General features: G+C 34.0%; 2 protein-coding genes across 2 annotated transcripts; one reads left to right on the forward strand and one right to left on the reverse strand.

Moving 5' to 3' along the window:
• The first annotated feature begins 25,660 nt into the window (after positions 1 to 25,660).
• On the forward strand, positions 25,661 to 35,284 carry LOC138337848 (uncharacterized). The gene is made up of 11 exons (XM_069288281.1): positions 25,661 to 25,758; positions 26,129 to 26,132; positions 26,822 to 26,971; positions 30,985 to 31,131; positions 32,706 to 33,095; positions 33,213 to 33,308; positions 33,358 to 33,498; positions 34,060 to 34,122; positions 34,200 to 34,606; positions 34,705 to 34,840; positions 34,991 to 35,284. The coding sequence occupies exons 1-11, from the start codon at positions 25,661 to 25,663 to the stop codon at positions 35,282 to 35,284; spliced, it is 1,926 nt and encodes a 641-aa protein (XP_069144382.1).
• Positions 35,285 to 36,933: 1,649 nt separating this feature from the next.
• On the reverse strand, positions 36,934 to 37,856 carry LOC138337849 (uncharacterized). Its single transcript, XM_069288282.1, has 3 exons — positions 37,743 to 37,856; positions 37,318 to 37,375; positions 36,934 to 37,241 (listed from the first exon to the last, which is right to left on the reverse strand). Exons 1-3 carry the CDS (start codon positions 37,854 to 37,856, stop codon positions 36,934 to 36,936), a joined length of 480 nt encoding a protein of 159 aa, XP_069144383.1.
• Positions 37,857 to 72,089: the final 34,233 nt, after the last annotated feature.

The following is a 72,089-nucleotide window of genomic DNA, read 5'->3' on the forward strand; positions in this document are numbered from 1 at the left end:
GGTACGACGGTCCGTCATCGGGGTCTTGTTCTGTAGATCAGTGACAGAACTGGGGGTACCCTATTCATCACCGATGACCAAAATCAAATGTGTAGTGGTTTGGACCTACATTTGTCTATCCCAAATACCTAGTAAACTAGCAATGTCAAAGCACCTATGTCTAGGGTTGTAAACACGGCAATTACCAAGATTTTTAACCTAGGTTAGTTTTATATAAAAGAAATGAATATATCAATAAGAACTAGGCTAAAACTAATTGATAAACAAAAAATGCAAGATAAATGAGTAGAAATTAGAGACACATACAAGAGAATTAGAGAAAAACAAGATGGAAAAGTACTTGGTGATCAAGAAGACACCCACAGCAGCAACTCCAACTATTAGATGATAACTTTTAGGGCTTTGGAGAATTTTGGAGGAACAATGATCGGTTGATAGAGGGAGATATTTTGGAATCTGAAAAGGGAGGGAAATAGGGGGAGTAGTGAAGGAATGGGGGTTAAACGAGGGGTTGGGGAGTTTAAAAGGTAAGATTTTATAAAAATAACTCCAGCCGGGTCGGGTCGGCTACGACTCATAAATGACGCGATGATTCCCTGGTGACGGTCCGTATCAGTTGTGACGATCCATCGTTTGTTCCATCGTGTGTGCCCTAGTTTGAAAATAACAGAAAGACGTACCTGGCACGAAGGATTCTTGCGACGGTCCGTCGCACGCGCAATGGTCTGTCTCTGTATCCGTCAGTGACTGCTGCAGAGTAATTTTCTTCAGAATTTCCTGGTGATGTGCCTGCAAATTTAAAACCCATTAGTAGATACCATTACTAAAAATAAAAACTATAAGTATTGGGTTGCCTCCCAACAAGCGCCTGATTTAACGTGGCAGCATGACTGATGACACTTGATTAGTCAGCCTTCATCAAGATGGTATGCCTCTATCACTTTAATCACCGATTTAGCATGCTCAAAATGAGTTTTATTCGTCCTCTATTCACCTTATACTGCACTCCGTCCTTGGATTTTAACTCTACTGCTCCATGACGGAATTCTTGGGTAATCAAGTAAGGGCCAGTCCGTTTGGATTTGAGCTTGCCTGGAAGACAAAGCACCCCACAACTGTCTACAACCACCAAATACCCAACCATAAACTCTTGTTTTGCACTTTTTGTTCATTCTCCTTCTTCGTATTTTCTTTGTGGGATATGGTGGATACCGATTGGAGCTCACCACGCTGCCTCATAGTCCTACAAACATTGAAGTTCGCTTCTTCATTGTTCAATCGAAATTTCTTCTGCCCCTTTTCCATATGAACTAAGGCTCTACATGTAGCAAGGAATAACCTCCCAAGAATAATAGGCACTTCAAAATTGACTTCACAATCAAGAATAACAAAATCTGCCGGAAATATGAATGACTCCACTTTTACTAACACATCATGGAGTATTCCTATAGGCCTTTTCACTGTTCGATCAGCCATAAGTAGCCGCATTGTAGTGGGTTTTGGGTCACCCAAACCCAACTTCTTATAAATCGGGAGGGGCATGAGATTTATGCTTTCCCCCAGATCACATAATGCTTTCACAAAATGTAATGACCCGACTGTACAAGGAATAGTGAATGCACCCGAATCTTCTTTCTTTTGCACGAGAGATCTTATAGCAATAGCACTACAATGTTGCAGTCTATCATCATCCTCAAAAGTGACCGATCTTTTCTTTGTAACCAGATCTTTCGTAAACTTGGCATAACCAGGCATTTTTTCAAGAGCTTCTACCGTAGGGCATAACCGATCTTTTTCACTAATCTCTGAGGGAAGGGTGGTGGTTGTCTAGTCAAGGGAATTACCTTCATAGGGACTTCTGCATCTTTTTCAATGCTCTCTTCTACTTCAGCACTACCCTTTACCACCTTATGACCATCCTTTATCACTTTTTCCTCATTAGACGGCATAGGTGGGTCAATGGTTTGCTTACCACCCTGAGTAGTTATTTCCATACAGTGCGCATCATTTTTTGGATTTTGGACAGTGTTGCTAGGAAGAGTGCGCGGTTGCCGTGTGTTCACTGTTGCAGATAATTGGGCCATTTGCAACTCCATCTGCTTAATCGATATTGCAGGTGTATCAACTTTTTGCCAAAAACTTGCTAAATCGCACCATAACTCTTTATTGTTCTCTTCACTAGCATCGAACCTCCTCATTATTTTGTGCAACATATCCTCAACTCACGCCATACTATCTCCACCATCCTTAGGAGTAACTTCACGATTTTGCGGAGGGACATAGGCCTCATTCCTATCATTTCTGTTATCGTAGTTACCCCTGTTAAATTTATTGTCGCTGTTGTAGTTTCCATCTCGGACATAACGAACCTCACGGTTGTAGTTACCATAGATCCGACTTTGGTTCCCTTGACCTTGGCGCCAATTATCTTGATTTGAGCCTTGGGAGCTCGGTTGAAAACCTCCCGTCTGCTCATTTACTGCATAGGTGTCGTCCGCATAATAGCATTCATCATTAGGTGGCGGTGGTTTCGACAAGTAGTTGACTGCATTTATCTTTTCTGCACCCCCAGTGACAAGCTTTAATACCAACCCAATCTTAGTTCTCATCTGAGCCATTTTTTAATGAATCTCATCTTTGGTTGAGTTGTCACTAGACTGCACTGCGAAGGTGTTTCTCCTGGTATCTAGCTTTCTAGTACGCCAAGCATTATTATTCCAAGATATTTTCTCTAATTATTCTGCAATCTCGGCATAAGGACACTCCTCATAAGATCCACCTGCTATAGTGTCCAACACCGCTATATTATTATCATCCTGTTCCTGATATAAAAATTCCTTCAGTAACTCATCATCTATATGGTGATTTGGGACACTTCTCAAGAACGAGGTGAATCTATCCCAAAATCTACTAACTGACTCTCCTGGTAGTGCCACAAAATTGTTCACTCTGTCTTTCTGGTTTAGTTTCTTGGAGACCGAATAGTAGCGTGCCAAGAAGACATCCCTTAGTTGGTTACAAGTGAAAATTGAGTTATAAGGGAGCTCAGTGAACCATATAGCAGCCTCTCCCGTCAGTGAGAGAGGAAACACTCTGATCCCTATTACATCTAAGTCCAAGTCACGCCTCCCTACACAGCTTTTACACACTACCCTTACCTTAGTTATATGGGCATGTGGATCCTCAGAAGGTAGCCTTGAAAACAAACCTTTTGCACAGAGCATTTGTATCAGGCTACCAGTTACCACAAAGGTGTGGCCTGTGGGTAGAGGAGGCAAGACATGTGGCCAATCGGAGTCTGCTATGTTATCATAGCCTCTGTAGTATGCTTGGGGACGTGGTACGGGATTTTGTCCCCTCTGTTGGTGTTCACCCAGAGCATCAGGTAGCAACTGACCATGAACATTAACCGGAGCTGGGATGTTCTAGTTTGGATCATCATCATTGATTCTTATGTTTTGATTCATGTTGAGTAGTGTACGCTCTAATTCGTGATCGTAGGGAAACAAGGGTTCTCTTCCTCTCTTTTTATTTGGCATACAAGCAGGTTGGTTCTGCACAAATCAAAAACAATAAAACAATGTAAAATCAAGAAAATATAAACTAAACTATAGTAATAAGATTAAGTTAATTTAAAAGCTATAATCCCCGGCAACGGCGCCAAAATTTGATACGCTCAAACTTACTTCTCAAATAAGAAGTAAAGCGGACGTGTCAAGTAAATAACACAACTTGTGAGGCTGGGATCCTTCCCACGACAAAAATAGTTTAGACTTAACTTTAACCTATTATTACTATTGTTCGGTCAATTACTTCCTTGGAAAGCAAAAACAATAAAAAGGGGGGTTTCTATTTCTAAATGAATGAAAATAACTAACGAAATTGAAAGAGACACTTAACAGCTTTGAATGTTGGAGGTTAATCAATTAATCAAAGTAACTAGGATTTACGTTTTCCCCACAGGTTCATAACTTGATAATTCTAACTATAACAATTCTTCCCTAGTATTTTGCATGCAAAGTGATAAGTTATGTATTTATAAATCCTTTGTCCGGCATCTAGAAAATTTCACTCCGTACATTGGTCCAGCTACGTGTGTTGCTATCCTAACACTTATCTTTACCTCTTATTAAGATTCGTATTCGATATTTGACTAAGTTATTAACTCGTACCAATCAATACTAGCCTATTAGATAGTATACACTACATCTATGTTGATAATTCTTTTCCTATTATCTACCTTCTTAGTCCGGCAAGTAGCATTAAAGCGAGTTCTAACATTGGTCATCCATTAAAAAGACTGCTAAGCGAATGAATTATTAATACAAGCAAGATACTATTCTAGAGTTGTTATTTTAGTTAGGTTTTACCTAATTATTTGCCTATGGTTCCCACACCCCTAGTTATGGAGTTTAGTTACCCATAGTCATAATCACAATATTCACATATATCATATAAGAATTCATGTACTTACTTCAATGAGAAAGAGTAAAATCCGAAAGTTTGCTTGATTAATCAACAAAAATCACCAACAATCACTTGCAAGAATCTCAAAGTAATCAAGAATATCCAAAAAAGTCTAATGATAATCAAAAGTCTAGCCAAATAATCCAGAGTCTAACTAATAATACAGTGTCTAACAATACGGTGTGTAATCTCAAAAACGAGGTTTCTCGAACTATTAATAGAAAATAAAAACAAAATTAAACAAGGACTCTATCTGCTGGAAATCTGTCAAAACGCGGATGGGTCGACGGACCTGGCGACGGATCGTCGTGGTCACGGCAGACCGTCATGGACTCCGTCGTCCCATACTTGTGCAATTTCTTCTGCTGCTCTCTTCATTACCCTCAACGGCAAGTATGATGGATCGTCACAGACACGACGGTGCGTCGTGGGTCTTCGTTCCAAAACTCTTAAACTCTTGGACTGTGGGTACTGGGATTACTTCTCTAAACTTCATGACGAACTTTTAGGACGGACCGTTATAAACACGACGGACCATCATGGACTTCGTAACACCACACTTGGTCAGACATCCCCATCTTCCTTCAGCAGCTGCACTACGCTGCCACCTACGGACCGTCACAAGCTCCGTAGGTGGTCTCTTCTACATTTCTTCGCTCAAAATCTCCGCATTCATCTTTGGACAGATTTCCTGCAAATAAGTAAAAACTTGTATAAAAATTAGCACAAAAAGGCTTTTGGACACACTAAACTTATGGAAAAAGTATTAATAATACCGTGAAACCACGGTATACGCATTCTTAATAATACTGAATTTATTAAGAATGTGAACCCATGTAAAACTTAAGCAAACATTCAAAGACTAAAGCACAAAATTGCCCCAAAGTAACACAGAAAGCCTCATGAATCATGACAACCATGCTACTAGCCTAATTTGGCTGCTCCGAAGATGATGCAACCGTTAGAATTTCAAGTTTAGGTAGTATATCTGACGTTATTATCAAAATCAACTTTAAAACTTTAAATATGTCCAAAATGATGAGGAACGACGTAAACCCAAGGAAACGACGAGGAAACAAAATTCTTAGTGCCACCAACTCATAAATGGAAAATGATCTCTACATGAACACTCTAAATAACGGAAAAAAGGCATAAACATATAACTGTCCTTGAGAGTCATAACAAAATCCACAACTAAATGGACTTCCATCCATAAAAGAAAAAGTGAAGAAGTATCTGAAGGCCTAAATAAGATATGGAACTGCTCCTGCACCTCCCACTCAGTCTCCTACGTGTCATACTCGATTAGATGATACCTAAAATATACCTTCACCACATGAATGTCTATAGACCTCAATCACCTCACATTTCTAGAAAAAATTACAACTAGGTCCTCAATATAGGTGAGATGATCATCAAACTCAATGACATCATACTAGAGAACATGAGACTAATCTGGAACATATTGACATAACATCAAAAGATTGAAAACAGGGTGAATATCTCATAGGACACTTACAATTTTTTCTCAAAAACTCAAATGTCCCAAAGTACATAGGTATAAGCTTGCACTGCCTCCGAAATCACATCACGGCTTTAATGGGAGATACTTGGAACAATACTCGGTCACCAATGGAAAACATCAATGGTCGACTCCAGGGATCGACATTACTGTAATGTCTACTATGAACCATCTACTCTATCCTAAATTGGCCTTACTTTAACTAAGACCTCTTGAAACAGAGTTTTACAACAGAACCTAGGCTTCTAAGAATAAACAATTCAAGTCAAGTTCAACAACACTTTTCGTACAAGGCCTCAAATGGGGAACTTACAATGCTAGAATTGAAGTGGTTGCTTTATTCAAACTCCACCAAAGGCAAGAACTAGTCCACAGAGCTCCAAAATCCATAACAAAGGCCAACAGCATATCCTGAAGAACCTGAATAGACGAGTCATGAAATTCATAAATGCTCCATGGGCATTAGTCAAACCAAAAGACATATCAAGGATAAAAAGTTTGCCAAAACTAGTGCGACATGTTATTGTAGGGATGTTTGCTTCGACAAACCTCAATTGATGGTTGGTGGATATCAAGTTAATCTGATAAAGTATAAAGACTCCCTATATTATCAAATATATAATTAATATGAGTCATTGGATAATTTTTCTTTACCATCACCTTATCCAATTCTCTATAAATATTACATCTCCATATAGTATCGTACTGTTTCTTGCAAATATGATAGTGCAACGTATTACATAGAATGTATTCCTTACCCATGATATCCTGAAGCTAAAGACTAAGCTCCTTAAGCTCTACAAGTAAATACAGTACAATGGGATGGAAATAAGATGAGTAATATACTCCAAATTAATGCCAAAATAAATATCCCTCTCCAAGGATAGGTAACGAAGGTTAGCGGGAAACACATATGCAAACTTTCAGACTACAATCATGAAATAAGTTGTAAGGCCCTTCCTTCTAACATCGGAAACATAAGCCAAATATTCTAAAAACCCCAGCCACAAGCTTATGAGCCTGTATGTACTAAATTAACCCAACTAGTGTGCGGCTATAAAAACCTTACCACACCATCGACGGAATACAAAGCATGGAAAAAGTAACCCAAGGAAAAGTAAATATCCACCATATTAAGCACAATAAGATGCATTATATTATCCTACCAACGAATAGTCACCATAATGAATAAGAAAACATGATCCACTACTAAAGAATCCCTACTTGGTAGAAACACAAAACAGTACTACTAAGGGCTCATGATTCACCCCGAATCGAGGAACACAAAAAGTGGACACATAAGAATAAGTAGAAGCATGATCAAATAACGATGAATATGACTGATGGCATAAGTAAACTTTACCTATGAGTATATTATTTAAAACCTTGGCCTCTACTGTAGATAGAGATGAATAAAAATGGCTCTAGGTTCCTCTACCATGCGCATCAACTCTGGCACCTACATTGACTCCCCGAGAGGATTCATGAACAACCTAATGTCGAACATGTTCTTTTATTGGAGGGGCTACTGTAACAACCAGTCTCACTATTTGAGGAGTTTGTAAGGTCAATCTAGATCTAGGGCAATGTATAGAATAATCTAGAAGGTCTCCATACGTGAAGTAACAATCCGATGATCTAGTCGGTATTAGAGGTCGGAGAATCCATACCAGATGAACTTATCTCAGAACTTTCTCGGCCCTAACTTATACAGACGCCATAACCATCGTGGTTATGTTGGTTACCCACTAATAATATCAATGATGCTTTAAATAGGCGACTAGGATGAACCAAGTTAAACCTTTGATGAACCAGGTCCTGAGTATCCCTAGGCTTAGGACAGTCCCAATAAAGTTGTAATCCTACGTAGCCCTAATGTTGCTGCCCCGTTGGCCTCGCGACAGAGCTACTTAAATGTGCGAGTATGATCAACTACACCCTGAAAATATCCTCTTCCTAAAAGCATAAACTACTAGTCAATACTCAACTGCAACCATAAACCATTAACGAAGCACTTCACTATTTCCTTCGTTCTTGGAAAGATCATGGTGGGATGATGCAATACCTCATGAAATCTGGACTCATTCTTAGATATCGTCATGAAACCTTGCTCCAACCTCGAGAACTCATGATAAAGTCAATCTTTAAAGCTTCACAGGGTAAATCTCAGTAGAGAAGCCTTAGAATACTATGTCTGCGTGATTAGTAAGGAATCTAGTGGTAAATTCTCAATGAAAGAGCACACCAATTGCCTGGCCAGCTCATCTAATGAATAAGTTGTTAATTAGCTCCCATCTACTCTACCAACCCAAAATTCTACACTCGACTCGACTAACCCCAAAGTTTGATGTCGTTCCCAACAAGAAGTAAAGAACTCCTGTGCATCCTCGCCAACTTCCCAAGAAAACCTCCGTTGTTACTATCTTCGGAACACCACAAGAATTTTCTATTCCCTCAGTGGCATGACTTCGTTTAAAACATGTAGTTGAATATAATGATAGCATATGTCGGCGACTGCTGAACCTCTGGGCCGCTGCTATAGCTTTACCGTACAATAATTGAGCCAGCTTCAAAATTTGTGTTGGGGACTCAAGTTACTAAAATATACGTAAGCATAGTCTATAGAAAATTGTAAGCAGCTAGTGTGGGTGGTAGCTGGGCTAGACCAGGCCCAATCGAATAAGGAAGAATTTGGTCTAACTAGAGCTCCACCTATGGCGCTGCCAGCTTCAAAATTAGAAATAGACTAATTTTTTAATCAAGATCACGAAATGTTGGAACCAATTGGTAACTTTATGAATTGACTCAAGAAGAGGTCCAAAACCCTCCACCAAGCTTTTGCTCCAAAAGTGAGAACCTCTCGGGCTTGGAAAAGATCCATGCAACAACAAACCATAATGCAAGATTTTAAACAAAATAGGCTTAGGGGAGACAAATACGACGCTAATACACCATGATCAGAGACTTTTTGACATTGTTAAGATGCAACACATACATACAACTCAGACCCGAACTCATCAGACTTTGAATTAACCAAAATGGAGCTCTAAAACAATAGATAACAATGTTTCAAAATAAGACATAGTCTAATTATTTACTATAGAAATATTAGCACTCTTCGTTGCTAAATGCTAAATCATGTCGCAAAAATATTAAAATCTCTACGTTAAAGATCTGCACCAGCAATGCAAGATTTTTTTTATATAATTTTAAAAGTCTCTAACTAGACCCATAGAATTCGTTCGAGACCCGATGAAAGTAAACCACATATTCTACCCCATTCAATGGCGTTGTTTGAATTTCCATACGAGGTCATGTAGACAAAATAATGTGTTGCACATCCAAATTCCATGTTAGCCAATTTCCACGGCAGGCCTCGAAATAAGACGGGAAGTTTCGAAATGCTCACCAAGGTCATTCTAGACAAAACTTGGCACTTTTAAAAATAACATCCCTTAAAAAATTCTCATACGAGTGTGTCTACCATAAATGTTAACCAAAGTAAAACTTAAACTAAAATTCAAAGGCTAATGTGTGAGATGTCCCTAAAGTCATACTGTATGCCCTAGGAATCATGTCAACCATACAACTAGCCTAATTTAACTGCTCTGGAATTAATGCAACCTTCAGATTACCATCTGATGTCATTTAGTTGAGGTTATGACTGACATCCACTTTTCATGTTTCAAAAGCTCCAACATGAAAATGGGATGGAAAGGTGATATATACGTTGAAATTTCAAGGACAGTCATTATATCATGGCACAAAAAGAAAAATATCTAGCACAAGATATACAATGCATAACATTCGTAATCATTTCATATATATTGAAGGTATTAAACATTCCTTAACTATAGTAACACAAACATTGTTCAAAAACATGCCAACAAAATCTATCATAAAATAAGAGTTTGTCAATGTATTCTTAGTGGTTTCTCTCCAACTGACCATTACAATTTTAAAATAAAATAACAAGTTGGTTAAGAGATCATTAATATGGCCACAAAAATAGAATTATGGACTTAGATTAGGCACATAGTTTAAGAGAGATTAAAGAATTTTAAAATTCCTTGTATAAAGTAAGTTATTGAAAGTTTGTGGCTGTAAAGTTAAAAATGAAATTTGAAGTTAAACTCATAATAAGTGTAGAAAGGTGTCCCTTTTTTATAGGAATGACTGAAAATAAAAAACTATCACATAAATTAGGATAGAGGTAAGATCTTACTAGCACCTATTTTAGATTTCAGGTCTACCAATAGTAAAATTGAAAAGTCAGCGATGTTGGTATATGTTTGGTATCCTTTTATATTTCTTGGAGTTCTCACTAGCATTTCTTTTTAGATTTTTATTGAGAAAACTATATTCCTCTACCGGATTGATCAAGATTGTGGGGAAGAGCAAATTGACAGAGCTCTACTAAAGAATGTGCTAGATATATTTGCTGAAATCGGAATGGGGACAATGGATTATTATGAGAACAATTTGAAGATACAATACTCGAGGACACTCCGGCTTATTATTCTTGCAAAGATTCTTTTTTCTTATTAATCGTAAAGGATCCGATTAGGCGCTTTTCAAGAATAATAAGTTGCTTTGTCCTCGACCATTGGAACTTAAAAATTGTTCTCATAATAATCCATTGACCGCACACCATTTTAAACAATTATATCTAGTACATTCTTTAGTAGATCTTGGTCAGTTTTCTCTTCCTCACACTCTTGATAAATCTTATTATAGGAGCACTATTGGTTGATAAATGTTAAAAACAAATGGTTGTGAAAACTCAAAGCAAGAGAAAACAGATACAAAATATATACCAACATCTCTGACTTTTCCATTCTAGTATTGGAATATTTGAAATAGGAAACAGTTGCCAGTACGATTTTACCTTTGTCCCAATTTATGTGATACTCTTAGTCATTCCCCAAAAAGGACATCTTTCAATATTTAGTAAAAATTTAACTTCAAATTTCTTGTTTTACTTTATATCCATAAAGTTTCTATAACATAGTTTATACCACAAGTTTCAAAATTCCTGCTCTTTCTCTTTAATCAAACTCTTTTTTCTATGGTCATCTATTAAAACATATCCACCTGACTTCAGCTCATGGCTTTTATATTATTTTGTGTAATTATGTTTTCTAGGGTTTTCCTCTTCCGTAATTTTTTTTTTTAGTTCGATACAATACTCAATTGCTGCCACATCTTACAAAAAAAGATCTAAAATCAGATAAAACAATCAAATTTGTGCAAGTTATCATGACTAAAGTAATCTAGCACATGATTAAAAGTTTAGGGGCTCCTTCGTCGCAATTGGATAAAAAAATATTTTACGACGCTCAGAAGAAATATCAACGCTACAACTTCAAAGGTTAGAATATCTGAGTCAATGGATACATCAAACGCAATGTTAGAATGACCAAGGGAATGGGTAGTAGAACTGAGGTAATTCGAGTCAGGTCAATGGGTAAACAAGATAACTTTGGAAACAAAAGTGCAAATTGGTACACACGTCCTAGAGGGAAGATATGTAACTCACAATAGTGGTTAATGAAGCTTGCAAGTACTTTACAGAACTTCGAGAGGACATATGTGAATGCTCGCACCATGTGTTAGATTATCACCCCTATATTACCTCTATCCAAAATCATGAAATTCAAATTAGAGACATCACCAGTGAGTGTAACCCCCTTGCATGGAGACATTAAAGAAACAATATAGAGTATGTATCTCATTTCACATAAATGAACACTTGGAGTACCAGGTTTCTTCCAAAAGAAGTAGAAAAAGTAGATAGTTGTTGAACAAACTATATTATGATTACCAAGAAAAAGGGAGCCCACGGAGAAGAGGTAAAATAAATCGTTGGGTTTGTTCTATTGTTTATGTAGATGATGTAAAAAAGAATGAAAATTTTGGACCTTTCACCACTGGAAATCATGAGTTTGCTATTGTCTAGTGCAATAATAGGGAGAACATCTACTTGATTCCTTTGGCTATTGATAAACATTCTTGTAGATGAAAGACATAGTTCTTTCATTTTTAGTTATACTGTACGACATAAAAAATCATATATCCGTTAAAATGTTATAAGGGATGATCTTTTTGTTTTTTAATAGTTTAATATAAATACTAGATTTTTGGAAGATTTTCTCTTTTTAAGATAAGTAATTTATAGGAAAAGTAGTATTGGAATGATTTGGATCAGCATGATTCTCTTCGTCATAATTATTTTTTATCCATTCCCCCCGCCCCTGCCCCCTCCCCCTTTCTTCATGTTTTTCCGGCATCTCAGTTAGTTGCCCATTAAGAAAAATAAATAAAATCCTGTAAGTACCACATAGACATAGCTCCAATATATGGATGATCACATGATCGAAAAACTGGGTTGTGGGGTTCACAAGTTTCCACAGGACAACATTAAGATTATTCCGTATCAACAAGAGTTGAATTTAAGTGTTTCATTTACCTTCATTACATTAATAATGCAACAGAAGAGAGGACATAAAGATCAAATATTTGTCCAAGAAACATGTAGTGTATTTCCTCCCCTTTATATCATAAATAAACTTTCAAGTAGGTTCACAAGAATAAAATCACTAGATAGTTAGTCTATTATTCGCATTCGATAAAAGTACTTAATTTTATAAACTTTCACTACACTATTCTAAAACATGGATGATGATTTTCAATTTAGTCATAATTTGTTTATCTTTGGATTGTTTTGCAAATGGAGTTTTCAGTCCTTCCTTTAATTGTACTTCATTTTATAAACTTTCACTACACTTTTCTAAAACATGGATGATGATTTTAAATTTAGTCATAATTGGTTTATCTTATGAATGTTTTGCAAATGAGTTTTCGGTCCTTCCCTTAATTCTTACAAGCAAGAAACCATATGGAAGCACTACAGACTCTATTTCCAGAATAGTCTAGAGAAAAAAAAAGAATCATGATTAGATTGACTATACATCTCAATTTTTTGATAAAAGTGTACATGAAGTTTATGAAATGAAGTTCTTTTCTAGTATGATAATAATGTAGTAACTATTTTATAATATCATCTTTTGGACGCTAGTAAGAACTATATTAATGATTTAGAGTGGATGAAGTAAGTACATGTCTATTGTCAACAAATTCACATCTCTGTTTCCTCTCTTGTATTGTAGTTTGCATGTAATATAGGTAATTAATAGTCTTCATCCAATTCATACTGATATGAAACCGTTTTAAAGTCATCCTTCAAAAACATGTCAATCCCACAACCATGTTGTTCAGTTAGGTTATATACGATTCATTGGATCTATATATATATATATATATATATATATATATATGTATGTATGTATGTATATATATATATACATACATATATATATATATACATATGTGTGTGTGTGTGTGTTATACATCGATTATTTCATTTTAATTAAAATATATATAGTTACAAGAAAAGCAAGAAGAAGGGAGAAAAATAATTGCCAAACAGTAACGGAGGAGAGAGAAGTATGTGTCTCTCAAATTATTCCAATATTAATTTAATTATAATTTATAAAATATTTACCCCACAAAAGAAAAATTCTTCCAACAATCAACATTTATAATGAATTTAGTTTAAAAAGAGTAGATCACCTTTCTAGTATATTTATGGACATATGATTTTTTTAAGTAATAAAATACCTCTGTGCATGACTTATTTTTCATCATTCTTCTTTCAGATCATTGAATCTGTCAATACATTTAAATAATTTTGTTAGTGCAATACCCTAATAATGGACAACTGTAATAAATATGGACATCATTATATCATATCATATATTACAAAAATTTGGTAACTAAAATGATCAAAAAATAGATTACCATTTTACCCCTAGTCTAACTTTGACATCTAATTAAGTATTATTAAATAATAATTTTTTAAGTATTTTTTGAATTATAAGTTATTTCTTAGAAAGACAATGTCAGAATTAATAATTAATATGAAATTTCAAATGTATTGTTTCTTAATTTACTAATTCAATTATCGAGGAAAATTAAAGGGTTCTTTGTCTGTTAATTGATACTTCATAATAAATCGGTAGTAGTACTACAGTTAACACATGTATGTTATGTAACAAAGAAATTAAATCACATTCATGATAAATGTATGTGTGTGCACATGCGTGCGTGCGTGTGTGCGTGCGTATGTGTGTGTGCGTGGGTGTGTGCTTTTTTTTGTGAGTGTGTGCGCGTGAATGTGTATGTGCACGCGTGTGTGTGTTCGCGTGCGTCTATATATGTATGTGTGCATGTATGAATGTGTGTGTGTGTCTGTGTGCACGCGTGTGTGTGTGCGCACAAGTGTGTTTGCGTGTGTGAGTGTGTGCATGTGTGTATCCGCGTGCACGCGCTCGTGTTTAGATAATTGTCTATATGTAATTTTTTTCTATTCGTAATTATAATCCAAGTTAGCTAAAATGTCTTTTCTTTTTAATATTACTACATTATGCATAATAATTTTTTATATAACACATACAATATTTTTAGGAAGTATGAGGACTACTAGTAATTTATTTCTATTTACAACATTCCTTTACCTTCGAAAATATTACTATATGTATCACTTATGTGCTTGTCTCTTCGTCGTAAAATTATTTAGGAGAATTTAAAAGGCGTTATAGAGCTATAAATATGTAGACTTATTAATTAGGAGCAATAAATACATAAAAGGAATGATTCAAAGAAAGCAAATTAGAAAAGCGAGTTTAACTAGCTATTTAAATCTACTTCACTACATCTTCTTCTATTTAGTTTTTTTAGAAATTAGTATGATTGAATTTATTGAAATGTAAAATATATTACAATGTACATGCATATTATTACCGTAGCATTTAATATAGCATGCCAATATTTTTATTGTACTTTTAGAAATTGTTTGTGTCACGACCCAAAACCGGGTCGCGACTGGCACCCACACTTACCCTCCTATGTGAGCGAACCAACCAATCTAAACCTTAACATTTCAATGTAATATCAACATAAAGTAATGCGGAAGACTTAAACTCATTAATAAAAATAAATTCAATAACTATTATTTCCCCAAAATCTGGAAGTCATCATCACAAGAACATCTACTTCAAGTTACTAAATCTATGAGTTTCTAAGAAGCTAAAAATACATAAAAGCTAGTCCATGCCGGAACATTAAGGCATCAAGACATGAAGAAGAAGATCCAATCCCAGCTAGAAGCATTAGGTCACCCTGATATCCGGAGTAATGAAGACTGGCTAGAGTTACTGTTGAGTCGAAGATGACGGCACGTTTGCTGCACTCCACAAATAAACAAGAAGAAAACATAAAAGTAGGGGTCAGTACAAAACATGGGTACTGGGTAGATATCATCGGCCAACTCAAAATAGAAATCCATATATACCAAGTAAAATCATAAAATCAACTATGATACTCAACATGTAGCAACAGCAAGTACTATATCATTAACAATTATCATCAAGTTCACACATGAGGACTCAAGCCTCAATACCATACTCATTTGGGAATTATGTTCATTAGGTTGAGTATATTACCATCTTTCAAGATTCATTATCTTTATTTCTCTTGTGTCGGTACGTGACACTCCGCTCCCTCATATTCATTAATCCTCTTGTGTCGGTACGTGACACTCCGATCCCCTAAATCTACGTGTCGGTTCGTGACACCCGATCCCCTAAATCTACGTGTCGGTTCGTGACACCCGATCCCCTAATCTCCTTCTATAAATTCATCAAGCCTTCTTTCTCACCAAGGCATCATCAATCTCATTATTTTAGTTCATCACGCCTTGTTTTATACCAAGGACTCATCATTAATAGAGAGATTAGGGTTTTGTAAGATTTGGGATTCAATAACTTCATCATGCTTATATAATCACAATTACATAATTACATTCATGCAAGCGTACAACTAAGCACATAGTAGGGTTTACAATATTATCAATACATATCATTCGCTATTAAGACTTTACTACGAATATCGTAAGAGAAACCATAACCTACCTCCACTGAAGATTAGTGATAAAGCAAGCAATTTCCCAAGCTTTGTTTCTCTTCGTTTCTCGTTCGACTCTCTCTCTCTTTCTCTTGTTCATTCTATTTTCTTTATTCAAAACCCTCTTTATTTTACCCTAATTAGAATATAATTAAGAATAAAAGATGGCAATAATAACCCACTAATTAACTTAAGGTTACCTCTTTTAACCCCCAAGTAATTAGACTTATTAACATTAACCCACTAACTATATAATTAAAGCAGCAATAGTCAAAAACGTCCCTTAAAACAATTAAGGAAATCCGACTCAGACTGGGATTACGCAACCTGCAACGGCCCGTTGTGCCTGCGATGGTCCGTCCTGCAGGTCGTCGCAAGATTCAGAGACTTAATTTCCACCAAAAAGTCTGTGACGGTCCGTCACACATGTGACGGTCCGTCACACATGTGACGGTCCGTCCTGCCATTTCGTTACGAAGTTCAGAGAGTCAATTTTCAGTACCCATTTTCAAATTTTCTAAGTATTTTGAAACGAGACCCTGCGACGGTCTGTCGTGCCCATGACGGTCCATCGTGGGGTCCGTCGCCTCAGCCTGTTTTTCCAGAAATAAAATCTGTTGTTCACAACGACTAAACAAGTCGTTACAATAAATACCAATTTACCAATCGTTCATCCCCGAACGATCACAAGAAGGAAAACAAAGGCAAAAAGGAGTACCTGAATCTGTAAACAGATGTGGGTATCTTTCTGGCATATCTGCCTCCTTCTCCCAAGTGGCTTCTTCAACGGGTCGATTCTTCCATTGAACTTTGATGGATGCAATCTCCCTTGATCTCAACTGGCGAATTTCTCTATCTAGAACGGCAACAGGTTCCTCCTCATAAGACAAGTTCTCATCAAGCAAAACTGAATCCCAACGGATAATGTAGTTTCCATCCCCATGGTATCTTTTCAACATCGACACATGGAATACCGGATGCACTTCGAACAGCCCTGGAGGCAAGGCTAACTCATAAGCCACCTCCCCTATTCGCGTAAGTACTTCAAATGGACCAATATACCTTGGGCTAAGTTTACCTCGCTTACCAAACCGCATCACCCCTTTCATTGGCGAAACCTTCAACAAGACTTGTTCACCCTCCATAAACTCTAAGTCTCTAACCTTCTGATCTGCATACTTCTTTTGTCTACTTTGCGCCGCTAGAAGCTTTTCTTGTATAGATTTCACTTTATCTAACGATTCCCTCAGAAGGTCAGTACCCCAAGATCTAACTTCAAATGCATCAAACCACCCAATGGGAGACCTACATTTTCTCCCATATAGTGCCTCAAATGGGGCCATATCAATGCTTGAGTGATAGCTATTGTTGTAGGAGAACTCTGCTAAGGGTAAGAAGCTATCCCACTGACCACCAAATTCTATCACACATGCACGAAGCATATCCTCCAACACTTGAATCGTTCACTCAGACTGACCATCGGTCTGAGGATGGAACGCAGTACTAAGGTCCAACCTAGTACCCAATTCCGCATGCAATGTTTTCCAAAACTTAGAAGTAAACTGCGTACCTCTATCTGATATAATAGAGAGTGGGACCCCATGCAATCGCACCACTTCCGAGATGTAAAGTTTGGCTAACTTCTCTGCATTGTAAGTCACCTTGACCGGAATGAAGTGAGCAGACTTAGTTAACCTATCAACAATTACCCAAATAGAATCAAACTTTCCCAATGTCTTTGGAAGACCAACCACGAAATCCATTGCAATCCTTTCCCACTTCCATTCAGGAATGGGCATTCTCTGAAGTGTTCCTCCGGGACTTTGGTGTTCATACTTCACTTGTTGATAGTTTAGACATTTGGCAATAAAATCCACAATATCACGCTTCATTCTACTCCACCAAAAGTGTTGCTTTAGGTCACGGTACATCTTGGTTGCACCCGGATGTATAGAATACCTTGAATTATGAGCCTCTGTCAGAATAGTGTTGATCAAATCATCGACGCGGGGTACACATACCCTTCCCTTAATCCTCAAAACACCTTCCTTATCGATTGTCGCTTTTTTAGCCTCTCCTTGCAACACTTTATCTCGGATCCGGATCAATTTTTCATTACTAAACTGCTTTACCTTAATCTTGTCAATGAAGGAGGATCTTGCCTCCACACAAGCTAAAAATCCTCCCTTCTCATTTACTTCTAATCTCATAAGGTCGTTAGCCAGAATCTGAACTTCTCTAGCCAATGGGCGTCTAGAAGCTTGCAAGTGAGCTAGACATCCCATGCTTCCCGCCTTTCTACTTAAAGCGTCTGCTATAACATTCGCCTTCCCCGGATGATACAAAATAGTGATGTCATAGTCCTTAAGTAGTTCCATCCATCTCCTCTGTCTCAAGTTCAAGTCTTTCTGAGTAAAGACACACTGTAGGCTACGATGATCCGTATAGACCTCACACTTAACCCCATATAAATAGTGTCTCCATTGCTTTAATGCAAACACTATCGCGGCCAATTCCAAATCATGAGTTGGATAGTTATGTTCATGCACTTTTATTTGTCTTGAAGCATAAGCAATCACATTCTTCTTCTTTACAAACAAAACCGGAGCACCCCAAGTAGATGCACTTGGTCTAATGAAGCCTTTGCTCAACAACTCTTGAAGTTGTGCTTTTAACTCTCTTAACTCTGCGGGAGCCATTCTATTAGGGGGTATAGAAATTGGGCGAGTACCCGGTTCAAGATCAATACAGAAGTCAATATCCTTATCTGGTGGCATACCAGGAAGATCTGCAGGGAACACATCCAGAAACTCACGGATCACCGAAACCGTCTCAATCGAAGGCACTTGGGTAGTGTCATCCTTGAGATGTGCCAAGAAAGCTAAACACCCTTTACTAACCATTTTCTTAGCACGAAGAAAGTAGATGATACGCACCATATTGGAAGTGTAGTCACCCTCCCACACTAACGGATCTGTCCCAGGCTTGGCTAACGTCACCGTTTTAGCATTACAATCCAAGATCGCAAAATGCGGAGAAAGCCAAGTCATACCCAAGATTACATCAAAATCATCCATTTCTAAGATAACCAAATCTACATAAGTGTTGCTCCCCACAAAGTTCACCAAACAAGACCTATATATCTTTTCAACTACCACAGACTCACCCACCGGAGTAGAAACACGAATAGGCATATCAAGTAATTCACAATGTAAATTTAGACCATTAGCAAATGAGGAAGATACATAGGAAAATGTGGATCCAGGATCAAACAATACAGAAGCCATGCAATCACAAACCAGAAGATTACCTGTGATGACAGCATCAGACGCCTCCGCTTCAGACCGCCAAGGGAAAGTGTAACAATGGACCCTATCATTTGTCTGTCCATTGCCCCTACCATGTTGTGATGTAGCAGCTCCAGTTTGCCCATCACCTCGGCCATTTTGGTGACCACCATTACATCGACCACCATGTCCTCCAGAATAATGGCCTCTACCATGACCACCTCTACCTCTAGCCATTGGGGGTCTATAACTCTGTTTTGGACAATTCCTCCTAATATGTCTAGTCTCCCCACATCCATAACACTCTCTGGAGTCAAGCATAGGTCTCTCAGAGAAGTGTTGACCGGTCTGAGGTGGACCCCTAACTACAGTCTTTAGTGAAGACTGAATGGGTCGAACTGAGTAACCTCCGGAACCCTGTCCTCTAGAGTAAGAACCATTAAACTCACCTCCCTTTCGAAACCTCTTTGATGTCGATGCCATGGTGAATTCATCTGGCTTCACTCCTTCCACCTCTAACATGAAATCTACCACTTCTTGGAAGGATTTTGCCGTGGCCGCTACCTGTAAGGCTGAAATCCGCAACTCTGACCTCAACCCCTTCACAAAATGACGAATCCGCTCTTGTGGACTGAAACAAAGTTGAGTGGCATATCTGTATAGTGCACGAAAATTAGCCTCATATGCATTGACCGACATCTTACCTTGCTCTAGGCTCAAGAACTCATCCCTTTTCTTATCCCTCAAAGTCCGGGGGATATACTTCTCCATAAACAAGCTAGAGAATGAGGCCCAAGTCATAGGTGGTGCCTCTATTGGTTGACACTCAACATGTGACCGCTACCACATTTTGGCGTTCCCTTGAAACTGATAAGTCACAAACTCAACACCAAACCGTTCTACTATACCCATCTTGTGTAATAGCTCATGACAGTCAACCAGGAAATCGTAGGCATCCTCAGACTCAGCACCCTTGAAGATTGGAGGTTTCAATTTTAAGAACTTACTGAAAAGTTCATGCTGATCATTTGTCATTATAGGCCCAGTAGTCAGACGTGGAAACGTGCCTATGTCCAATGAGGCATCCTTACGAGGAGCCATAGTGGCTGCATATTGTACCTCTGAAACCGGAGGTGTTGGTGCAGAAAACACTGGAGGTACCTGACCCTGATCAGACAACCCACTAAGATAAGAGAGAAACTGATTGATCATCTCTGGCGTAGGTTGGGGTGGCAATTCCTCATTTTGCACTTGTTCATTCTCCCCTTCCTCACCCTCTATTATCACTTCCTCAGCCGGTGGAGGATTCACCGCCCTAGTATCAGACGGGCTAGGTGCTCATCCTCTTCCTCTAGAGGACGTCCTCCCACAACCTCTACCACGGCCTCTTGACGCTACTCTTCCTCGAGCTACAGCCCTAGTGGCTGGCTCGGATGCTTCTTGTCTTGGCGGTGCTGGTGTTGGTGCGGTTGTTGCTCTAGTTCTACCCATATGCGAAATAGAGTGAAGATGGTCAGATACTAATTTGTATCACCTAGATACCAATTGGACCCAAGTTATAGCACGAAAGAAAGAAAGAAGAATGGAATTTTCCTAAAGTCTTATAGCCTCTCAAAGAAAAGTAAAGGCGTCCCCCTACCGTTCCTTAAGACTCTACTAGACTCGTTCTTGTGTGATAAGACCAACGAACCTAATGCTCTGATACCAAGTTTGTCATGACCCAAAAACGGGTTGCGACTGGCACTCACACTTACCCTCCTATGTGAGCGAACCAACCAATCTAAACCTTGACATTTCAATGTAATATCAACATAAAGTAATGCGGAAGACTTAAACTCATTAATAAAAACAAATTCAATAACTATTATTTCCCCAAAATCTGGAAGTCATCATCACAAGAACATCTACTTCAAGTTACTAAATCTAATAGTTTCTATGAAGCTAAAAATACATAAAAGCTAGTCCATGCCGGAACTTCAAGGCATCAAGACATGAAGAGGAAGATCTAGTCCAAGCTAGAAGCATTAGCTCACCCTGATATCCGGAGTAATGAAGACTGTCTAGAGTTACTGTTGAGTCGAAGATGACGGCACGTTTGCTGCACTCCACAAATAAACAAGAAGAAAACATAAAAGTAGGGGTCAGTACAAAACACGGGTACTGAGTAGATATCATCGGCCAACTCACAATAGAAATCAATATATACCAAGTAATATCATAAAATCAACTATGATACTCAACATGTAGCAACAGCAAGTACTGTATCATTAACAATTACCGTCAAGTTCACACATGAGGACTCAAGCCTCAATACCATACTCATTTGGGAATTATGTTCATTAGATTGAGTATATTACCATCTTTAAAGATTCATTATCTTTATTTCTCTTGTGTCGGTACGTGACACTCCACTCCCTCATATTCATTAATCCTCTTGTGTCGGTACGTGACACTCCGATCCCCTAAATCTACGTGTCGGTTCGTGACACCCGATCCCCTAAATCTACGTGTCGGTTCGTGACACCCGATCCCCTAAATCTACGTGTCGGTTCGTGACACCCGATCCCCTAAATCTACGTGTCGGTTCGTGACACCCGATCCCCTAAATCTACGTGTCAGTTCGTGACACCCGATCCCCTAATCTCCTTCTATCAATTCATCAAGCCTTCTTTCTCACCAAGGCATCATCAATCTCATTATTTTAGTTCATCACGCCTTCTTTTATACCAAGGCCTCATCATTAATAGAGAGATTAGGGTTTAGTAAGATTTGGGATTCAATAACTTCATCATGCTTATATAATCACAATTACATAATTACATTCATGCAAGCATACAATTAAGCACATAGCAGGGTTTACAATATTATCAATACATATCATTCGCTATTAAGAGTTTACTATGAATATCGTAAGAGAAACCATAACCTACCTAAAACGAAGATTAGTGATCAAGCAAGAAATTTCCCAAGCTTTGTTTCTCTTCGTTTCTCGTTCGACTCTCTCTCTCTTTCTCTTGTTCTTTCTATTTTCTTTATTCAAAACCCTCTTTCTTTTAACCTAATTAGCATATAATTAAGAATAAAAGATGGAAATAATAACCCACTAATTAACTTAAGGTTACCTCTTTTAACCCCCAAGTAATTAGACTTATTAACATTAACCCACTAACTATATAATTAAAGCAGGAATAGTCAACAACGTCCCTTAAAACAATTAAGGAAATCCGACTCATAATGGGATTACGCAACCTGCGACGGCCCGTCGTGCCTACGACAGTCCGTTCTGCAGGTCGTCGCAAGATTCAGAGACTCAATTTCAACCAAAAAGTCTGTGACGGTCCGTCACACATGTGACGGTCCGTCACACATGTGACGGTCCGTCCTGCCATTTCATTACGAAGTTCAGAGAGTCGATTTTCAGTACCCAATTTCAAATTTTCTAAGTGTTTTGAAACGAGACCCTGCGACAGTCCGTCGTGCCCATGACGGCCCGTCGTGGGGTCCGTCGCCTCAGCCTGTTTTTCCAGAAATAAAATCTGCTGTTCAAAACGACTAAACAGGTCGTTACTGTTTGTACTTTGTGTAAAGAAAGAACTAATGTCATTTATTTTTAATTTTTATTATTAGAAACTATTTTTTATTTTTAAAATGTTTAAGTTCATACAAAAAAAAATTAAAAGAATATTATGGACTAGAGGAATTATTACTTCTAACATAAATTTCAAATTGGAAAAAAAATAAGGTATATAATATAGCCTTTTAACTTTCTATAATAAAAAGTAAAATTTGAGGACAATCTAAAAATGTTCATCTAAAAAGGTACACCTTTTGAAAATTCGTCTAATCAAAAACATAACAGTACTGATCTAACAAATGTGTAGTTCTTCATTATTGTAAGTCATACGATAAGTTATTATTTAAGTTTAATGAAATACGCTCACCATTCCAATAAGTTTTAGATTTTGTGTTTTCTTATTAAAAATATCATATCTTAATATTCAAGAAAAAATAGTTTGTACTAATGGACTATACATGTGAAGAACTTGTCCTGGTGATAATGCATATAAACATAGATACTAAAATCTATAAATAATTCCAAACACTTTCAGTGTAATTCAAAATCGTTACAATTTGATTGAGATGTAGTTGACTAAAAGTAAAATTTGTTTTATCCTTTTACCATGGAATTTATTGGAGAAAATTACACATCAAAAGAAAGAGTTTGTTGTTAATACATTGAAAAATAAGTGAATGAATCTCTAGTATATTATGTAGTAGTTTGAATGTGTAAGCGAGTATAAAAATATATTAATAAAAGGGAAAACTCCTTGCATACAAACAAAGTCATTAAATTCATGTCATTTACATAAATTAGATTTATAAAATATAAAAAATTGGTAATACTAAAATGTAATAAAATAGTATTTTTCATATTTGAAGAACGTCGACAACTTGTAGTTTCACTATATCCCTCTGAGTTGAAAAATACACATCCTCAATTAACACTAAATTATACTCAAATCAACATAAAAAACACATATCCTTCAATTAAAAAGAAACCAGATTCAAATAAAGATGACACATACAAATCCATTAATTAAAAATAAAATAGTCTCCAATCAAGTTATAAATACATAGATCCATCTATTAAGATCAAACTAGACGCTAATCAAGTTTAAAAATATTGATCCAATAAATCAAAAGAAACTAGATTCAAATTAAGTTGAAAACTACGGATCCATGAATTAAAAAGAAACTAGAGTCAAATCAAGCGGAAGAACACAGATCCATCTGTAAAATGAAACTAGACTCAAATCCGGTTGAAAACTAAATTCATCCATTAAAAATCCAATACTCAAATCAAGATGAAAAAAATACATATCCAGCAATTAAAAAAAAACTAATTTCAAATTAAGTTTAAAAGTAAATTCCATTGATTAAAAAAAGGTAGACTTAAATAAAGTTGAAAAAACATATATCCATCAATTAAAAATAAACTAAACTCAAATCGAGCTGAAAACTCTTAATCATCAAGTAAAAAGAAATTAAACACAAATCAAGGTGAATAACACATATCCATCAATAAAAATGAAATAACGCTAAAATAAGGATGAGAAACACATATCCTTTACTGAAGAAGAAGAAACAAGACTCAAATCAAGCTGGAAAAAGTACAACTCCATCAATAAAATAGAAACGGGTCACAAATCAAGTTATAACAAAATCCAAATTTACCAATAAAAAAGAAATAAGACTTAAATCAAGCTGAAAAACAGAAATTCATCAATAGAAATTAAACTAGACTTAATATAGGCTGAAAAATACAGATCCATCAATTAAAAAGAAAAAAGATTAGAATCAAGTCGTAAAAGACATATCCATCTCTTAAAAAGAAACTAGATTCATTTCAAACAATGAATAAAAAGAAACACTAATATAGAGCTATCCAATAGGCACCCAAGATGACAATCCTCTATTCACTCATAGAGATACACAACAATCTAATCAAAAATACTAATCATCTATATAGAAAAAAGGAATAAATAGATGAACCTTTCAATCCCAGGTTACAAATACAACAATAATTTCAGAATAGAAGGACACAAATCTTAATTATACAAGAAGAGAATCATCGACGCACACCAAAGAGGGCCATGAGTGTTGATCATCAAAAATAGAACATGAACCTAAATGATATTGTGCAATCTCCTCACTATCGACTTATTCAGTAGAGAGAGAAAGTTGAGAAGTTAAATTACGAATTATCTATTGAAAACCCTAGTAATATAATAGTTGATATAGTAAAAGGCTTCTTTTTTTGCATGGGCCATTTTATCTTGGCCTTTTTTTATGGAAAAATTACATAAGCAAAGACCTTTTATTTTATAATTACCAATTTAAGTATGGTTTTTATTTATTACTATTTTTGTCAACTTTTAGCTATATTAATTTAAAACAATTTTAGAACCCATTTATTCCTTTTTATTCAATTTTTAAACAAAGTAAAACGTATTCGCTCAAGTCATATCCTCTCTCGCTCTTTTCTTTTTCTTTCTCCTTCTCCTCGTCTCATCTCGTCTGTTCAAAAAATTAGGGGTTCTATTTTTTTCTCCATTTTTCTGCATGACTTTTAATGGAAGAAGGTATTAGAAGAAGTCCGCGTCTAGTGAGGGATATTAATACTTCGAATCCGAAAGTTTATCGAAGAAGTCGAAAGAAGCTATTAGTTTCGTCTTCTACTTCTATGGATGAAGTTCCAAGTTTTAGTTTGGGAATCTCACAAATATCGGGGGAGAAGAACAATGAGGAATAGAAGAAGAAGCAAAATAATGCTAAAAAATGAGTTAAAGAGGTTAAAACAATGAAGAAATCGAAAAAAATATGTGTTACTTTGGCATCTACATTGAAGAAACTCGTTGACAGTGATGATGATTTTGAGGATTTACCTCTTCAATTTCAGTAAAAAAGTTTGAAAAATAAAGATGGATTGGAGAAGAAAAAGCTGGTGAATGATGGAAAAACACGAAATCATTTAACCAAACGTGTCATTCTACCAGAGAGTAGATATCTTGTATGTGCTAGTACTTCTTAGTTATTTGTTGTTTAGCAATGGTTGTGTGATGATTCCTGCTTTTTTTTTGGATGTAGTATGTGAAATTCATCTTCAATTGAACTTTAATTCAATTTTAATTCATCTTTAATTCAACTTTAATTCATCTTTTATTCAACTGATTACTACATTTCTTCGACACATAGTATGTGAAATTCATCTTCATACATCTTTAGTATGTAGTAACACATTTTTGATTCATGTTTAATGCATATGCAGGATCGTAAATTCTGAAAAACATCCTGATTTGTATATTTCGAGTAGGTGGTCATGTTACACTCATCATAGTGTCATTGAACAAATCAAACTATCTTTATATGATAAACAACTTGAGTTGTTTAGGAATACATGTTTTGGGTACTTTCTTGACCTTCCAAAATCGAGCACACAACTACAACTTATGCATTGTCTTATAAATAGAGAGTTAAAACACACACCGGATGATGTGTTTACTATTGAAATAAATAACAAAAAAATATTTTTTGGTCTTAGATAATTGGGGATAATTACGGGCTTAAATTGTGTTAGTGATGACACTTCTATCAATGTTCCCAATTCTAGATATAGTTTGATGAGTAGTTATTTTCTGGAAAAAATCATAATTCCAAAGAGTCATCTACGCGCACTGTTTTTAGCTAAAAAATTCATAGATGATGACTCAGCTGTTTCATTGGTTGTTCTATACTTCATTAATGACTTTTTATTTTCATATGAGGACAACGAATACCATATTAGCAATAGAGATTCTTACCTTGTGGAAAGTGGAATATTTAATTTATATCCGTGGGGTTTAGATGTCTACAAAAATATGTCTGATTCTTTGAGGCATGAGCTTAAGTCAACACATAGGTACTATAGAATTGGTGGTTTGCCTCTTTCTCGTCAAATTAGGATATTTGAGTGTTGTTCAAGGTTGATGAAGATATAGCTATTCGTGTTGCTGATTCTATTCCAAGAATATTGAATTGGAAGACAATTGCACAAAGTCCATGGAACTTTGTGGTGTCTGATATTGGTCAAAGGTCTTTGGAGGTGTATGATTCATTTCCGGCAAGGGGTGGGGTGAATTTAGGGTAAAAAATATTGTTGAGATTCTTTCGGTTGTTTTACCATATTATTTAAGTGTGGTTAAGTTCTATGATAAGTGTCCTGAATTGAAGGGAACACCAAAATACAATGAAATAAATGAGTTCGAGAAAATTGAGTTTCATTTCATAACTAAAGGTGTTCCCAGAGAACAAGAGGATTCACTGTAAGTATTATCAAATATGTGTTTTTTTGTAGTATTAAATTGATTTTTTTATAATAATTTTATATTGAATTTTGTAAGGATTATTGAGTTTTCGTTGCTGGATTTGTGGAGTTTAAAGTAAAGGCCAACATATTCTAAATCAACAAGTAAAGGCAGACATTCTCCGAAAGAGATTTGGAGCTATATTATGGGAATATGCAAGAAGGAAGCAAGCGAGTGACCTTCAAAGTTTAGACGAAAGACCAGTTAGATAAAGGAATATAGTTATATTAGTTAGTATGACTATGAAAACTATATAATTTAAAAATTTGTAGTTACTATGTCTATGAAAAACTGTATTGGGCTATTTTGTAAGTCTTGATATTATATACCTAACTGTGTTGTTTATATGTAAGTCTTCTATTTGAAGTTGTTCCTTCTTTGTGTCCCTATTGATGTTGTCATGGTAATTGTTTCAGGATTTTCAAATGAACAGAGCATACTCAATACTAATCTTAAAATTTCCACAAGTGAATTAAACCTGAATTAAACTTGAATTAAATCTATATTACACAAATGGTAACAAGTGAATTAAACCAGAATTAAAGTTATATTTATACAAATGCTAACAAGGAAATTAAACCTAATCTAAAGTTGTATTACACAAATAATAACAAGTGAATTAAACTTTGAATTAAAGCTATATTACACAAAAACTAACAAACCAAAAACATACCAAACATCACCCAAATTCACCAACCTCACAAATATACTAAGCAAGACATTTCCAAGCCTCAAGCTCTACTAGGTTATTCAAGTAAACTATATCATTTCATCTATATATCATATTGTAACTATAGACATAGAAACATTCCAGTAAACTGAATAACATGAGATTTCACAATTAAGAAAGCACTCTATTAAACTGAATAACAAAGATTGCGGAACTAAATATATAAACCATAAAACCGAACATGATCCAAATTCGTAGAGTCAATAAGCTTCTTGAAAAAACTACTATAACAAATTATTTTCTTATTCTTGATCATAAGGTCTGACATTTTTGCAAGTCTTCCTGTTGTGATCATGTTGTCCACAATTGCTGCATGTAATTTTCGCCTTCTTTAATCCATCTTCTCTCAGTTGAGTATGTCTTTTATATCCATTTTTGATATGTCAACAATAAATTTTTTCTTGTATAGTAAGCCGAACAATATTTCTCGTAACCAGTCTGTTTTATTGTTAAAATGGCCAAAGCATGTGGACATGGTAACTCATCCAATTGAAATCTCTCACATGTGCATGTACGTTGGTGAAGTAAAGCACACCGCTATATTAGTCGTATTTTTTCTGCACATCATTAAAGAGTGTATTACTAATATTAAAAGACTAGAGAGAGACATATAGATTAATCTGCTAGAAGAGCATCACTTTGCTAACAACTGAATTAAATCTTAATAAAATCTAAATTAAAAATTTATTACACAAATGCTAACAGGTGAATTAAATCTGTATCTATTGTGATCATGGCTTGCATATAAATAAGTTAGAAATTGAATTACACAAATGCTAACAAGTGAATCAAATATGAAGAGAAATTGTATTACACAGATGCTAACAAATGAACTAAAACTGAATTGAAGTTGAATTATACATATGCTAACAAGTGAATTAAACCTGAATTAAAGTTGTATTACACAGATGCTAACAAGTGAACTAAACTTGAATTGAAGTTGAATTACAAAGATGCTAACAAGTGAATTACACATTAATTAAAGTTGTATTATACAAATGCTAACAAGTGAATTAAACCGAAATTAAAGTTGTATTATGCAGATGCTAACAAGTGAACTAAAACAGAATTGAAGTTGTATTACGCAGATGCTAACAAGTGAATTACACATTAATTAAAGTTGTATTACACAGATGTTAACAAGTAATTACACATTAATTAAAGTTGTATCACACAGATGCTAACAAGTAAACTAAAACTGAATTGAAGTTATATGACACAGATGCTAACAAGTGAATTAAACCTGAATAAAATTATATTACACAAATGCTAACAACTGAATTAAACCTGAATTAAAGCTGTATTACACGGATGCTAAGAAGTGAACTAAAACTGAATTGAAGTTTATTACACAAATGCTAACAACTGAATTAAACCTGAATTGCAGTTGTATTACACAGATGCTAACAAGTGAATTAAAACTGAATTGAAGTTGTATTACACAGATGCTAACAAGTGAATTAAAGTTATATTACACAGTGTTAACAAGTGAATTTAACCGGAATTAAAGTTGTATTACACGGATGCTAACAAGTGAACTAAAACTGAATTGAAGTTGTATTACACAAATGCTAACAAGTGAATTAAACATGAATTTTAGTTGTATTACACAAATGCTAACAGGTGAATTAAACTTGAATTTAAATTGTATTACACAGATGCTAACAAGTGAACTAAAACTGAATTGAAGTTGTATTACATAGATGCTAACAAGTGAATTAAACTTGAATTAAGGTTGTATTACACAGATGCTAACAAGTTAATCAAACCGGAATTAAAGTTGTATTACACGGATGCTAACAACTGAACTAAAACTGAATTGAAGTTGTATTACACAAATGCTAACAAGTGAATTAAATATGAATTAAACATGTATTACACAAATGCTAACAAGTGAACTAAAACTTAATTGAAGTTGTATTACACAAATTCTAACAAGTGAATTAAACCTGAATTAAAGTTGTATTACACAGATGCTGACAACAGATCATACTTATTAGAGAAGAGAACTGAATACCAGACACTCACAGGAACTTTAATCAAACGAAATCTCAACATAAATAATCAAACAAAAAGGCACACAAGTAACGTAAACATAAATCAAACGAAATGTCACCATAAATCCACACAAAAAGAAGAAATTAAATTTTTAAGACCACAATTGCAAGCTTACATTAAAGGATTAGTTAAGTGCAATGGATACAAACAAAAATCTCATATTGCAGTGCAATCAACCTAAACTAAGAGAGATTACTCAACACTAACCTTCAAATTACAATGGCGAGAGAAAATTGAAGTAGCCGGAAAAAAATTGCAATCGCGAGAGATAAAAAATTGCAATCGCGGGCGTGGGAAAGATTTGGGGCGAGAGAAAAAATACGAAGTTGAATATTCAATTAAATTGACACTTCTCGTTAAAAAAATAATACTGAAAAATATGGAAATTATTTTTTAAATAGTAGACACACAAGTTATTTTCTCTTTTTTTATCGAGTGTTTACCATTCATTATAGGAAAAATTACTTAAATACACTACTTTAATTATCCTAATAACCATTGATCCCCACTTATTTTAAAAATTTCAAAAATCCCTTATTCCCCCCATTTAAAAAAATATAAAAGATACATCATGATTTCCCACCCCTTTTTCACCCAATTGGCAGTTTTACTTTACCAAAACTTAATCCTAGTTCAAGCTACCCACATCCCCATTAACATCCCCAATTAAAATTTACCATATTAATTTTTATTCCTTTTCCTTTTTATTCCCCTACATTGTAGGTGTACCATTGTCTACTTTTAATTCCCCATTCCACACGTTACAGGTTAATAATAAAATTTGAATTCCAGTTCAAATTTACAGCCATATCTATTTGATACTTTGTAGGAGTCTCCTTCTTTCTAACCAGATTTTATAAGTTTGTAAAGGGTAAACATTTTCTCCTTCATTCTCTTCATCGTGTCTCCTTCATTCTCTTCATTGTGTGAGTTTACAAGCATCATAGAAGAGTGTGGTAATTCCAAACTGTTTATGATTCTGATGATGAGCAGTGGGCTGAGAATAGATCTAAGAGATTGCATGATCCATTGTTGATGAAGAACAACAATGTACTTGAGCAAAAGAAGAAGACTGAAGAAATCAACAAAAAAAGGCCAAGAAAAGTTACATCAACTGTTTCAAGACCCACACTTTCTAAGGTATGTGTTTAAAATTCATAATTTTGTGTTTTTGTTTATAAAACCCTAATTTTAAATTGTTGTATGTTGTAGCAAACTGAAATTAACAATGAAGATTGATTCAATACATTCAAATTAATGTACAACCAACATGTTTTTGTACATTGTATAGTGTGTATCAGATTCATAATATTTGTCAATGATTTTGAGTTTTGTATCACTGAAAGCACTGTGTCTGTAAAATTTTAAGAATCTACAGTAAAATTTCGATTAGTAAAAGCATTACGTGGTTTTCAGTTTTAAGGACCACAATATGGTAATAATTTTGTGGTTTTTACTTAGTAAAATAAAACTGTGTAGTACAGTTGTAGCATGTATCAGATACACCAAGTCTAGTAACAATGTTTATAAGTTCAGTTAATACGATGTATCATATACATATTATAAATCCAATGTCTTATAATTTTGACTTTAATGTATCATATACATTCACTTAAAATTTAATATGAAGGTTTTTATATAATGTAGTAGTTTGCAGTTATAGAATCTATCATATACATCTTATAAATTATATTTAATTTAGGAATATGATTATGATGTATCATATACATCCATATAAATACAGTGCATGAATTATGTTATTTTATTTTTTGTATAAACTGGGCATGAATTATATTATTAAAAAAATTTCAGCACATCCATTGAGGTTTTGAGCTACTTTAATTTTGATTTTGTGAATAAAATCAAAGTATCAATAAAAGACGAGGGAGTTGCACTGTTTAAGAAAACAATTTTTGGACCATATTTGGAAATTCCAAAGTGTAATTTCCAGGGTTAGATTACCAAGTGTTTGCTGTTGTTGGAGGTGGGACATGAAAATAAAGATGTACTGCATGTTCGTCATACTAATGGGAATGTATTGGCGTTTGGAATGAAGGAATTTGCCATTGTAACTGGCCTAAAATGCAAAGGAAATGTTAAGGAATTTTCGTATCCTAATTCAACTTCGAGCTGGTTATTACAAAAATATTTCCCTTATTATCAAACGGGTATAAAAAAGAGTCGATTGATACAACGTTTTGCAATGGGTAATTGGGAGACCACACAGGAATCTGTGGAAATGGCAATAATATACTTCATCAATACTTTCTTGTTATGCCATCTTGGAGAGACCTTCATACGTATAGAAGTATTTCTAATTGTCAAAGATTGTAGGTATGAAATGTATCCTTGGGGTAAGATTGCATTTAATTAGCTGATTACATCACTCAGGCAAGACTTCAACCAAAGCAAACATATGTATCGCTTATTGGGTATGCCTTTTGCACTCAACGTTTGAATTTACGAATGTGCATCTACTCTAAGTCCAAACATTGCTGTTAAAGTGGCGAATGGTATTCCGAGGATATGTAATTGGACAGTGGTAGCTGAAAAGCCAAAATATGAAAAGTTACTGACTAGCATTTTCTCCGAGGAAACATTAATTTTAAATTATCTTTTAATATTGTATTTATAAGCTTTATAATTTTTGTTGTAAATAATTGTTTTTTTGTCATACATAACATTGTTATTACATTTACACATTTTAATTGTAGAATACTTGTTCAAACATTGCACCAACGCAAGATGAGCTGAAATTCCTTGATTTACCCGAAAGTCAAGAGGTCAATAGAAATGAAGTATCTACGCCACCTGTTCGTGCAAAAAAAGTGCATACTAAAGATAAGTTAGGTTTTGAGGATTTTTCAACAAGCCCTCCTGATCATTTATTGAGAAGATCATCTCGTGTATCTGATACATTATCTCCACCACCATCCAAGACGAGAAAGAATACTGATACACATAAAACAAAGGGTTTGAAAACTTTGTCAAAGCAGTCAATGCCGCAGTTAAATCAGTCATTCTCAATGCCAGCTGAAGAACATACCCCGCCTGCTAATGTATCTTCTGCCCATGTATCTTCACAAGTCTCAAAAGATAAGTCTGTATATCCCGATATTGACGAATTTAAACAACATATGAAGGAAAACATAAGTAACATTATTTATTTTTTAATGTTAATTCTTACATATAAATTGGAATCGGTAATTTTTTTTTAATAGGTTGACAACAAATTTGAGTATCTTGTGAATTTGATAAAGGCTAATCACATTGAGGTGATGAATTCTAGGAATAGGGAGGATGCCCAACAATCAAAGGTAATGTATTATGTATGTGTATTTTCGCTGTATTTTATAAATTTCATAGGTCATTATGTTACAAATTCATTTAATGAAGGATATGGGCGGCAAGTCTATACCAAACATGGTTGAAGTTTCCGATGAAGAAGGCAATGATGGACACCAAGCAACCTCTCTGATACAAATGGAAGTTGATGTTGACAATCAGGTTTAATTTACTTTATTAAATTTGTAAATAAAATTATATAATTTATCATTAACTTAATTTTATTTACAAAATAAAGAATGAAGATACGTTGAAGAATCATCAAGTAATGAAGGATGTTTCAGAACTTCAATCCCAAATTCAGATACTCATCATACTGATGAAACATGTGAACATAGCAAGGTAACTATAGCAGGTTAATGTCATTATTAGTATTAATACAAATTTTAAATGATACATGAAAATGTGCAATTATGATTCGTTTAATTTTAATTATTTTATTACGATACATTGCAGTTTAATTGGATTAGTATGATACATGTATTTTACTATTCACATATGTATTTTCCAAGTTACTGTGTATTATACTAAAATTTTGTATTTATTGTGTATATGATACATTCCATTGCCCGATACATATCTATATGACTAGTTAAATTTGTTTGTCTCATCTATATAATTCGTAGTTTGCTTTTATATGTCTTTGATACATTAAAAATCATTTTGTGTATAATAATTTGATGTTTAAGGTATCATAAATTGATCAGTACATTTTTTATTCAGGATGCTCCATTAGCACAAACGCCACATCATTTATCTGAAGGAACAACGAACGAAGATACATCGGTAATTTAATCTTCATGTATCATATCAGTATCATATGTCTATCAATATATTTTTACTTATCAGTGTAAACCATGTAGGATTCTACATTATCTGGTTCAATATCTCCAGATACACGCGAAGCCATGAATATGCTTTTTCCTGAGCTAGGAAGTCTGCCTACTAATGCAAATCATCAGGTGTTTACCGAAAATCAAAGTTTGCTTTCGGACAGTCAATTACCAACTGACATTCCAATCACAGATATTGTTGTCCGAAGCAAAATAAATACTCCTCATGTACGTATCCAGATGCCTTCGAGAAACTGCAAATCCCCTTATTTAATTTCATTTGGGTCAAGTGAAAAAGGTAAAGCGGTCATGACTGATGTAATGCGTCCAAATTTTTCATTTCAAGGATGTGAGATCACAAACCAAGCCCCTTCATATCTGATTGATGAGTTTATTGAGTGGGTTACTACAGGGCTTCTTAAAGCTCATTCAAAAAAGTAAGTTTTCTATAATTGTACTGAATCTGATAAATTTTCCAATTGCAGCTATTGTTACAATTTTGAATAACATATTTTCATTACGCTTAATGCTACAGGAAACCATCAGTAGATAAATACAAATCAAAAGCATCTTCATTGGGTTTTGAAATGATGGATTATGTCGTTGCTTTTCCGACAAATAAGAATTGGTTTTATGCCATGTCTCAGCCTAAGAACTATTGGACTTATAAGGTAAATAGATGCTTTTATAATGATGTATATGATACTTTGTGTTCGTATGTTATGTATACATATCAAAATCATGTATCACTTTCAGCAATAAGTATTTTTTTTAATTAAATGTTTCTCAAATGCATAATTATTTTTATATCTTATTCGCAGCGCATCGATGTTATTTTTTACTACCTTCTTAAAAAATCAAAACTTCGAAGCATGGATCAATACAGATACACAACAGTCAATTGTTTGTTCAGCACACATATCAACAATACCCATGATAGGTATTATAACAATGAGGATGATGATGATAATAGTACCCAAGAACACATTGATCGTGCAAGAGCTGTATCAATACATGAGAGGTCAATAATCAACGTCATGAAAGGTTTTTCAATACCAGCTGGGTTACCATGGCATCTAGTGGATGATGTTTATATTTCGATCAATTATGATTGAGATTTTAATTGGGTATTAGCTGTTGTTGAATTGAATAATAGGGTAATACGCGTGTATGACTCTTCTTTGGGTACAAGGAAACGTGTTATTCTCACGAGATAAAAAAATTTTCAAGGATGTTACCTTCTTACCTGATTGACAATGGTTTCTTTGAAAACAATGAACGGGCAAACTGGTAAGCTCTTGATGCATACAAGGACAAACAAACGGGTGTACCTTTAGAGTCACATATTCCTTTCAACATTGAATACGCTGAAGGTATCATGCAACAAGAAGAAGATAGTCTGTAAGTATTTTCAATCAATTTTGGTCTACAATATATGTGTAAGCTATTTTACAAATTTATATTACGTATTTTAGAGTAGGGATTGCGGGTTATACGTAGCTACATTTGCAGAGTTTTTGAGTGACTAACTTGTTATACCACCTGATACTGATGGACATCTAGCAAATTACCTACGCAATAGATATGCTGCATTTTTATGGAGATACGACATCGACAAGGTCAATGGTGGATACGTAAGTGACAATGACGATCCACCAAATCCTAAGGGTCAATTCACAACACCAACTGAAGATGACATTGTTAACATAGATTAGTAATTAGCTGGGACAGGATGAACAAGTTTATATGTTGTTTTGTGTTGAAGACAATTATCTTTTGTTTTTTTCTAAAAGCTTATTGGTATTACAATAGTTTGTTAGTTATTAATGTTATGTTTTTTAAGTTATTGTTTTAGAAACAGTTGTTGCTTTATAAAGTCAAGGTACAAATTTTTTAGTGTTTCAGTTTATGTAATTTTGATAGCTAATTTACAAAATGAAGTATATGACACTTTTGTTCTAATGTGTATGATACATTATTATTTTATTTTTAAGTTTTTGTCACTTATAAAAATGATGTATATGATACATAGGTTATTATATGTACATGATATTGCAGTTATATACTTAGCAACTTGAATTATACGAATGTATATGATACATCATATACATAAACAAACTAAACCCTGATTTATATTACAGTAAAAAGCACCACTGGAATGTACTATATCAACATTATAGTTCATAAGGTCTTACACACGAAACATGTCGTACACATTTGAACAAGTCAAGTTTTGGGACTCTAGAATAACTCATAATGGAGGATACACGAAAAATATAACATATTTTCACTCATATCAATGTATTTGATACATAATATACACAAATAAACTCAGCTTGAGTTACTGTTACACTGAAACCCAAACACTGTTGAATAAAATATATCAAATTTATAACTAATAAGGATGTACACACGAATCATATAGTAAACAATTGAGCAAATCAATTTTTTTGTACACTTGAATATCTCAAAATACAATATATACGGAACATATAACATCCTTTCAATACTATTCATGTATATGATACATCACATACACAAACAAACTCCTATATCATTACCATTACATTGAAAACGCACCACTGTTGAATCTATTTATTTATAAAATTTGGAGTTTAAATTTGGCACATAATTAAACTGCAAAGTCATATATTTGAACATCAAATTAAGTTGTGTAACCAATAAACTTTATTTAGTCCAAATTATAAGCAAAAACATGGATAGAAGTACCATGAACACTAATGTCCTATTTTAAAACATTCTTTCAATTCTCTTTCGGGAAGAAAGTACAAGTTCTCCTGTTATGTCCTTCTTGTCCACACTGCCCACAACAATTATTGTTCACTATTATTTTCTCATTCGCATTTTTCATTCTTCGATTTCTTGGTCGTCCAGCAAACCTTCTGTACCTAGGTGGCCAGACAATTTCATCTAAAACACATTCTGAAATGTTCCAATCCTCCTTATCTGGCATTGGAACCATTAGAACCTTGTACGTTTTTTCTAATGCATACGACTTGTAGTAATCAGAGCAATATGGGTGCAAATTGGTAACATTCTTGTTCTTCAAAGCTGCAATTGCGTGTGCGCAAGGTATCTCATCATGTTGAAACCTTCAACATGTGCAAGTTTACCTCTCAAGGCATACAATGTATCTTTTTTCTGGCTTCATGAACTGTGAAAATATATTCAGATGATGGAACAACCTAAAAATTTAAGAAGTTAGTGATACATTACGTAATATACAATTTAGATATCATTTAAAAAAAACACTTAACGTTGAAAATCAATTTGTATCTGATACATAAAACAGAAATTCAATAAAATTGATAAATACCTTCATCTTTGAACTTTTAGATGCGTTTACAATCAATATCTCCTCAAATCTTCGGCCCAATGTGACCTTTGTATATGACGCTATTTCTCTATTTTTATAGTTCCAACTACCAAATAAAAGTCTAGCTTCCTCCAAGAAGTCTATTATAGTTAACTTACGTGCATCGACAAGGCATCCATTGATACACTCAGCGATGTTCGAAGTCATCATTCTACCTCTGTTTATGGTGAATGAACTCTTGACCACTTCTCATAACCAGCTTCTTCAAGGTAATCCTTCACTATATGATCAACCTTCACAACTTTAGCCATTAATTTATCAAAATCTTCCTTTCTGTATGCTTTTGCCATTGAGTAAAATATATCACATATTGTTTTTTTACTCCTTTTGAAGCTTGAACATACATTCTTCCAAAGATGTCATATGCATGCACAATGAGGTACGTTTGGGTATACAATGCTTACACTCTTTATGATACTTTTATTTCTATCTGATACAATACACATGTTTTCACGCTAACCAAATGCATTTTTGAAATTTTTGAAGAACCATGTACACGAACAGTCATTTTTAGTGTCTACAACACCATATGCCAATGGCAATATGCATCCTAATTACAAAGAATATCACATTTAACTTCACGATACACGATGTTTACACTAACATATATTAATATAACTATAATATAGGTTATACATGACATCAAAATTATAACAGTCATACCTGCACCATTGAGTGTGCTTGCTGATACAAAAGTACCCTTGTAAGCCCCGCCAAGATGTTCAACGTCCACTACAACTACAGGACTGCAGTAGTCAAACCCTCTTATCAACGGTCTTGGGGCTATGAACAGATACATGAATTTATTATCTTCCTTCTTTTGCATCCTTATATATGAATTTGGATACACTTTATTTAGCATCCATATGTATCTCGACATCTTTTTATATCCTTCTGATGGCTTACCCTTGAGCATTTCTAGTGCACGTTCTCTAGCACGCCATGCTTGTTAGTACGATATATCAACCCCATACAATTCTCTAATATCTTCAATTACATCTTGAGGTGTATGGATTCTTTTATGATTTACCAATATAGGGGCAGTCACACCACTAATAAATCCAAATGTTGCTTGTACTTTTGTTAGTATCCTATCCCGCATCGGACATGTATGTTCACTATTGAAATATCTCACTTTGAATACATCAGATTTTTTTATGCAAGATGATTTTAATGTCCATCCACATTGGTCGCTGAAGCAAACCAACACATAGTTGTCCAAAATTTTTAATTCGTTCAATTCATATAAGAAAAGCAATGCTATAAATATAATAACAAGATATAGATTGCTTATAATTATGTATCAGATACAATATAAATAAATAATAGAGAAAAACAAACAGATCATAGAGTAAGCATTCAAATACCTTTTCTTATCCGATCTTTTTACTCGAAAATTGAAGTTGTTCTTTATTTTATATTTAGTCATTACAGTAACGAGTGTACCTTTGTCCTTATACAACTGGCCAATCTTCACTTCAGTACTATTGGAATCAGTTATGTAATTCGTAGCATTTAATTCTGGAATATAATCAATGTCACAAATTCTCGACTCGACCAGAGCAAGAGCTTCAGTATCTCTTCGGTACCTTCCACGCATAAGACTTCACCTGATGAACAATCAAAATTACGTATATCCCCAACAATTTTATCGTTTGTATCAACACAAAGCGGATACATGCCAATTCCAGATGCATTCTTTTTCACTTCGAAATAAAGTTTCACACCCATGTCGTTTTTGATTTTCAACGGACATGAGCTTCCCTCGAAAATGTATCGTATTTCAATATTCTTTGTAACAATGTCGATCTCAAGCTCTGCTAAAATCAACGTTTTCATATTCACAAATGAAATGGAATGGCCAACAACAATTCCATCAACTTTGTAACCTTCATAATTAATATCGCTTACCCAAATTCCAGAATGCCGAAGAAGAATCGAGATATTCATCTTCCAAAACATTTTTTTTTATTCTTAGTATGCAGATCAACCATTACAAGAATATTTTTGAATTATGAAGCTAATCTGATTTAAAATTTGAATTTACTAATAAGTTACAAAAGCTGAAGACCATTAATTACGTGATTTCAGTTAATAATAACAGAAATCACGGTAATTAATCCTAATTAATAGCAGCAGCTGTTAAATTATGATGTATTAATACTTATTTATCCCGTGCCAAAAGGATGTATCCCGCTTCTTTGATTTTTAAGGGATTTTTAGTAATATCAATTCTTAAAGGGATAAATGGTCATTTTGTATTTATAATATGTGGTTCCTATAATTTATACTTCATTATATTTCTTCTCGTTTGGGCGTGATTGAGCCAGAACAAACATTTTTGTTCTGATTTTTAGTGCAAGCCGCTTGTACAAGTCCATGAAATAACATATTGTAGAGTAAATAGGTATTCCTTATTCGCATTAAAGAATAAAAAAAGTAAATTAGTATATATTAATCATTAAATGTTCATCTAGACTAGATCATTTTTTCCCCACAATATAGCTAGTCTACACGTTAATTCTCTTTATTAATAAACATTTTTTATAAAAAGATTCGTTGACATAAAATTTGTCAACAACACCAAACAATAAGAATTTATTTAGTATCCATGATACACATTAGTTTTTTGAATTAACCTATTACAATTAAAGTGTTACACTATTTTGTCATAATAAAAATAATTTACGATCACAATCTTTATTATCATCACCAAGAAGTGCGAAGCGTAGACCAACAAGTGTACATCATTCGTCTTTAAAATGCTACTAAAGCTTGGTGGAATTGACCAAGTACAAGTGAACAACATTTAAGAGTAAGTAAAAATTAAAAGTTAGGATAGATGTGATTAAACTGTTAACAAGCAGTTGACGTATTAGGCCAAAAACAAAGAAGTTGGTGTAATTCTAAATGATTAGCATATCTTATATATTTTTTAAACAATTATATATAAAATTGAATTCTATAAAAGAAAAAAAGAGAACGACCAATACAAAAAGTAAAGAAAAATTTGGTGTTTTATTTTAGAAAAAAAATTTAGAGTTAAAAAAATAATGTTTGTGTGTGTGTATATATAAAAGAAGATCAAAATTTGAATAAAATTTGTTTCCTACAATAAATTGATATAGAATAAAATATCTAATTGAACATTAAATAATAATTTTCTATCACCCTTATATTACAAACTTCACAAATTAAATGTTGCCACCTCTTTGTTATCATTCATTTATCAATAATTTATGGCCTTGTAAACTCTATCAAACTCTTTGTTTTTCATCATTTATCATTTAAATCGGATAATCAATTTATATAAAATTCTCCTCATTATCTTTTATAAAGACATCAACAATATGTCAAACTCTCACCATTGGATTGGAAAAAAACAAAAGAGGTATACATGGAATCTCTTTACTAATTCTATGTAAATTTTATGAAATAATACTTTTATGTCCTCTCAAGTTTATGTTGAATAATCTTGTACTCCTATATATAAAATTATGAGATCATACATTTTTCAATTATACAATTTTCTACAAGAACCTCGAATTGTAGAATTTTCTTCTATTAAAAAAAATTTCCAAACGCTATAAAATCTTCATTCGTCAATGAAGAAAAGAACATAAGCAAGACAACTCCGAATATTTTAAATAAATTTTATAACTTTTTTTCAGCATAAGGCATAAGTACCCCCTTAGACTATAACTAGAATTTAAGAGTCAAACCTTAACTACACAGTGGTCCTATTACACCCCGAATTCATTTTTGTAATTTTGTACTCTTTTTTTTAAATGTGGCATCCAAACATATCCGACATGCCTCAACTTGATGCAGTCACAAATTGTTTAACGTAAGTCAAAAGCTATTAAAACTTTTAAAATAACATCGACTATTTTATTAAGATTACATAATGATCATTCAGTAATTTTGTATCTATACATATATTACATCGTTAAAAGAATCTAATCTTAAGTAAATGAGTTCCTCAAAAAATTTAAAATGCTATATTTTTTTAATTTTCATATGCGTTATACAAATATTATAAGTCCTAGATAGATTTTAATTACAAAAAAGAAATATAAGAAAATATCCCTGGAAATAGTCGGTTATATGCAATAAAAAAAATTCAAATTTCAAGAAGTTATAATGAACAAAATCAGACATTAAAAAACAAATCAAAAAACTTTGAACAACAACACTCCCAAGTAAAGTGGAACATCACCTCCATACAAGATAAGAATTAATAAAATTCAAATTGACGACCTTGAACTCCGTTATTATGAACATCAATCAATCTCGTTTTTATCTTTATATGCCAAATCAAGTATATGCTAAATATGACCCTAAAATTGTTATTATCATAAAAAAAATTTGTCATTATCTCATAATAGTCACTACTATTTGTATGTTCTCATTCACCGTCCTTAAGTTATTTGGATTGAATCATAGTTATTGTTATGGTCATAGTATAGAGTTAAAAAATCCAATGCAATTACCAAACAAGCACTAGGTGACATCTTAATGTTCACAAAGACATATACTAAACAAATTTTTTTTACATATAACATATTAAATCTCTCAACATAATTTTGTGAGCGGTGGAACTCATAAATATACAAAAACAATAATAAAAACGATCTTACTTTCCTAACAATCAAAAAGAAAAATACATGTCGCTTAATATGTTTTTCAAAAAGACAGTCTTTAGGTTTTTCTCCAAATTTATAGTTCACAATGTTAATTGAAAGAAGCAAAAAGAAAAAAACTATTATTTCTTTATCAAAATTTTTTAAATGTTATCAAAGAATGAGTTATCACTTTAACAATAATTAATAACTTAACTATCGCTACATATGAATTTCGAGATGCAATTGATACCCTGTATAAGTGTCCCTAAAGTCTGTAGCAACATTCAATCCAATGACAATTAGTTTGTGTCGGTAAAGGTTGAAGCACTCTTCCTGAACGTGCATATTTATTGCCGATAAAAATATATTTTTTCCATAGTGTATTTTGGACATGTTTTAGTTTCACGAAACCATGATCTCTTATATGCCCAAAAAGAAGAGAAGAAAAAATATGGCATAGGTGCAATGACATACAAATTATTTGTACCCAAGAAAACATAATCCAAATAATATACTAATTGTGACAAACAAAAGAGCAATCATTTTGGTTTTTTTAATAAGCTTCATCATTTGTTCCGTATTTGTTATCAAATATTTGTTATTGTGTGCTATCAAATTTAGCACAAACCCACAAGCTGTTTTTCCAAAAATTATATGATGAAAACTTGTAGAGAGGGACAAAGAGAAGAAAAATTTTCAATCATCCTCACTAGAATATTAAACATAATAAAAAAAAAAGTCACTAAAATTGCAAAAAGAAGTTACAATAGACACATGAATCACTATGATTTATAGTAAAAAATTGAACTTCATGAAATAGGAGGAAGAAAATATAGATAAAAGAATTGTTTTATAAAGAACCAAGTGTAATGAATTAAACCATCAACCATTTCTGCAGTGTATCACATTGCGATTGCATTTAATTTTCTTTGTTGGTATGACGAAACGTATAGAAACAGACAAAACATAAGAGAATTTTTCGATCATTCTTGTTGATACTTTAACAGAGTTCACAAAATGTCATCAAAATTAGAAAAAAAATTGTCATAGTTACATGAATCACTACGACTTATAGTAAAGATTAAGCTCCATGAAAACATTCTAGAATGAAACAAAGTTCATAAAAGCTTCAATAAAGTATTTGAATTCGACTACCCTATAGCGAGAAAAAACCTACAAATTATAGTGATACAAAATTCCTCTATTTATAGACAACATAGTGTAGCGTGAACAAATGTTTAGTGTGCCTTATTGGAAATATAAGAAGTCAAAACGCTTTGAAAAAGTTACAACCCTTTAGAAAAATCACAATCTTTCATTAAAATACCTATTTTTTCATAAAAGTTGCAGCTCTTATAAAAAGTAACATTTTATCATAAAAGTCGCAATTTTTCATGGAATGGGCATGGTAGTTTTGGAAATAAATATATTTGAAAGGGAATGCTGATTTATGGTGGTGTCACGTAGGCGTCCGTAGGATTCGCTTTTATATAATTATATTACTAGTTCAAGAGGATAAAGAACCTTAGTTTGGGGAAGGTATGTCACTGAAATTCTAGTCATAATATACGGATACTTATGCCTTATCTCATTTTATTTGTTTATATATATTAAGCTATATTTTTTACTTTGTAATAACATTTTATAGCACATTCTATTAGTGAAATACTAATAATTTCTTACGTATAATAATTTCAATAATATTGATGGGATTGTTAAAATATTACATCAATATTTGTAAAAGTAAAGAAAAAAAGTCTATTAGTTCCATATAGATTAAACAGAAATAGTTGTATAGTCAATACTATTCCATTTATCATTTGCTATGAAGAATTTTTTTGTCTTATATTTCTAATAGTCTACTTGATTTAAGACATTGCAAATTTGGTAACAATTTTAAACTTTTACAGTTACTATTTTAAACTATCATCTATACACACACGCAACTAATTATATTTTAGAGGCTCTTGTACTTATGACATTAAATCTTGCATTGATATTTTAGCTTTTCCACATTTCGTTCAGCGAAAAACATAGGTGACATTTGTTAGAGTGTATTTGAAACAATAATATATGTATTAGCATTGTGTATTACTAGTACTTTGTATGGTTGTCACACCTGCAGCCTACTCCCTTGACATGGGCGGAACCCAATGACCCTTGTTGGCCTTGAGTGAACCCTTGTCATGGCTCAATTAACTCAGTGGAATACTTAACTTAACTCAAGTATAGAGCTGGTATATTCTCATGATAAAATACTTAAAAGAATTAATTAGCCAAAATGGCTCTTAAATTCTCAAAGTTAAAACGTCTGACATGTAAGATAAAAGAGACTAAAACTGAACTATCTGACTATTCATTTGTCTATGAAGCCCCTAATACTAATAAGATGAATGTTGGGACAAATCCCACAACATTCCATAATGAAATACGAAAGAAAAAAATTAAAGAGTCCTCTCGAATGAAAGGAGGCTCACCACTGACTCTGAATACTCAAGTTTGATCAACGAGGCACTGGATGCTGATCCTAGTCACCTGAGTCTACATGATAAGACGATGCAGGCCAACTAAAATCAGTACATTGAATGTCCGTGTATGCGAGTTGGAATTTTAAACAACAACTACTAAGATTGAAAGGATTAAGAATGAACATATCTTAGCTCTACTCAATTCAAAAAGTCATAACTCAATATAAAGCAGTAAAGACACATGCATTATATATATTTATATAAATGTTTAAAACAATGTAAGCACTTGGTTCATTAAAGGTAATACAATAATAAATTCAACATTACTTGTATATGAAAGTAATACAGTTTCTATGGAAAATTCTCTAATTGACAAGCAAACATCGCTTACCTAACGTCACAAGATGAAGGCTATATAACTAGTCGTCAGTATAGAACCTGAACTACTAAGTGGTATCACAAAGGAGTCATATAAAAAGTGTGACCCTTAATATGTTAATACGAGCTATATTGTTTATGGATACTTGAGTTGATATAAACTCGATTCCCCATATCGGTGTTCAATACTACTCAAAATACAGAGCTCATTAGTTTTTAAAACAACTTCTTCTCTGGTTTGAGGTAATTGCTCAAAATTAGCTTTAAAATATCTCTTGGAAATCATAGTTTCCATTTCATAAAACTAGCCAAAGACTCTTTGGAAGTCTAAACACACAAACATCAAACCTATTGTAGACAGTACTGCTAACTAGATCGGCGAATCGCCGAAGGTCTTCGGCGAGCTATATCGGGCTCAATGAAGAAATTGTCTTCAAAATATAGCAATTTGGTGGTGGAAAGGGTTATTCGGTGATGCATCGACTATTTTCGATGAGTACAGGTTTATTCGTCGAACTGCATAGTATACACTCTCAGGAGACAAAATCCAACTATGAAAAAGTATAATTAAGCACAGGCCCATGACAACCATCCCTCAGAAATACTCATACTTTTCCATGTTTTGTCAAATTTGGCCATTTGGTAATGTCTGTTCTTACGGATATGGTTACCCTTTCTATTGTTATAACAATTTTCTCTATTTAACACAAAAACAGGCTATTATGACTTCACCTAAACAATCAAAACAACATGCTTGCACAACCCAATGAGATTACATTCAATCATAATCAATACAATACGAGCATTTGATGATCAAAACAATACGGACAATATTTTAAATTTCAAATAGGCATGAAAACATTTTAATCCTTGTAGGGAGGCCCAACACACATCAATACGATACTATGATTGCAAAATATTTCAAAAGTTTTCAAAAATATACTTGGGGCTTTAGGACTAACCTTTAATGTCGACTGAAATACAATTGAAATCCTAGGCGGCAAACAAATCCTTTTCCAAGCACCTATCAACAACAAAAATATTAATAAAAGGAAATAATATTGAAATTTCTTTCTTGATGTGCAAATGATAAGTTTGAAAAGGAGGAAAACGGAAGAAGTTCAAATTCTAGGACTATTATCCAGCATTATTCTCCTAGTTCATGTGTATTCGGCAACGTTATATTAATCACCGATCCACTCGGCGACGCACTGAATTGTTGATTTCTTCGCCATGTTTTATAGCGCATATACATTATTTGGAGGTCAAAACGATAGAGAATATCAGGGCCACTAATCAATTACTCAATAAGCCAATAGGATCCTCAGTTTTACAAGATGCACTTTTAAACGCATTCTTCGCTTTATCCTACAAAATTAAGACAACATTATTCTGACATATTGATTTAAATCCACAAAACCATGGGTTGCCTCCCAAGGAGTACCTTATTTAATATCGTGGCACAACATGAGCTACCTGGCAAGGGTTGTCTTTTGGGTTAGACCTTATGCCATTAGGTAACCCTTCTTTATAGCCCGGATAGTGATGACGCAATACGTGGTCCAAGAGGTCTTAACAAACTTGATTAATCTTTAGTTGAAGACACTCGTACTATTTAGTACCTACATTCTTTCCCTCAGTGGCTCTAGCTTTCTGTATTGCTTATGAAGCTTTTGAAGAATGACTAATAGTGTATCCTCTATACGTTTATTATCATTTCCCTAGACTTTTCTCGTTCACAAGGAGGCATGTACCTCCCTTGGATTTTGCACAAATTTTCCACACCTAATATTTTTGTGTCCATGTCATTCACCTGAGTTACCAGTGTAGATAACTTAAAATAACCCTCGACTTCTTGATTTTCCACTGCTTCCCTCTTACATGCACAGGATGCCCCGACCAAAGACAACTCAAAACAAAATAATACTAAACATAAAGTTAGTAAAACTAATACTAATAAGAAATAAAATTCAATTTAACTACATATTTTCACGTAACACCACTCCCCGACAATAACACCATTTTTATCGGTAATTTAACTAGAGATGCAACTTCCAATGCAAGTGTCGACAATTGAACCGTAGAATAGGAACCCAAAAAGGGTTCGGTCGTTTCCACTAGGATTAGTTATGAGAATTAATTGAAAAGAAAAATTACATTCTATCTAGTCGTAGATAAAGATATTATCGAATAAAAACATTATAAATCAGAGATGCGATGATGAAAGCGTCAAATATCAATGGGGGATTTTATTGGTGGTAGTAAAAACAACAAAAATAAAAAAGAGTACTAAATCAATAGATAGGGAATTCTTGGGATGTGATTGGGAATACCAGACAAGCTAACTTGTTGAGTACAAGCTTCCAACATGAGATTGATAAAATAATTATGACTAGGCTAAACTTTAAGGGAGATAAGATCGTTCTCAAGTAACTTACTCCATTTCATTGGGCTCCTCTCGGACACCCACTTGTCTCATGAAGAAAGCCTAAACCTTAACCCACTCAATCTTTGAAGCTGAGTGTGTAGAAATGAGACTACGGCTCACTCAGTCAAGCTGAGCCTCATATCGACCCACTCCCACTGACAATCAATTTAGTAGTCTTACTTTCACGACTTCTCTCTCGAGCAATCCAAAAACACATAAATAAAATTGTATTTGCAACTACAACTTCATTAGATTTATCCACAACTACCACAAATCACAATTAAACTACAATAATCTATGAGTTAAAAGATCCAACAATAATCTTAACCCATATTCGCTAAATCACACAACAATAATTGGAGTTTTTAGCCACACATCAAGAGAGAGAAATGTATACCTAAATGAAATTACATTTAAATGCGAATGAAGATTTAAGTCTTGTTACAGGCCAAGAGTGAATAATTCACACGACCCAAGTCCAATTCGTTGGCGATGAACCATTTTGGTCTTCAAGTTCTTGTCAAAAACCTTGTAAGACTTAGAGCTCAAAAATTGATAAAATTAATCATAAAATTACTAAAAGTTTTAAAATATTCGATACGAAACTAAAACACTCCTCTATTATGCATAGTTTTCACAAATTTATGTTGCACTGAATAAATATTCTTAGTGAGTCAGAATCGCTGAAAAATTCGGCAATTTGCCCTTTGGTAAACCCAAGCATCTTTGTGTTCTGTATCAATGAAAAATAAGGTACTTCATTAAAGAACTACTAGGTGACCTACCCACTGCTTATTTTCTCTTCTGATTGGATCCTTTCTTTTAGAGCTCAACACAATGTAACAAAAAGCGAAAATCAGTCCTATTGGCAAGTCACCAAGTGGATTTGGCGATCCACAAATCTTCATTTCTTCATTGTTTTGCTTCTTCTTTCTAAGTATTGTCCATATTTTTCCTTTAACTAAATACCTAAAACTCAAGGTTATTCATCATTAATTGAGACAAAATAATAATTTAAGAGAAATATTTATGTTAAAATGTAGCCATAAATGAATCCAATTTGTGGACTTAGAATTTAAGGGTACTTTCTCTGTTAAAATATATCCATAAATGAGTCCAATTTGTGGACTTATCAATACTGATTTTTCATCTTTCATGGGCCTTATTAACAGACTGTTTAAGCTTTATCTATATATGTTTGTGATTGTACTTATCTATGACATTCTACTCTACTTAACGCGTGATGAACATCATGCAAGTCATCTCATAGCAGTTGTTCAAATTGTCAAGGATAGAGAGTTTTATGTTAATTTCTTTAAGTATGAATTATCGCTTGAGTCTTCGCATTATAAGGTTACATTGTTTCTGGAAATAGGGTTCGAGTTGACACTAAAAAGATTGAGGTAGTGATGAATTGGCCCAGATCCACATCTTCAATTTATATTAGGAGCTTATTTGTCTTAGTTAGTTATTATAAGGGGGTTTGTCAAGGGGTTTTCATCAATTTCATTCCAATTGACTAAGTTAAATTACAAAACAATAAAGTTTAAATGGTCTGAAAAATATGATAAAAACTTTTGAGAATTGAAAACTATCTTTAGTATTGCCCAAATGTTTACCTTGAGAGAAGGTATAAAAGGTTTTATTATGTACAATGATGTGTCTAATGTGTGATGGGTTTTATGATGATGTATAATGGCAAGGTTATGGCTTATTCCTCCAGAAACAATAAGAGTCACAAAAGGAATTACCTAACCCATGACCTAGATTTTGATGAGGTATTGTTTGCTTTAAAAAATATTACATCACTAAATTTATGGTCTTCATGTCTATTTGTTCACGGGTCACAAAAGCCTTCAGTTTATGTTAAGTTAGACAAAACTTAATCTTAGACAGGAGAGGTGGTTGGAGTTACTCATTAATTACTATATGAGTATTCCCTCTCACCTGGTTAAGGCTAATGTTATTGTTGATGCTTTCAGATAACTATATATGGGTAGTACCACCCATTTTCAAGAAGACAAGAAAGAGTTAGTCAAAGATGTGCACACACTTGCACGATTGGTGTCTGATTAATGGATTCAAATGAACGAAGAGTAGAGATGAATAATGGGGTTGAATTATCATTTGTGTCTTAAGTGACAGAGAAAAAAGATCAAGACACCATTTTGGTTGAACTGAAGGAAAATATTCACAAGCAGGAACTGATGGCTTTTGAAAAAGGGGAGATGGAATGTTAAGATATCAAAGTAGACTGTGTGCGACCAAGGTGGATGAACTTCAAAATAGGATTATGGATTAAGCTCAAAGCTCCAAATACTCTGTCCATCGGGGCATTATAGAGTTCGTTGCTAAGTGCCTTAATTGTAAACAAGTCAAGGTAGAAACTAGATCCCAAGTAGTATGGATTAGAACATAGATATTTTGGAATGAAAGTAGGAGATGATCAATATGGATTGTTTAAATATTTTACTGCGGTCTCGTAGGAAGCATGATTGAATTTGGGTGATTGTAGATCGGATGACAAAATCAGCCCATTCTTACCAATAAAGAAAATTTAATAGAGAACTATGTTAAGTTAAATATTCAAAAAGTTGACCAAATTGATGGAGTTTCAGTGTCCATCATTTAAGATAGAGGTGTGCAATTCACCACACAATTATGGAAGTTTTTCCAAAAGGTTTAGGTTCGAAGGTAAATTTCAGTAATCCTTTCCATCTTCCATTTGATGGTCAATCAAAGAGCACAATTCAGACATTAGAGGATATGTTGAGGGTGTGTGTGATCTATTTTAAGGGTAATTTATATGATCATTTACTTGTCATTGAGTTTGCTTAAAACAACAATGATCACTTTAGCATCCATGTGGCTCGTTATGAGGATCTTTATGAGAGAAGATGTTGATCTCCTATTTGATGGTTTATGATTGGTGAAGATTGGTTCGTAGGACCATACTTGGTTCATCAAACTATGAAGAAAGTGAATATCATCTAAGCGTTGAAAATAATGTAGAGTCATCAGAAACTCTATATTGATGTTAGGATAAGAGACTAAGAGTTTGAAGTGGATAATTGAGTTTATTTGAAGGTTTAACCCATGAAGGGTGTTATGGGGTTTGTGAATAAGGGTCAGCTTAGTCTAAGGGATTGGAAATGTATAAAATAAATTGGAGCTACCTCCACAGTTAGATATTCTCTATGAGGTATTCCTCATTTCAATGTTGAAGAAGTATATGGGTGATCGTTTGCTTATACTGACTGAGAATATGTGTATTAAGAATATCCTATATTATGAGGAGATTCACGTACATATAAATTTCCAGGTTTAAAAGTTGAGGACCAACGATGTTTCATCAATCGAGGTCTTAGAAAGGACTCAGTTTTTTTAGGGAGCTACTTAGGAGGTTGAGTAGGATATGAAGAAGGGATACCCAAATCTCTTTGAGTCTAGAGAAACTACAAATTAAGGTAGTAATACTTTTCTTGACATTTATTTTAGTTGAAATGTTGTGTTACGTCATATATTAAGTACTTGAGATAAATGTTTGATGTTACCACCCTCATTCTACTTATATTAATCTTATTCGACTACAAATGTTTCAGAGAAGGAGATATTGTAACATCCCGCCTTAGAAAGAGTTAAATTTAGAAAGAACTAAATTTTAAGTAACCAAATCTGAAATTTTGCAAGTTATTTTTAAGTTATGATTTTTTGGTCAACTTCAAAAGAAAATAATTTTCTCTACATGATGAATAAGGTTGCCTATAAGATATCAACTGAATGTTTTTGGAATTCTGTTTCCAACATAACTATGTTTCTAAATTTTTATATCGTATGAGGGAGATATGCTTGTTCGTAGTAAGGCTATCCAATTAAGGAAGCTTACCCCAATTAATGAGGGGTGTTTTGGTCCTTTTCTCCATTTGCTTTAAATGTAATTAAAAAATATAGGGGTCAAATATGATTATAACTAGTTTATCCTAAGTCTAAATTTCCGAGAAAGCTAGGGAAATATCTCAAGAGGAGAAAAGAGGAGTTTCAAGAAGTTTTACAAGATTTTTGAGAAATCACCAAGAATTTGCTTCTTTCAAGGTACATGAGGTTTCTTATAGTGATGGATATGTTCATCCTCACGCCAAACATTTATTTCTTTCAATAAATAATCCATGAAGTCATTATGTATAGGTTCTTGATAAATTCTGAAGGTTTTATCTCATTCTTTACTAATAAAGTCATGTTGATTGTTAAAGTGTGGTTTTGCGAATGAGTGTTGTCCTTAATATAGATTGAGGGAGTGTTTGATGATTTTATTGTGTTTTTGAATCTAAATGAGTTTGGCAATGAAACATCTCATTCAAAGTGGGTTATTAAAATTTTGATTTTACTAAAGAAAGGAATAATCGGTTCAAGTTGAACATCGATACCTATAGCTATAGAACTTCATCATAATAAATTTCAAATCCTAGTTGGTTCATTTTATTTATTTGTGCTTTGATTTTTTATTTTATTTTAATGTTCACACTGATAGGACAAGTTAATAGAAATTCATGAAATATATCGCAACTTCACAAAGTTTAAATGTGTAAGTCGATGTTATCTCTGTATACTTACTTTACGTATGTACGTAGAATTACAATTAAATATGTATATATTTATAAATAAAAGCATATAAATCGACTTAGTCTATGTAGTTTACACAAATCAATAGACATGCACAAAAAAAAGCACAAATACTTGAAAAAATATTTTATTTATTGTGCTTATCAATTAAACTGTATTAAATAAAAAAAATAAAAGTGCTAAACAAACAAATATTAGTGATATTGTGGTAGAACCGTGCCCCACTCGCAATACTTATAACCTGGATTGTATTTTTCAAATGATGCATTTTATGTTAGGATCGAATTCACGCACACACACTAGATGAATGAACAACACAAGAACTTTCAAGAGAAAGAGATGAGAGAGAAAGAGAAAACTCAATATTTCGTAGTAACACCCCGTGAGTAAACTTTCACGACGGTGAGGTATATTTATATTAATAAATCAAAGTATTTTTGGTAACAGAGGATAAATAGAGAATAAATAGGAAAGACTAAAATAGAGAATAAATAGGAAAACCTAAAATTAATCAGCATTCAGTACCTAACAATTCTCCCACTTGGAGACTGACTAAGTCATCAAAAAAATACATTCTCAAAAAAAATCTCTTCATCATCAACATCTTTACCGCACCGCAACATCTGTAGCAACAGCTACAGAAGACCCACCAAGGTTTTACATAACCTCAGTTTCCTAACATCAACACATTTCGTTAAAATGTCTATCGGGTTCTTTGCACCCTCTATCTTCTCCAACCACATCACCATCCTGCACTGCCCTGCGAGTTAAATGGTATCGCCTTCTGATGTGCTTTGTCTTCGAATGATAGACTGGATTTTTCATCAACTATATGGCACTCTGGCTATCTGAGTAAAGAATCTTCTCGCACTGCTTCTTGCCTCAAGATAATCTGCCAGCCATATCATCTCTTTCCCAGCTTCAGCTATCGCCACATACTCAGCTTCAGTAGATGAAATAGAAACACACTTCTGAAGCCTGGGCATCCAACTTACTACTGTTCCACCTATAATGTAAATGTACCCAAATGTGCTCTTGCTCGATTAAACATCCCCACCAAGATCAGCATCCATGAAACCTTGTAGAGTCACCTTGCCTTTTCCAAAATAAAGTGATGTACTGGATGTACCTCTCAGATATCTCAGAAGCCACGTCACAGCTTCCCAATGCTCTTTCCCAGGGTTCGCCATGTACCTTCTAACAACTCCCAATGCATGTGCTATATCAGGTCTAGTGCAAACCATAGCATACATCAAACTACCAACTGCTGAAGCATATGGAACAAGTGTCATGTGATCACGCTCCTCGGTAGTCTTGGATGACTGCTCCTTTGACAATTTAAAGTGATTTTCCAATGGAATAGTAATTGGTTTTGCATCATTAACCCTGAATCTGCTCAGGACCTTCTCAATGTACAACTCCTGAGATAGATTTAAACATCCAGTAGATCTATCCCGAGAAATCTTCATCCCCAAAATCTATCTTTCTTTACCCAAATCTTTCATCTCAAATGCTGCAGACAACCTTGTCTTAAGATTGTTAATCTCCCTCATACTAGATCCTGCAATCAACATATCATCCACATACAAGAGTAGAAAGACATGAATCAGTGTATTTCTTGAAGTAACAACAAGGATCCTTTTCAGCTTTGTAGAATCCACTCTTGGACATGAAGGAGTCAAACTTCCTGTACTACTGCCTTGGTTCTTGCTTTAGTCCGTACAAGCTCCTAGTGAGCTTGCACACCATGTGTTCCTTGACTGGAACAACAAATCCTTATGGTTGCTGCACATAGATCTCTTTGTCAAGATCTCCATGTAAAAACAACGTTTTTACATCCATTTGCTTAAAATGCAAATTCTCTGATGCAACAACACTCAACAGAATTCGAATAGAGGTTAACTTCACAACAGGAGAGAATATTTTAGCATAATCAATACCTTTCCTTTGTGAATATCCTTTAACCACTAAACGAGCCTTGAACCTTCTTTTGCCATCTCGTTCAGTCTTGATTCTGAACACCCACTTGTTCAACAAGGCTCTCTTCTGTGCAGGTAGCTCAGTCAACACCCACGTGTCGTTCTTCTTAAGTGACCTCATCTCATCATCCATGGCTTGCTCCCACTTGATCGAATCCTCCACGTGTAGGGCCTCATCAAAAGACTTTTGTTCCCCCTCTTCATTCATCAATAGATAGTGTAATGACGGTGAATACCTATCTGGTGCCCTAATTGATCTGGATGATCTCTTTAACACCTGCTCAGGTGTAACTTGCTCCACTTAAGATTCTTTAGTAGGAGTGGATTGAGTATTTGCTTCGATATCTCTAGGTTACTCTTCTCCAACTCAACCTCAACTCCCACTTACTTTGTAATCTCTAGAACCTTCTGCTCTCTATCCTTGTATAGCACAGACTCATCAAATATCACGTCACAATGTCTCAGGATCTTTCTGTTCTTGTCATCCCAAAACCTGTAACAAAACAAATCAGAACCATATCCTATGAAGTAAGAATTCACAGCCTTGGCATCAAGCTTGTCTTTCTTTTCTGGATCAGCATGAACATAAGCAATGCAACCAAAAGTCCTCAAGTGTGAGTACTTGAGTTCTTTTCCTGTACATACCTCCTCTGGAATCTTGAACCCTAAAGGAACTGATGGTCCCCTGTTGATCAAGTATGCAACTATGCTCACACCATCTGCCCAAAGTTCTTTGGGCAACCCACAGTGTATCCTCATACTCGTTGCACGCTCTTTCAATGTTCTGTTCATCCTCTTAGTAATTCCATTCTACCTTGCCTTACCAGGAACTGTTCTCATCAATGTGATTCCCTCAGCTGCACAGAATGTCTTGAACTCTGATTTGTCATACTCTTCTTCATGGTCAGACCTTAGGCGTTTGACTTTCAAACCAGTCTGATTCTCAAATTCAGCTTTCCACTTCTTGAAAGTTACAAACACATCTGACTTATGCTTCAAGAAGTAAACCCATACCTTCCTGTTGAAATCATCAATGAAGGTAACATAGAATCTGGATCCTCCAAGTGATGATACTGGAGATGGTCCCCAAACATCTGTATGGACCATTTCCAACCGCACTTTCTCTGGCTCTCTAAGAGTCTTTATGAAGCTTATTCTTTTTTGTTTGCCCATAACACAGCACTTGCAAAGACCCATATCAACAGTCTTCAGACCCTCTAATGCTCCTTTTGCGACAAGCATCTTCATTCCTTCAGTACTCATGTGTCCAGGTCTGTTATGCCATAGACATGAAGCGGAACCACCTTCAGCAACAACGGCCATGTTTATACACCCTGCAGTTGTGTACAAGGTTCTAGATTTGTGCCATGAGCTACTACCATGAACATTTCCCAAACTTTGCTGCATATCCCGTGCTATCCAACTGACCTACAGAGATCAGATTTTTCTTAATCCCAGGAATATATCTGAACTCCTCCAATGTCCACTGGTTTACCAAGGTGGTCTTTATGAATAAATCCCCCCTTCCTTCAACCTCTAAGGCTTTATTGTCACCAAGATATACTTTTCCAAAATTTCCAGATTTGAAATTTTGGAACAACTTCTTTCTTGGAGACGAATGAAAAGATGCACCAGAATCCAAAATCCATGATTCAACTGGGCTGTTCACACAAAGGATAAGAGCATCCTCAATGTCCTCTGCTGAATTTACAGAATCATTGTCACTCTCCAAATTTCTAATTCTGTTTCTTCTTTGGCTTTATAGAGTTCGTCCGAAAGTGCCCTTTTTCTCACAAGTTCCAACAAGTCACGTTTGATCTGTTCAGGGATTTTCCTCGTTTTTTGATTTTGATCGACCATGTTGATTTTGGCCTTTCGTCATACTTCTCCCCCTTCGATCAACGTTGAGAGTACTGCCCGGTGAATCTCCCACTTCTCGTTGGTGAATACTTTCGCGAAGAACAACATCACGGATTTCATCAAACTTCAGTTTCTCAGATCCACAGGAACTGCTAATCGCAGCAACAACAGTATCCCAAGACTCGGGCAGAGATGACATCAAAATCAACACCTTAATTTCATCTTCGAAAATAATATCCAAAGAATTGAGTTGACTCACAATCATATTGAACTCGTTTATATGATCAGAAATGGATCATGTTTCAGACATCTGTAAATTGAAAAATCTACGCATAAAATATACCTTGTTCATAGCCGATGGTTTTTCATACATGTTTGACAGTGCCTTCAACAGATCGGACGTAGTCTTCTCCTTCACGATGTTGAACGCTCCGTTTCTTGACAAAGTTAATCGGATCAACCCTAGAGCGTGGCGATCCTTGAGTTTCCACTTCTCCTCTATCATGGATTCCGTCTTCACCCCGGTCAGCGATTTGTGAAGATCTTTCTGGTACAGATAACCTTCGATCTGCATCTTCCAAAAACTGAAATCGGATCCATCAAACATCTCGATTCCAAGCTTCGGACTATCCATCTTCAGTGATCGTGTTGAACTCCTTAGCTCTGATACCAGTTGTTAGGATCGAATTCATGCACACACACTAGATGAATGAAGAACACAAGAACATTCATGAGAAAGAGTTGAGAGATCTAGAGAGAGAAAGAGAAAACCCATTATTTTGTGGTAACACCTCGTGAGTAAACTTCCACGGCGGTGAGGTATATTTATATTAATAATCAGAGTATTTTCGATTACAGATAATGAATAGGAAAGCCTAAAATAGAGAATAAATAGGAAAATCTAAAATAGAGAATAAATAGGAAAATCTAAAATTAATCAAGCTCCACTACCTAACATTTTATAATTGTGTAATTTAAGAAAATTGATGCATTGAACTTCTTCGTTCTTACAATATCGATCAAATTCGTCGATTTTAATATTTTCACTTGTCAATTAATGAATGGTATGTGTCTATTTCCTATGAAGCACTTCAATTATTCTTTTTGTCACTTGTCGCTTGTAATTATGAATAATTGTAGCAAAAGAAATGTATTTAGCTATGAATTTTTTTCATCGCAAAATAGTTAAATAATTCACTAAAAAATTTTAAGTTGTAGCAATATAATATCTCACATATTTTGTGACAATGTTTTTTTTCTCACTAAATACAGATTAATTAGAGACAATAAAATATTTTTCACCAATTATTTGTATTATTAGTGATGAAATAAATGTAATAATGAAACCTAAAATTCCAAAGATAAAATTTATAATATTTGACTACGAACTCTAATTTTTCGATATTTTAACAACATATTGTTTTAGAAACAATTCTTTGTGTACAAAATTTAATAAATTATAAGAAAAAAATATTTTATCATGAATTAGATACATTATCAGTGATAAAATAACGTTTCACCGACAACTTAAATTCATGGCTAACAGTACTCAACAGATGAGGCCAACTAATTTTTTGGTGGGAAATTTCAGCGTACAAAGATTTTCTACGGATTTTCAGGTTTCGTCACTAAAAGTATGTGTCTCATATATTTAGGCATGAAAAGTAAAATTTGTCACTAAAAGCGAATAACTAGTGACAAATTTGATGTTATACTTTTAGTGACAAAATAATGTGTCATCAATAACTTTCGTGACTAACACTACTTAACAAATGACGCCAATTATTTATTTTTGTGGAAAACATTACTGGATAAAATTTTGCTACTAATTTTGATGTTTCGTCACTAAAATTATGGATCAATGTTGAATTCGTCTCCTCGCTTCCTTGTGTATCAGCTAAATAAGAGTAAGTCCTCTCTATTTTTCTTCTTTCCTAGTTCACTTGCCTTAGTCATCTCAGCAAAGTTCCTTTGTAGTTGTGCTCTCACTTAGGGGATTGTGCTCCTTGTGCGTTAATTCTTTATCTTATCTGAAGGAAGGATAATTAATCATTAGGTTGGTTATGCTACTTCTTTTTTCCCGTTCCTGGTATTACGTAGGATTTCTTCGATTTTTGCTACCTTATCGGCGATGCTTGAATGAAGTGCATGTGTACCTTCATTCCACCTCCTCATATTTGTGATTAAAACTTCTTCAAGGTTAAAAGGTTTCCATCTGGCTCAAATCTTGCTATTTTTCTAAATAAAAAACAGTCTAGGCTAAATAACGTTTCATATTTCTTATTTCCCCTTTGTCTTTGAAAAATGATACATATGTGAAAAACCTATGTTGTAGCTCTTGCTTCCCCATTATTTCCTTAACGGTAATCTTTTCTATATGACTTTTCTATATGAGGTTTTTAATTTTTCATTGTTTATAATCAACGGCAGAGCGTATATTTTTTTCAAGGGTGTTCATACTTTTATGAAAGGGGGTCAGTACTTAATTTTTTTAATCAAAATATTAAAAAATATTATTACTCACTCTGTTTCAAAAAGAGTGGCTTATTTTAACTTGACATAAATATTATGAAATCTAAAAACATTTTTTAATTTTATGGTCCTAAATGAAAGTTATGTTTAATATACAAAACACAATTCTCTTTAATCGTGTGGCCGTAACCATGTCATATGGAAGTTGAAACAAAAAATATCACGAACAAGTAAAAGAGGTAATTCTTTTTTAAACGGATTAAAAGGAAAAGTAGATCATTCTTTTTGAAACAAATCTATTTTTTTATTTTAAGACGAGAAAGTGAAACACTGAATGATGTCCTCAGCTTGTTTCTATTAGTCTAGCAACTTCTTGTTTTTTCTAATAATGAAAGGGAGTTTTTCATTTTTTTTCCTTCAACCAAAAAAAAGGATATTTGTTAAAGAGAAAAACAACTAAATATAGTTGTAGGATCCTAGGTTCGTATCCATGACTCTAAGGAAAATTTGCATTGCTTTAACCATAGAGCTATACTCTCTCTTTTATTGCAAGGGTGTTTAACAATTAGTATATATTTAAAAGTATATATATTTAAACCTATATATTACAAAAAATAATATGATGAATGATGTTCATCTTATTACACTAAGGTGTGTAGCTCCGCCCTTTTATAATTTTTCTTCCTTTCGCATCTATCCTCTAAAAAATTGTGAATATTCAATTTCCTCTTTTTATACATTGATTCTCTTCCCTCATTGAATGCTTAAATCTGATTATTTACCCTGTAAGTTGTCCCTAATTTTTTCAACTCTTTTGTTTACTATCCGAAAATCTCCTAAACAGTACTCATATTTATTGAAATGTCAAATGTTGAAAGATGATACATATAACTTCCATATAAAGAATAAATTTACATCTGATGTGATATTTTTTAAAAAAATTGATCGCTTTATTGTGTATTTCAATGACACTGATCCTCAATGGGATTTGAAAACAAAGCTAAGTTCATTGATGTGCTCTATCTCATGGTAACTACAAGCTATGTATGTGATATTATGGGTTAAGAGCTCCTTGAACTTCTTTACAAAGATAAATCTTCGTCATAATTTTTGCTAATAAATTATAAAAGTTATTCTTGTTAAACGTTGAATACTATTATTATTATGTTCTCTTTGACCTAGAAATAATAATGCATGTTATGATATAGCTAAAGTATCCTTAACTCTAAGAGTGTCATAATCAAGAAATAGGAAGTCACTACTGACAAGGTGCTTCTAATCATATGATTAAGTTCTTAAGAAAGTATGCAAATGCAATATAACAATGAATGTACAAACACATAGAAGTGCAAAGAAGCATATATAATTTAATGACTACAATCAATTTTTTTCTACTGACAGAGAAGAATTGAGATGGAGGAGGATAGATTGGAGCAACTTAAAAATACAAATAGAGATTTTGGCTTTAAAAATTAGTATGAACGTTTTTCATGCTTTAAGATGCAAATATTATGTGTCCCTATGATTTAGAGAAAATAATAGTCCGTATCTGTTGTTATAACCTGAATGGATTTATAATTAATTTGTTTAAGTGTTGAAAAGAAGATTATGTATTATTAAACTATGATTTCAAAGAATTTTGATTTTCATTAAAATAAGATTCAACATTAATCCTCTCTAAGTTCAGCGTCACAAAGTTATGTATCTTCCTATTTAAAAGAGAAGATCTGAATCTTCGGCATGCTATGGTTCAATAGCACCCAATATGCACTTCAATGCATAAATTATTGCTTAATTCATCCATGTTATAACGGATAAAAACAATTTTCATCTTTAGTTCAAAAGAACACATAAGGTTAGCATGTTTAAAACATGAAATTATTTATTATTGGAAATATTTGCACTTAAGTCGTAAACGCAGAAAAAACCTTTTTTTCTAATTCCAAGCAAAAATGTATAAAAGAAAATTATTATGTCTATTTCCAAGACAAAGTATCTATCTATATTTTTAAGTGGTAGAAGGAATAAAAACCGCTTCCGTCTTGCTTCTTCCATCTTAATTCTTCTCTACAAGTAGGAAAGAGATAGACTATAGTTGCACCAAAAAGATGGATTTTTTTTATAAATATCTAATATCTATGAATATGAATCTTTGTAATAATTTACCACCATATGTAATGAACACTTAAATCTTTGTTAGGACATGAAGGGACCGAGTGAAATGAAGAAAAGTTTATATTGAAAATTATTGCAAGTAATACCTCACAATGAGTTTATATATTCTTGACTGGGACTAACACCTCATTTGGAGACATGGCGACACCTTGTTGGTTTCAGATGCCTAGTCATTGTGACACATGACATGAGTTTACGCTTCAAGGTGAAATGGACCTTGGACATGAATTTAATAAAAAATGGACTTATTTATTTTTAAAACCCGAATTAATACTTCAAACCAAATAAACATGGATTTATTCAAAATTTTATATGAATTAAATATAATAAAATTTGTGTGTCTACAAATGCCACTACTTCAAGTCTTGTTGAAGTGTAGGTTTGCCAACACTTGGTGACAAGATTTGAAGTATTCATGTATGTGTATTTTTTTAGATGTATCAACGTGTATGCTTGTCAAATTTGACGACGAAAAATGGCGTCTTTATGAAGGCGTTGTTGGGACCTAAAGAGTATTTGTGTCTTCTCATCACATTCTAAATAGGTCACTACAAATGATTTGTTTGTATGATCTCAATTTTTTTTGTTTAAAAATTCTTGCTTGACAACCACGTGGAACCTCTATATTGATTTCAAATAGATAGGTCTAGTGAGTCGTAACATTGTGTGATCTTCCTTGCAAGGTGTGAGAAGAACAAGAAGATTGACTGGATATTGAATCAAATAAAAGATATATTGACTTTCCTTTGGTTGATTTCGTAAGAATCATTCTTGACATCTCAAGACTTGTTACATTCCTTTTGATTTAGATGATAGGAATTTATATGATTTGATTCTTCCAATTTTACCAAAAATTTCCTTTTAAAAGTAATAACAATCATCATTCAAAGGAACTTCAATATAAGAATCTCCCATGTACAATGTATTGATAAAAATATCATTGGAAAGTAATTCTTCTATCCAAATCAATGTGGAACTCCAAATTTCGTGTCTTCTTTTTTCAATCTCGTGCAGTCCCAACAAAATTTCAATTTCTTAGTGTAGAAATTTTGAAATGATGAGAGGCTTGGTTTGAAAGAAACAAGATTTGTAGTACTGCAGCCTATACAAATATCAGCCTTAAAAAACTTCCAGATTTTCGGGAATCAATTTTTGAAGTCGGATCCAAAATCTATCAGTTCTTCTGACAGCTATGCACAATCTCAACAAAATTTGTTTATTTGTGTAGAAATGTCAAAATGATGAGAAGTTTGGTTTGGAAGAAAAAATATTCGTAGTACTACATCCTATAAAAAAATCAGCCCTAAAAACCATCCAGATTGTCGGGAACCAATTTTTGATGTCGGATCCCAAATTTGTCAGTTCTTCTCACAACTATGCGTGATCTCGCCAAAACATCAGTTTCTTGGTGTAGGAACATTCAAACTATGAGCGGCTTGATTATGGAGAAACTAGACTTCGATTACTATGACATATCAAAAATCACAGTTAGAAACCTTTTGGATCGACGAAAATCAATTTTTTTAAGTTGGACTCCAAATCTGGACGTTCTTCTCATGGCTATGCACAATCTCTCCAAAACATCACTTTCTTAGTGTAGGTTAATTCAAATGATGAGACACTTGATTATGATGATGCTAGAATTTGTGTTATATGACATATCCATAAATCGACGTTAAACTCCTTCAGGATCGACGAGAATCAAATTTTGAAGTTGGTCATCAATTCTTGAAGTTTCCCTCATGGATTTGCGTCATTTGAATAATTATTGTTTCTATTTCTTATAGTTAATGTTTGTGGTTTTGCATCTTTATTTTGCATTGACATGTTTCTTAAATAGAGGAGATTGATTTTAAAGATCCGATTTGACCTTAATTCAAAACTTCATGCAATTGGCACCGCAATGCCGAACAAGATTGTTGTGCTGCTCTTCATGTTGTCATGTCATATTGAAGGTTTATTCACTTACTACATGTGTTATCAAAAGTATATCAACCAAAAAAAATTGAAAAATTCGTGCAGTTAGCACTTATGGCTCCAATTTTTATTCTTTTTTTGTTTCAGATTTCCAAAGGAGTGACACAAAGCTTTACATCTTATCATGAAAATGTAAATAACATTCGTAATTGCAAATGAACACATCATGTACCTACACTTTTGGTAGTAGTTTTTGCACATTACAATTTAGCACGACATCTTTCTTTTCAAACGGGGATTAGTGATACGCTCAAACTTACTTCTCAAATAAGAAGTAAAGCGGTCGTGTCAAGTAAATAACCCAACTAGTGAGGTTGGGATCGTTCTCATGAGGAAAATAGTCTAGACTTAACTTCAACCTGTTATTACTATTGTTTGGTCAAAAACTTCCTTGGAAAGTAAAAAAACAATAAAAGGGGGGTTTCTAATTCTAAATGAATGAAAAAAACTAAGGCAATTGAAAGAGACACTTAAAAGCGTTGAATGTTGGATTTTAATCAATTAATCAAAGTAACTAGGGTTTACATGTTCCCCACATGTTCATAACTTGATAATTCAAACAATAACAATTCTTTCCTAGTATCTTGCATGCAAAGTGATAAGTTATGTATTTCTAAATCCTTGGTCCGGCAAGTAGCATTAAGGCGAGTTCTAACATTGGCCATCCGTTAAAAAGACTTCTAAGCGAAAGAATTATTAATACATGTAAGACACCATTCTAGAATTTTTATTTTATTTAGGTTTTATATCATTATTTGCCTATGGTTCCCACAACCCTAGTTATGGAGTTTAGTTACTCATAGTCATAATTACACTATTCAAATATATTAAATAAGAATTCATGTACTTACTTTAATGAGAAAGAGTAAAATCCGAAAGTTTGCTTGATTAATCACCAAAAATCACCAACAATCAATGATAATCAAAAGTTTAACAATGCAATATTTTCTAATATGGTGACTAACAATACGCAGTCTAACAATGATCCAGAGTCTAACCTCAAAAACGAGGTTTTTTGAACTATTTATAGAAAATAAAAATCTAATTAAACAAGGACTCTATTTGCAGGAAATCTGCCAAAAGACGGCTGGGTCGACGGACCTCGCGACGGATCGTCATGGTCACGACGGACCTTCATGGACTCCGTCATCCCATACTTATGTAATTTATTTTGCTTCTCTTCTTCGTTACCCTCGACGGAAAGTATGACGGACCGTCATAGGCACAACGGTTCGTCAAGGGTCTTCGTTCCAAAACACTTCAACTCTTGGAATATCGGTACTGGATTACTTTTCTGAACTAAATAGAGAACCTGCAGGATGGACCGTCATTGACACGACGGACCGTCACAAGCTTCGTAACCCCACACTTGGTCAGACATCCCCATTTTCCTTCAGCAGCTGCACTACGCTGCCATCTACGGACCGTCACAAGCACGATGGACCGCAATAATCTCCGTAGGTGATCTCTTCTGCATTTCTTTGCTCAAAATCTCCGTATTAAGCTTTGGACAGATTTCTTGCAAAATAAAAAGAAACTTATGTAAAAATTAGCACAAAAAGGCTTTTAGACACACTAAACTTAAGGAAAAAGTATTAATAATACCGTGAAACCACGGTATATCAATTAGGCAAACAATCATTTAGTGTTTGGCTTAAACCTTCATCGCAGAGTTGGTTGAGAAAATTGACTTCTTTAGCTTTCATTGGAGACTTCGCGAGAAACTACTTGTAGAATTCACCTTTCTTGCAGCATTGGTGGAATCAACTTGTTACTTAAAATCAGCTCACAATTTTATCCTTCTAGACTTTTAAACTTGGAACATCTGTTGTATAAAACTTTTAACTCAAAGTAGGAGTATTGAAATTGCGGTTTTCTTTTTCCGATGAAAAACGAGTAAAAGAACTACACTATATGTAAGAAACTTGGCCGAAGACTTTATAGATTGGTCCATATATCCCTTCAAAGTCACCTCATAGTTTTTCGTCGCTCAACTCTTTAGCTTTAAGAAATTGTGAAAGAAAACCTATAACTTTTTGTAGGGACATCGAAATGATGTGATTCTTATTTCATTGGAAGTATAATTGATAGACTGACAACCTATATGAAAATCATAGCCAAAACCTGTATGTATTTTTACAAATATGTCTGCGCAATTTAATTTAAAAATATTATGGTCTATTTCGCAACATTGAGTGGTCGTGGTGAAAACTCCATAATTTGGTGTAGAAACCTCTTAATCACAAGCCGATTTTTACATTGCAAAGTAGACTCCAAGAATTGCAATATATGTGAAAAACATGGTAAAAAACTTTGTGAATTTTCAAGAATGCTCCATTGAAGTCAGCTAAGATGTCTTGCTCAACTCTTCTCTTTTACTCATTTGTGACACATTTGAACTCACATGCTAGCTATATGATATTAAAGAGCCAGTCTGATGATCCCGCAATGCGACAAACTTTTTTTACTCATTTGACTGAACTTAGAGTAATTACTCGAAGCGCCTACGTACCTTGGTGAAGAGGATCAAGTCATATAATAGTTCAAGATTATGAGTTTTTTTATTAGATGGTACACAGTTTATACTCTTGCGGCCAGGAGTAACATGCAGTTTATGCTCATACCTTAAGGAGCGTTGTAACTTGTAGATTAGGCTCGTATGTTGAGGAGCAATTCGGAAAAATTCCATCACTGTAACTCGTATTCTAACCTTTTGTGATAAATCATTAATGTACTTCACTATGGAGTTTGATTTCATGATTTTGCATTGCCGAGTTGATTCATAATTGATTGTGTCAACTATTGGATGTCAGAGTTTAGAATTACCTTGATGATCTGCCTTTTGCGAGCGACCAATGTCCAAGTGTCATCACCCTCTTCATTGAATAAGGCATCTATCTTGGATGTGTTTGTTGTTTTCTTGAAGACGGAAACTTCAACTAGTTCAAAGCTCCAAAAATGCACGATAATGACATCTTCTTCAATTTTTAGCGACGCCATAGAACTTTTGAATTTGAATGATAATCTAGTTTGAAATTAGAATGGTTTATGTCAACTGTCTCACCATCGTCAATAATGATATTTCCTTCTCATACCAGGAATCATTTTGTGGTGTCATGACCGATGATGCAGTGAAATTTACAATAGATAGGATCATCGACTCTATTGGAGTCTTCGGGTCGCTTTGAGTCTAGGAGTGCAATGACTTTCTTCGTTAGCAGCTTGTCAAGAATCAAAGGAACGTCAGAGTGCGTAAAAAGATACTCTTTTGTTTATAACTCCTTCAAGGTATATTTATTTTTCACTTCTATCATTTGCTTATGTGCTACAATCTCTTAGAATTTTTGTCTCCCGGAGGCTTTCATATAGGTTATGGTTACCTCCACAAACTCATGTGTTGTGTAGTCTAACGACTCTTTGAATTGTATGTCTTCCTTTTAGGAAGAAAGACATATGATGTCTTTACATGGCTTCAAATTCTCAACTCCATGTCATGAGTTCGTGTAGCTAATTCTTCAAAAGTTCGAGGCTTAATCCCTTAAAGGATATATACAAGGCCCCAATGCATTCCTTGTATACAAATTTCAACTGTAGAGATTTCAGAAAGTTGATCCTTGCAATCTAAGCTCAGCATTTGCCAATGATTGATGTAGTCCACAATGACTTAATCCTTACCTTGTTTTTTTTTGTCAACACCATAATGCTCTTTGTACGGTGAGTACTGTAGAAACGATAGAGAAATTTATTTTCTAATTGTCCCCACTATCAATTTATTCTAGCTCCAAGTCCATATACCAATCAAAGGAGTTTTCTTTTAATGAACGTAATCACTGCTTGACAAGAAGATCATCATGTGTACGGGCACTACTACAAGTCTCGACGAAATGAGCAATATGTTGCCTTGGATTTCCCCTTCAATCCAATTGCTGCATTTTGGTGGTTGATATCCAATTGGCACTAGTTAACACTTTAGAGTATCCTAAGGAACTTTGTGATGGGCCACTATGTTGAGATTTAATTTTGTTTTGTGATCATATCTTGTAGTTGTTGAACTGTTAGAGTGGCAACTGAAGTATACTGTTTTTTGGGCATTGAGAAACAATTGACTTGTTGAGGGAATCAATATAAACTTTTTCATGAGTTTTTAGATTGTGATGTGACTCTCTAGAGTTGTAGAGATCTAACTTGCTTATTAGTTAAGCAACTTGAAGATTTTTTTCATCAATAGACTTCTTCAAGGCTTCAATGATTTGCTCCATGATTGAGAACTTCTCGTCCATGTCAGCTGCATCAACCATAAAGGTGTTAGCCTTTGTTGAAATTGAAGAATCTGTTGAAGTTTTAGATTTACCAAAGTTGAAGCCAGAGTGAGAAAGTTCATCAAACAATTTTGATACAATGTTACACATGGGATTGTAGTTTTGAGGGTCATTCGAGACTTGCTCATTATTTGCATATCCAAAGAGGTGAAAAATTCAGATCCTTTCAACACACTTGTCTTGAACTTGTGTCGAGTGATTGGATCAGCATCACAAAAATCAACAAATGTGGCAACACTAAAGTCCTTGGATGAAATATCATTGATCATCTTGAAGGCCATTGCAGAGTTCAACTCTTTTTTTTTGTAGGGGGAAGAGATGAAGAGAAAAATTGGTCCCACTAAGCGTGCCAGATTTGTTTGCGACATATTTTTGTAATCGCGAAAAATTAACTACAAGCAAAATAAATAAAAGAGAAATACCATTTTATTAATGAATCATGTGAGTACAATTCTATTGTTCTCTTGATTCTTATCTCCTAAGTTTCTCTGTCATTCGAGGGGCTTGAATAGCATATTTCTTGTATGTAGGATGATGTAGACCTCCTTGCGATGTATTTGATCTCTAGTAATGTCGAAAAAAGCTTTGTCATTGCAAGTTGATCACCGGGAAGAACATCTTTCATCAATCCTTTTAAGAGATATGTAGTTGATGTTGTAGTTTATGTAGACCTCCTTGAGACGTATTTGATCTTCGAGAAAGTTGGGAAGCGCTTTTTCGTTGCAAGTTGATCTCCGGGAAGAAATCCATTTATCATTCATTCGAAGAGCTATGTTGTCGATGTTGTACATTTCTCCAATTGCAGAATGCTTGTTGAACACTTTTTTCCTAGAATGTCATCTCCATCTTCTATTTATAGTTGTAGGGGGTGGTCAAGATTGCATGTGATTAGAAAAAGGATGTCATTTCGTCACTTGGTATGTTGTAATTGGTTCTTGCACTTGACTGGGACTAGCACCTCACTTGGACACGTGGTGTCACCTTTTTTGTTTCAGATGCATAGTCATTGTGACACGTGGCATGAGTTTAGGCTTCAAGGTGAATGGACTTTAGACTTGAATTTAATAAAATGGTCTTATTTATTTCTATTACCCAAATTAATCATTCAACCCAAATAACCATGAATTTATTCAAAATTTTATATGAAATAAATCTAATAATATTTGTGTCTACACTAACTAAAGGTTATTAGATAGATATTGCTTCAAGAATTTGACCTTAAAATTAAAGACCAAAATGGCCCATATTCGAGGTGAGAAGACTTCTCTCATGTGCATGAAAAGGAACTAATACATGAGAAGTCTCGGGATGAGTAGTTGATAACATGAGACATCTTCCAAGTTTTTTGGTATGCTAATATCATAAATTTATTAGTGTCTGGAGTATTCCCACCTCGTCCAAATAATCACAAAATGGAAGTAGTTGACGCATGACACTAAATTTTACATCTGGAATGAATCATTCTTGTTTAAATAAGGAGTGAATCATGTTGTTAGATCATGCATTCCAAAAAAGAGGTCAAGAAAGTACCCGAGAGTTGTAATATAATCCTTATGAAGGTAGTTATGGAGGACAGCTCAAGACGTGCAAGGTAATACAATTTCGCTACTTTTGGACCCCTTTATTCAAAGACTTTATATCTTATGTGAAAGATTGTGATTGGGGTAGAAAATTGGGTTATATATCATGAAGACATGAGATGCCACTCAACAATATTCTGGTGGTAGAAGTCGTTGATGTGTGGGGTGTTTACTTAATAGGTCCCTTCTCACCATCTGAAAGAATCGAATACATTCTAGTGACAATTGATTATGTGTCCAAATTGGTCAAGGTTGTATCTCTTTCCCGTGAATGATTCAAAGGTGGTGATTAAATCATAAAGAAGCACACTTTAACTCGTTTTGGTACTCCAATGGGGATTATAAGTGGTGGAGGCAAGCACTTCATAATCCATTTAGTGATGAATTTTCTAACTAAGTGTGGTATACGTCATAAGGTAGCTACAACATACCACCCACAAACTAGTGACCAAGTTAAATTGTTGAATGGAGAGGCAAATAAAATCTTACAAAAAACACAAAATTCTCAATGAAAAGATTCATCTCGGAAACATGATTAGGTTTTATGGATATATAGGACAGCATATAAAACACCAATAATGACTCTTACCTACCATATGGTGCTTAGAGAATGTTTCATCTTCTGGATGATTTAGAGCATCAAGTATATTGGGTGATAAAGAAGTACAATTTCTACCTAGATCTAGTTGGTAAGAAAATAATAGGACGATTGCTTGAACTTTAGTGATTCAGGATCCATGCTTATGAGAATGCTAAGTTGTACATAGAGAAGTCCAAGAGATAGCATGACAATGTCATTGTACCACACACTTTTTTCGCAGGACAATAAGGTATTACTCTTCAACTCTAGACTTAGATTATGTCCCAAAATACTAAGGTCTAAAAATGGAGTGGTCCCTTTGAAGTGTTGAGGATGGTGCAAAATTGTGCGGTTGAACCTTACGGAAAAGATACAAAAACATTCTTGGTCAAAGGGCCACGGGTCAAGCACTATTTTTGTAAAAATGCTGATTTAGATTGAGAAGATCTTGGGCTAAATGAAGAATAATCCGAAGCTGAGTCAAGCCACAATGTTAAACAAGGCGCTCCACGGAACACAACCTAAGAAATTATTGATGCAAATCTGTGTTAAATAAAACCATAATTACTGATTCAAATAAATTTTTCAGAAACACGAAGTAACCAAAATTTACCGAATCAGTAAGAAAGATGAATAGAAATTTAATTCAGAAAAAAAATAAAATCTGTATAACACGTACCGGACTGAAAAAGATCAGGTCCACTAAACTCACCATGTCCCCTTAAGGAAATTATTCCCCTCTAGTATCTAAGGTTTGATTTGGAATATGACTTCCCAGGGTAAAATGATATCAATCACTAGAGTATACATACCAAAAACTCTAGCGTGCGCAAACTACTAAACAATAGTAAAATACACGAAGTAATTGTTGTGCAGAAGGAGAAGAAGAGATCAGAAAAATTGGTAAGGAAAATTTTTGAAGAGTAAATGGTATTTATAGGAAAGAGGAACATATTCCGAAAGGTTGCAACCCTTTCAGAATACACACGACCATTAATGAAAGTTTGCAACATTTCAAATGGTACTGACTATTCCTGAAAGTTGCAACCTTTTAGAATTGTCATTTCCAAAACAACGGAAAATTTAAATAAAATGGGAAAGCTTTTAAATCAAACGGCCGGCTTGCGCTGTGATCCAAGTCGGATCGCGTTAATTAATTAAAATGTTGAATGTTTCGGTTAATATCAACTGAATAACTAAAAACATATTTTTTATCAACTAATTAATTGAAAACATTTTAGCCATTTAATTTAATTTATTAAATAAATAAATAATTAAAACAAACTTTTTCCAAAAAGAAATCTCTTGATCGCTCATTTTCCAAAGCCGAAGCCAAGCTCAGGGAGCGATGATGATGGTGTGAGAGGAATACCTCTTTCCAACCCTTTAACAATTAATATTATTGTTTCTATATTTAAACTCTCCTATTTTTATTTCCACCACCGATGAGTGACAAATGCCTTTTCATTAAAGCATAAGAGGACTTTTCAACTTCACAACTCTTCAAGTTCTCAACTTTTGAAGTTCCTCTCTTTCCCTCTATTTCGCATCATTTTGTGCTACATACACAGCAATCCCCCACATTGATGGGGAATTGTTATAACATAGGAATGCACAGACAAGTGTGTGCTTTACAGGAAAGGATTAATATCATCAAGATAAGTAGGTTTCCCCTTGGACTTTCCGTGAAGAACATACGTCAGATATACTCAGTCAATCAGTAGACACGATATATTTTAACAGTCGAGCTTTAGTGTATACTTAGAAAACCATATGTCACACAGTTAACCTTTTTCTTTTTATGGTTCTTACGATTTTGTTCGTTTCAGCCATGAACTTCTCATGGCTTCATGAGTGTATAGAGAATAGGTATTTGACATAAAATTCTCTTTGAAGCGGCTTCCACTTCACACTTACATAGGTGATTTCTAACCGTTTAATCTCGTAGAAACACTATTTTGTCAAATCTACCAAACTTAAAAAAAATATTAAAAAACTTTAAGTTTTATAATTACATTAGGAACAACCATTAAAGTCTTAACCTTATTCTTTAACACTGTCTTCATCATAATAATGGATTGAGTTAATTGACAATGTCTAACCATCAACCACAACTTTGTTTTTCTCCTTGAATCTAGCTCTTGGGATCACAAGTCTGCTAGATAGAGTTACCGTCATGTTGACTTGTCCTAAGCTGTAAACCTATTCCTTTAGATGATCTTTCAACTACCTCTCTCACTAGGACTTTCGTTAGCGGATCGGACACATTGTCGCTTGACTCTACATAATCAATTGTGATATTTCCAATAGAGAGCAGTTGTCTTATGGTGTTCTTTCTCCGTCGTATACGACGAGACTTCCTGTTGTACATAACGCTCCCTGCCCTACATATTGTCGCTTGACTATCGCAATGTATGCAACGAAGGTCCAACAGGTTTAGGCAGAATGGAATATCCTCTAAGAAATTTTTGAGCCATTCAGTTTCTTCACCAGCCTTATGCAAAGTAATTAATTCAGATTTCATTGTAGAATGAGCAATACGTGTCAGTTTGGATGATTTCGAAGAGACGGCTCCTCCACCAAGTATGAACACATAACCACTTGTGGATTTTACATCATTTGACCCGATCAAATTTGCATCACTATATCATTCAACCAAAGTAGGATATTTATTATAATTCAAAGCATAGTGTTGTATATATTTCAGATATCCCAACATACGTTTCGTCTCCATCCAGTGAGTTTGATTCGGATTAATAGTGAACCGATTCAGTTTGCTAATAACACAAGCTATATTTGGTCATGTACAATTCATAATATACATCAAACGTCCCAACACTCTAGCATATTCCAATTGAGAGTAACTTTTTGACCTTCATTCTTTTTAAATGTACAACTTAAATCAATTGGAGTTTTGACAATATTGAAAGTCAAGTACTTTAACTTATCCAATACACTTTCAATGTAAGGAGATTGAGATAATGCTAGTCCCTGAGGAATTTTGATAATCCTGACCCCTAAGATCAAATCAGCAACTATAAGTCCTTCATATCGAACTTGCT

Source organism: Solanum lycopersicum, chromosome 8, assembly GCF_036512215.1.
Source record: "Solanum lycopersicum chromosome 8, SLM_r2.1".
Lineage (NCBI taxonomy): Eukaryota > Viridiplantae > Streptophyta > Magnoliopsida > Solanales > Solanaceae > Solanum > Solanum lycopersicum.

Bases quoted from the DNA above. Each gene is read 5' to 3' on its own strand.
- LOC138337848 (XM_069288281.1), top strand. From the start codon at position 25,661: ATGAAGAAATCGAAAAAAATATGTGTTACTTTGGCATCTACATTGAAG. The intron at 31,132-32,705 runs GTATGTGTTTAA...TTTTAATTGTAG, and splicing joins CAAGACCCACACTTTCTAAG to AATACTTGTTCAAACATTGC. The intron at 34,607-34,704 runs GTAAGTTTTCTA...TTAATGCTACAG, and splicing joins CTTAAAGCTCATTCAAAAAA to GAAACCATCAGTAGATAAAT.
- LOC138337849 (XM_069288282.1), bottom strand. From the start codon at position 37,856: ATGGCAAAAGCATACAGAAAGGAAGATTTTGATAAATTAATGGCTAAA. The intron at 37,376-37,742 runs GTTCATTCACCA...TTAAATTTTTAG, and splicing joins GTTATGAGAAGTGGTCAAGA to GTTGTTCCATCATCTGAATA. The intron at 37,242-37,317 runs GTATGCCTTGAG...ACGCAATTGCAG, and splicing joins AGCCAGAAAAAAGATACATT to CTTTGAAGAACAAGAATGTT.